Below are 72,089 nucleotides of genomic sequence, written 5' to 3'. Positions count from 1 at the left end.
TGATGCTGGTACCAGCTCCAGGACCACAGGGAGAGGCTTATATGGAATTGCAGGGAATTGGTGCCTCTGGCAAATGCTGACTGTGCCAAACATAAAATAAATGCAGCTTTGCTAGCTTGCTAACATTCAGGGGAACTTAGCAAGCCACTGTGGAATCACGTGATGAAATATAGGATCCTCCTTGTAAAATGGGGCAAGAGGGCCCATGAGAGCTTTTCAGATGAAAGGAGCCCTCAAGGTTCTTAGAGAGAAGGAATAGCTGCATTGAGATTTCATCTCATTAAATGCTGCTTCAATTTGTACACTGGAGGCATTTGTGGACCTTGAAAAAGTAAGGAAAGCTTCTGTTTCTCTAGAAGAGCTCCATTCTTGACCTTCACCTTGGACATTATCTCATGGCTTCCAGCGTACACCCTTCAGCCTTCCATCACACACCCTGCATTCAGTTGTCTGGTGAAGACCATTCAGCCTTCCATCTCAGACCATTCAGCCTTCCATCTCAGACCATTCAGGCTCCTGATATGGACTCAAATGGGACTCTGCACTGAGTTCCAGGCCTTTGACTGGATCCTTCAGATCTCCAGCATGCAGACAGCCCTTTTGCACTCTTCCATACCTGGCTCTGCAGGCAGCCATTGAATGGGAAGTGGCTTCTGGGCCATCATCCATCCTGCTGTGCCTGGCCCAGAGGAAGGGGCTTCTGGGCCACCATACATCACATTGCTCCCAGCCCAGAGGCAGGAGCTTCTTGGCCACTGTCCATCCTGCCACTCCCAGCCTAGAGTTAGGGGCTACTGAGCTGCTGTCCCAATGTTCCCAGCCCAGAGGAAGGGGATTCCAGGCTACCATCTCTCCCACCACTCCCAGCCTAGAGGAAGGGGCTTCTGAGCTACTGTCCCACTACTCCTTACTTAGAGGAAGGGGCTTCCAGGCTACTGTCCATCCCACCAATCCTAGCACAGAGGAAAGGGCTTCTGAGCTGCAGTCTGGCCACTCCCAGACCAGAAGTAGGGGTTTCTGAGCTGGCATCCATCCTGCCATTCCTAGAACACAGGAAGGGGTTTCTGAGTCATTGTCCCACCTTGCCCAGATCAGAGGAGGTGAGCCAGGGGGGAACCAACAGCACAACCCAGGTCAAAATGAGAAGACACATAAATAAGTCTGAAAACCAGACTTGCAGATCATCTACAGCAACTGCAAAGGGAAATGAGATGGAACACTCTGACACTCAACAACCTAGACCCTCTGAAATGGCAACAAAAGAGGATCTGGAAAAAATGAAATCAGAAATATTTTCGCAGATAATAGCAGAGATTGTGCTCATAGTGCAAGACATGATTAATAAATCTAGATGGGAGCTGAGGAACATGATGGAATCCCAACATAGGAAACAAAGGAAATTCAAAAAACAGATGCAAATGGATTTCCAGGAGATGAAATACTCCATTGAAAGTCTACAAAGTAGAATGAGCCAAAGTGAGGACAGAATTTCAGTTATAGAAAATAAGATTGTAATTAATGACCAGGAAAAGAAAAATTGCTTCAGAATTGTAAGGGAACATGAGAAATAAATCCAGCAGCTGCTAGATGATGCAAAGAAGAATAACATAAGTCTGACTGGAGTCAAAGAAGAAACAGGAGAGAGGGCAGATGACATAAAGAAACCCTTCACAGAATTAATAGCAGAAAATTTCCCAAGCAGGGGAAAAGAACTTGACATACAGATAAATGAGACCTATAGGACTCCAAATAGCCTTGATCAAAAAAAATCTACAAAAAGGCATATAATTGTTAATATTCCAGAAACTCAACAGAAGAAGAAAGTTCTACAAGCAGTGAGAGAAAAGTAACAAATCACATATGAAGGAAAGCCCATCAGAATCACAGCAGACTTCGCAACACAAAGCATCAAGGCAAGAAGAGCTTGGAGTGACATATTCCAAGCTCTAAAGGAAAACAGGCTCCAACCCAGCTTGATATACCCTGCAAAACTATCTTTCAAAAGTGATGGAGAAATAAGATACTTTCATGGCAAAGAGTACCTTAGGAACTTCGTGAATACCAAACCATCACTAAAAAAATTATACACAGTATCCGAGGAACAGACATTGAGGATCACAACCCCAGGAAGCTAAGCAGAATGAATGCATCTGGCATGACAAGAAATTAAATGTAAAGCGGGAGAACCCAACAAAAAGAAAAAGTCATGGCAATGATAAGTCAATATGTTTCAGTTATATTCATCAATGTTAATGGTCTTAATTCACCAATCAAAATAAATAGACTGGCAGAATGGGTCAAGAAGCAAAATCCAATAATATGCTGCATACAAGAAACACACTTAATTCAAAAGGGAACTCATAGCCTGAAAGTTAAAGGGTGGAAAACAATACTCCATGTGATGGGACCCTGAAAAAAAGCCGGAATAGCTATCCTCTTTGCAGATCAAGTAGATTTCAAACCAATACTGATTAAGAGAGACAAAGAAGGACACTACATCCTTGTAAAGGGAACAATCCAAGAGGAAGAGATGACAATCATAAATATTTATGCACCAAACACTAGTGCACCCAACTATATAAAACAAATACTAACAGACATGAAATGTCATATATGCACTAATACAATTGTAAGGGGGGACCTCAACACCCCACTTTCACAAATAGATCAACTAGACAAAAAATAAGTAATGAAATACTAGAACTCAATTGAACTCTTGAACAACTGAACTTAACAAATGTTTACAGTATTCCACCCCACAAATTCAGAATACACATTTTTCATAGCTGAACATGGGTCATTCTACAAAATAGACAACATACTCACACATAGAATATGTTTAAGTAAGTGCAAAGGAGTTGAAGTTATCCCCTGTATATTATCAGACCATAGTGTGATGAAATTGGAGATCCATAGCAAAAGGAACTCAAAAAATTTCATAACCACGTGGAAATTGAACAACACACTTCTGAATAAACAATGAGCCACAGAGGAAATTGAAGAAGAAATCAGACAGTTCCTTCAATTAAATGACAATGACAATACAACATATCAGAATCTATGGGACACAATCAAAGCAGTCTTATGAGGGAAATTCATAGCAGTGAATAAGCACATTAGGAAAACAGAACAATCCCAATTAAACAACCTGATGCTGAATCTCAAAGTTTTAGAAAAAGAAGAGCAGAAGAAACCCAAAGCTCATACAAAGGAGGAAATTATAAAGATCAGAGGAGAAATCAATGCAATGGAGACTAAGAGAACAATACAAAATCATCAATGAAGCCAAGAGTTGGTTCTTTGAAAGAATAAACAAAATTGACAAACCCTTAGCCAACCTTATCAGAAAAAGGAAAGACAAGGCCCAAATCCATGCAATTAGGAATGAAGAGGGTGAAATTACAGCAGACCCAGCAGAAATCCAGAGGATCATCAATACCTACTTCCAGAACCTATACGCCAATAAGATGGAAAACACAGAGGAAATGGACAGATTCCTAGATACATATGAATTACCAAAGTTGATCAAAGAACACCTAAAAATTCTAAAAAACCCAATATCAACCAATGAAATTGAAAATGTAATTAAAAACTTATCAACTAAGAAAAGCCTAGGTCCTGATGGCTTCAATGCTGAATTCTACAAGACATTTAGAGAGGAACTACTGCCACTACTGTTTGAACTCTTCAAAGAAGTTGAAAGGGAAGCACTACTCCCAAATTTATTCCTGAAAGCAAGCATCACCGTGATCCTCAAAGCAGAGAACGAACCAACAAAAAGGGAGAACTATAGGACAATTTCACTAATGAACATAGATGCAAAAATCCTTAATAAGATACTGGCAAATTGAATGCAGAAGATCATCAAGAAGATCACAAACCCTGATCAAGTGGGATTCATCCCAGGGATGCAGTGATAGTTCAATATTGGCAAATCAATCAACTTAATATACTATATCAATAGAGCCAAGAACAAAAACCATAAGATTGTCTCCATAGATGCAGAAAAAGCATTTGACAAAATCCAACATACATTTATGATTAAAACCCTACAAAAATTGTAATAGATGTTTTCTACCTCAAATTGATGAAAGGCATCTATGAAAAAACAACAGCCAGTATCATACTAAATGGTCAAACCTGAAATCCTTCACACTAAAATCAGGAACAAGACAAGGATGTCCACTATCACCACTCCTGTTCAATATAGTTTTGGAAATATTTGCCATTGCAATTAGACAAGAGAAAAAATAAAAGGAATAAAGATAAGAAATGAAGAAGTCAAATAGTCATTTTTTGCAGATGATATGATACTATATATAGAAGACCCCAAAATCTGCACCAAAAGTCCTCTAGACTTAATAACCAAATTCAGTAAAGTAGCCAGATACAAGGTCAACACACAAAAATCAATAGATTTCCTCTACACAAATAACCAACTCACTGAGAGGGAAATAGGGAAAATAATTCTTTTAACAATAGCATCCAAAAACTGAAATACCTATGAATAAAACTAATGAAAGAAATCAAAGACCTCTTCTCTGAAAACTATGGCACTCTGAAAAGAGAGATTGTAGATGATATCCGAAAATTGACAGACATTCCCTGCTCCTGAGCAGGAAGGATTAATATAGTGAAAATGGCCATACTTCCAAAACTGCTATATAGATTCAATGCAATTCAAATTGAGATGCCAGCAGCATATTTCATGGACCTTGAGAAAATAATCCAAAAATTCATTTGGAACAAGAAGAGAACCAGAATAGCAAAAAAAATTCTAGGTAACAGAGACATGGCAGGGGGTATCACAATCCTCAACTTGCAATAATACTACAAAGCGACTGTGATAAACACAGAGTAGTACTGGCAACAAAACAGTCCTGAGTACCAGTAGAACAGATTAGAAGATGCAGAAACAATGCCAGACACACTCAGCCATTCCATCTTAGATAAACGACTCAAACACTTTCACTGGAGGAAATGTAGCCTGTTTGATAAATGGTGCTGGAATAATTGGGTTTCAATTTGCCAAAGATTAAAACTAGACCTATATCTCTTGCCAAACACTAAACTAAAATCAAAATGGATTAAACATCTAAATATTAAAATAGAAATGCTGAACCAGCTGGAACAGAGGTTAGGTAGAACTCTTGAAGACTGTGGTGTAGGAAAAGATTTTATGAACAAAACCTCAGCTGCCTGTGAACTAGCCCAAACAATCAACAAGTGGGATCTCTTCTTATTAAAAAGCTTCTGCACAGCAAGATAAACCACTAGCAGTGTGAAGAGACAACCCACAATGTGGGAAAAAATCTTTACCTGCTGTTCCTCAAACAAAGGTCTACTATCTCGAATCTATAAAGAACTTAAAAAGATCAGACCTCCCAAATTTAAAGACCCAATCTGAAAATGGATATCTGAAATGAATAGATATTTCTCAAAGAAGTAGAAATAGTAAATAACTACATGAAAAAATGTTCAGCATCACTGGCCATTCGAGAGGTGCAAATGAAAACAATGCTGAGATTACACCTCACTCCAGAAAGAATGGCTGCTATCGTGAAATGAACCAATAACAAATGCTGGTGGTGCTATGGGGCAAAAGGAACACTGCTGCCCTGCTGGTGGGAGTGTAGACTGTTACAACTACTGTGGAAATTAGTATGGAGATACCTCAGAGAACTAGGACTGGAAGTCCCATTTGACCCAGCTATTCCTCTGCTGTGGATCTTGCCCAAAGAATTAAAAGAATCATACCATAGTGATATATGTGGGCTCATGTTCATAGCAGCACAGTTTGTAATAGCAAAACTTGGAAACAGCCCGAAAGTCCATCAACTGGAGACTGGATAAAGGAAATGTGGTTCATTTTTATAAAATGGAGTAATACTCAACCATAAATATGAGAAATTAGAGACATTTATAGCTAAATGGATGCTCACTGTGGTGATACTCTTAAGTAAAATAAGTAGGACCCACATTTATAAATACCAAATAGTTTCTGTAGTATGAGAAACTGAAAGTGTAAATAAAGACTGAAAGGTATTATAGATAATGTGAAATTAGAAGAAAAGGGCCAAAGGGGAAGTGGAACTGGAAAGGGTAGGGGAAAGCAAAGAAAGGATTGGAATTAATATGAATAAATGGAAAAATGGAAACAAAATCTTTGTAAATAAGGAGGGATGAAGGGATTGAAGGGAGGGCTGGGCAAGGGTGAAAAATAAGAACCAAGAGAGACTATGTAAAAGTGCAAATTTCCAATGATGAATGTCATTACATTGCATACCTAAAATGTACCAATGATTTGAATGAATAGTTGATAATGCAAAAGAGGAAGAAACTGTCCAAAGGGGTAGGGGTAGTGGGTGGGGCAGGGCAAAGGAAAGAACAGAAAGGAAAAATGATGAGAAATCTTTAAAAAATGGAAACAAAGTCTTTGTCAATAAGGATGGGTGGAGGGAGTGAAGGGAGGGCTAGGAATGGGGAAAAAATACGAACCAAAATGTATCATATAAAGGTACAAGTTCCCAATGAGAAATGTAAATGTGTTGTATACCTAAAATATACCAATAAAAGAATTTAAGTAATAAAAAAAGAAAATGCATGGGGACATGCTAATTTTAACCATTTTTCTTGTTTCAAAATAGTCATATTTTCTCCTGATGTAATCATTGAGTCACACGGCAGTAATAGCATGTAAGATTTTCATATGCAGCTTCATGCTACTCATTGTAGACATATTGCAGAATTAATAGACAATGTATATGTAATTATGGTAGGGGAATTATTAGGGCAGCTCACAGGATGGGAGGTGAGAGAGGACCCAGGAGTAGTCAAAGGTTAAGGCCTGGACATTCACTTCAGTCAATAGTGTGAGTCTGAATCAGAAAGCTGAACAAACTGGAGACCAATGTCCAATGGCGGTGGTGATGATTCATGGTCTTCAACACAGGAACACTTCCTCTTTTTTGTTTTGGCTTCCATTCATGATAGAAGCCTATTGGTTGGTGCCCTCCCACATCAGGGCTCGGCCTTTTCCCTCAATTTGCTTGCTGACATGTCAATAATCTACACCACACCAAGAATTTTAATTGGCTAAGAAGTTCTTAATCAATCTGACACGTCACAGTTAATGAGAACAGTTGATATTATCTACAGTTAATGATTGTGCATGTTATGGAATTTAAAGGCAGGAAGAACTATGTTTATATACATTACATCTCACCTATCTTGGATTCTCTTTAAACTTAGTTCATTAAATCTGTTTTTATTTTTAGGGTGCTTGCTTGGCTCCTGTAGCTTTGAGTGAAACTGAACCCTTACTACCAAAGGAAGAACAAAACTTGCAGGAGAGAAACACTGATGATCAGAAACCTCAAGAAAGAATTCTTAAGTGAATTTAAAACTGGTGCAAAAAATATCATTTTGGGTGCATCTTCAAAAAGGCTATGGTTTTAAGTATATGTTTTCACTGATATATCCATATAAATTCTTAAGTATTTACTATCATGAAATAATCAGTATATATGGCAAAGAATCTTGGCTTCTGAAATACATTTTGCTGAGACACAAACGCTCCAATATCAGTCTTCTAATGAACATTCTGTGTAGAGGGTTCCTCTGTAGCACTGGGTTGATACCCCCTGAAGGATACAGGGAGAAACCTATGAGACCTCAAGAGTATAGTCTGCTGCTGAGATACCACAGAGGTAAATTCCACACTTTTGGCAGTACTTTAGTATATTAAAAAATAAGAGGTAGAGAGAAAATTACAGTTATTTTTCACTGCAGCTAACCTATATTGCTCAAACTATAAAGAAAATGTTTCAAAATCACAAATTGAGATAGATTAGGTATGAAGCACTATAGAACATTCACTAAACTGCATTTTTAAATAGTATTTGATTTTAAAATTATTTCTGTAAGAAACCTAGAATAACAAAAGCAATTCTAGGCAACAGAGATATGGCTGAGGTCATCAAAATCCCAAACTTGAAACTATACTACAAAGCTACTGTGATAAAAAACAACATGTTACTGTCAAAGAAACAGACCTGAAGATCAGTGGAATAAATTAGAAGATATAGAAACAACTCCAGACGTACTCAGCCACCTCATCTTTGACAAAGGAGCCAACCACCCTCATTGGAGGAAAGATAGCCTATTTAATAAATGGTGTTGGAAAAACTGGATTTCAACCTGCCAGAAATTAAAACTAGACCCATACCTATCACCGTGCACTAAACTAAGATCGAAGTGTATTAAAGAGCTAAATATTAAGTCAGAAACACTAAACTTGCTGGAAGATAAGTTAGGTAGAACTCTTGATGACATAGGCATAGGAAAAGACTTTATGAACAAATCTTCAGTAGCATAGGTGCTAGCATAAAGAATCAACAACTGGGATCTCATCATATTAAAAAGCTTCTGCACTGCAAGAGAAACTACCAACAGAGCTAAGAGACAACCTGCAATGTGGGAAGAAATATTTAGCAGCTGTAACTCAGACAAAGGTCTACTATCAAGAATATATAAAGAACTGAAAAAAATCAGACCTCCCAAATTCAAAGACCCAATTCAAAAATGGGCAACCAAAAGGAACAGACATTTCTCAGACAAAGAAATAAAAACAAGTAAATATATGAAAAAATGTTCAACATCACTGGTGATTTGAGAGATGCAGATGAAAACAACACTGAGATTCCACCTCTCCACACAAAGAATGGCCGCTATCAAGAAATCAGCCAATAACAAATGCTAGCATGGGTGTGGAGAGAAAAGAACCCTTTTCCATTGTTGGTGGGAGTGTAGACTGGTGCAACCACTGTGGAAATCAGTATGGCAATACCTCAAAGAACTAGGACTACAGGTCCCATTTGACCCAGCTATTCCCCTACTGGGAATCTTCCCCAAAGAACTAAAAGAATCATACCACAGTGATATATGTGCACCTAAGTTTATAGTAGCACAATTTGTATAGCTAAAACTTGGAAACAGCCCAAATGCCCATCGACTGGAAACTGGATAAAGAAATATGGTATTTTTATAAAACGGAGTACTACTCAGACATAAAGAATGAGAAACTAGAGACATTTATAGCTAAATGGATGTATATTGAGGCCATATTCTTAAGTGAAATAAATAGGACACACATGTGTAAATACCGAATAGTTTCTCTAGTGTGAGAAATTGAAAGTGTAAATAAGGATGAAAATGATTGAAATGAATAATTGATAATTTGAAATAAGAAAACATCCAAGGGTTTGGGATGGTGGGAGGGGAAGGGGAAAAGGAATAAGGGAAAGGAAAAATTATAAGAAAAAAATATGAAATCAAATTCTGTGTAAATAGGGAAGGGTGGAGGGGGTGAAGGGTGCACAGGTAATGGGAGAAATAATAAGAACTAAGATACATCATGTTCTGGTACAAGCACCCAATGATAAATGTAAATGTATTTTATGCCTAAAATGTACCAATAAATATATATATATATATAAATAAAAATATTAAAGAATAAATGGACTAGCAAGAGGAGGATACATAAGTCTAATCAAGAAGCACAGTGGGCTGGGGATTTAGCTCTGTGGCACAGTGCCTGCCTTGCAAGCGTGAGGTCCTGAGTTTGATCCCCAGCCACCCCCAAAAAGAAGCTGCACAGTAAGTCAAGTAAGCAGCCAATGGCTTATTTAAAAAGAGCTATTTGTAGGGGACTGGGGATGTAGCTCACTGGTGCCACACCTGCTAGGCAAGTACAAGGTAAAGAGTTTGATTCCCCAGTACCAGAAAAGTAAAAAAGGAAAAAAAGTGAGCTATTTGTATATGTAAGAAGCTCAAATACCGGATGTGTTTTGATGACAGATCCACCAAGATGGTGATGAAAATGTTGAAAAATATTCTAAAGTGACTTCAAGATATGTTCAGAAGACAAGAAAACATAGGATATTGACTACATCCAATTCTATAAACTATACCTTATATTTAAACATATATACAACAGTTAAGTGTAACACAAAAGTCAATTTTTGAAGAATACAAGTATTATAGCACAGGGAAATAGTCTTGCAAACTCTCTTGAGAAGTTGGAGGCATTAATTACAACAGAGGAGAACTCAAACTTTCACAAAGCAAGAACAGGTTCTACGCACTGGAAAGTAATCTAACACAACATATAAAAATTGTGCATATATTGTGTATGTGTATATTAAGATAGAATTATTAAGAGGTTGAGAGAGGATGAAACAAATATAATCCTTGAAATTGCTGGTTATATGTGAGAAGTGCATATGTTATTACTTAACTGTTCTCTCAAAACTTTTATTCTTGAATATCTCTGTAAGTGTGAAATGTTTCAAATAAAAAGAAAATATTTTGGAAAGTGCTTATAAACTGACTGGAACATTTTTACTTCTGAACTTCTGTACTTACTGGTTTTTTGTTTTCTGTTTTTTGTTTTTTCCTGTACCAGGGATCAAACTCAGGGCCTTGTGCTTGCCAGGCAGGCACGGTGCCAGTAAGCTACATCCCTGGCCTTGTAGTTACTTTTGACTAAAATAATATCCCTGGGGCGGGGGGGGACCCAGAAAAGTGAGATAAGATATATGCACTTTCTTTCTTGTCATTTCCTTTAAAATTCAGTATAACAAATGTTTGAATTTTACAACAAATAGCATTTATGTTGCATAGTTATTATAAGTAAACTAGAAATAATTTGAAGTACATGGGAGGATGTACACAGATTATATTAAAATTCTGCATTATGTTTTATAAAAGTCTTGATCATCCATGGGTTTTTGCTATCTGTATGTGGACCCTGGAGCCAATCATCCAGAGGTCACTGTAGAGAGCTGTATTATACAATTTGATGAAACTACAAAAACAAATATCCTATAAAAGGATACAGACACAGTTCAACATTTCCTTGGGGTTGGTTGTAGGTGGTAGAGTTTTGGGAGAGGAGAAAAAGTATTAGTGTGTTATGAAAATAAGGCGTGTTCCAGAATAATTTCCTTGGTGTGTAGATTTATCAAAAATTATTCCATTATATTCTCACAATCACTGTCACTTTTTCACTTTTAAAATGTAAAACCCTTTATTTAACTCTAAATCAAATCCTTTCACAACAGTAAAAATGAGTGGCCTTTGAAGGTGTGCTGCTATACACGCTGCCATTTTCTGCTGTGGTCAGGGCCTGGTCCTAGCTCACCAGGGCAACAGAAGTGAGGAGGCAGAGAAAACACAAAGGAAAAGAAAGCAGTCTTGGCAGCAGAATGTGGAGCCTGCAGAAGGCCAGGGGGTAGGGGGCCCCACTGGGGCTGGACCAGCAGTCCTGAGCTGGCTCTCCTGCCCCAAAGCCTGACAGAGGTTGACTGGTGCCACACAAAGGTCACAGTCTAAGCACATGGCCAATGGGCTTTAGGACAAGCTCCTATCATGCATTTGCTGGCAGGCCTCAGCTGGGCTCCATTTCCCTGAATGCTCCCAGTGATTTGTCTTCCTGCCCACCGCTCTTGTTTATTCTTTTGGGCTCAGCTAGTAAAGTTAGCTCTCCCTCCATGCATCAGGGCCCATGTACAAGGGAGGTGAGATAGAGACACCAGAGCAGGGACAGTCCAGGGGCCCTGTGACTTTGGGAAAGAGGCTGAGGGAAAGCAGACCTGAGGGGGCTGAAGAGTGTTTAAAATCCATGAGGCACACTCTAAAGCTGTTGGCTTAGTCTTACCAACTGGATTCGCCAAACCAGCCCCTATTCATTCGGTGCATTCTATATATTTTAAAACACTTAACTCTGGTATTAGCAGGTAAAAAGGAAAAGCATGGAGACCTTGCAGCTGGGGTTTTCTTTTCTTTGTTGGCCATAGATGAGAATGAGGCAGGAGCAACGTGGATTGCCAAAATGAGCATGACATCCTCAGTAGAAGTCCATCGCCCCTCACTTCAGAGGTCTCCAGAAAGAAGCTGGGATTCTAGGATGAAGCCTGGCAGGCCAAGCAAGAACCACCCCATAAGGTGAACTTTCTATCTGCCTGCCACTGCACTCTTGCAAGCAGGATGAGGCTTATAAAATAAAAAAGAAACCAAGGACTTGGGAATAATAACTTCCCTTGGGTTCCACAGGAAGGAAGACTGCCAAAGCTACCTTCCTTTCTTTTGTGTGTGTTTTTCCTACCTCCACATCCAATGAATTTTCAAGATGCTCTCTGGGGCCAAAAACACTGAGCATGGACAGAGCCAATAAATGATCTTTGGATCTCTGCTGACTTCATAAAGTGGCTCCAGCTTCTGTAATTATGATCTCCCAGGGAGAGCAATATTTTGTGTCTAAGAAGAGGAAGGGGAAGAAAGAGGTCAGGGCAAAGCTTCATTTATTTACAATAGAATCCAGCACACTAAAATGCTTGTCAAAACCCAAATGACAGTAGGCAAAAAACATGTGGTTCATAGTGACAATGGGGACCAAGGACGTGGAAGGTCAACTTCTCTGTGTGAAGAACCCCACTGCAGGAGAGGCCAGTTACCAAGAGGTATTTAAAGAGAAGAAAGGAAGTATCCATAAATACCATTCGGTTCATCCTTTGTTTTTGTGACATAAAACTCAGGTGAAATTGTGCTCTGACACTTTCTTTCTTTCCATCTCTTCCCTGTGCAGTCAGCACCTGCTTCGTTGGTGGATGGGATTTCATGCTGTCCTCTGTGATGGGATCTCAGCACCAAAGCAAGAGATTACAGAAGGGTGTGTACAGAGTGGGGATGCTTGGGGCTCCTCACCAACTGTGTGTGAGTTCCAGAGCTTTGAGGGAGAAACTAGTCTCCTCGAAGTGTTATTGACCTCACTGAAGCCTAGGGTCAGTGTTAGCCCAGAATCCAAACACCTTGCTTGAGGGAGGCACATCACCAGTCCAGAGGCTCCATTGTAGATGCAGACAGAAGCCCAGCATTGGGCAGTCAGGGTCAGAACATGATCTCAAGGGCCACAATGGGAAGAGGCATAAACGGAACTGCACTTCTGCATCCCGGGGTGTCCCGAGGACAGCTGGAGGGGGCTGCCCGCCATTTAGATCAAATGCTGTGGCCAATATGCCAAAAGAAATTCCCCAATTTCCAAAGACATCTGGAAGCCACCACTTCCAAACCCCAATCCTGGACATCCCACACTAGTCTCCAGCTCCTGAGTCTGGCCCTGAGGCCGAGGAGGGATCTTCTCTCTGGGGTGCAGCTGCCCAGGGCTAGCACTGCCACCGAGTCTGATGGCCTTGTCTCAGACACCCCTGCCTGCTGGGTCTGGCCTCTGACCACTGATATAATCCCCGCTAGCCCTAAATGCTACTCTAACCAGAGTGCAGTGTGACGTGCAGCATGTGATCTTCCCTGGCACCTCCCTGAAAGGCTCTTGTCATTTTTCATTCCTACTACTCTGCAACATACCGATTAGTTATATATAAATATATTGATCCTAATCTGAATGACTTTCATACAGACCAATGGAAAAACTGTCACAAGTACAGGTTAATAACAATTAAATGATCTTAATATAGCTTTCTATAACTAAATTCAACTGCAACCTGATACAACCTCTAAATATCAATGCTTCTAAACATTAAAGTCATTTTATTAATAATGAAGTCTCTAGATGTTTCCCAATCTATTTGATTGTCAACAATCATCATATAACTACTTTCCAGTAATATCTACATTAAGCATAGTATTGTATACAATTTCAAGAGTTCAATATAAGATTCAGAAGATAGAGAACCTAATTCTGACTACTTGACTATAATTAATTGTCTTCTTTTATGTAATTCTTGTCCAAAGGACCCAAGGAATGAGAGTGATTTACATCAGTTCTTATATTGTCCCAAAAATATGCTAATGACTGTATTTTGTTTTCCTGAAATGTAGGCCTATGAGTGTGTTCTGAAAAGCATTTTAAAGTGCTTTTACTAAAATACTGAGCAGACTTTGTTAAATAATCACAGTTTTCCCAGAAAACACGTTCTGCTTTTCCCCCACACTTGTCCCACATTTCTGACTGTTCATTATAAAATTCAGGGAATGAAATGCCTTAGGGAAGCCATTAAGTCATTGAGTGATTTGTAAAAACTTTTAATAATGTGCATATTTTATTCTTTTAATCAGAAGCTTACTCTTGGGAAATATTCCCATTTCACCTAAGGTGAATCTATAACTGTGTATTTTGTGTTAACTTTCCTTTTCACATGATGGTATTTTAATCATCTTGCTCTAACTTCCTGCCAATGAGTTGCAGCCTTTGCCTGTACTATATTAAACAATAATTTTGCATTTCAATACTTATACCAGTTACTACCATCATCTACTTAATGCATGAATCATTTTAAAAGTATGATATATTTGCTAAGTTTCCTGGAAAATAAAACCTAGCTGGAAAATAATCAGTCTCAAAAACTAAAGAACAAAAATCCCAGCCCCTATGAGCCCATCCTCACCTTCCTGCCACCACTGTTCTCTTATGCCATGGTTACCATGTAAGGCAGGGGAGGCCAAGATGGGCTGACCAGGGCTGGCACTTTTGATCTCTAGCTTTCAAAGGATGATTATTTAACAGCGAGGTCTTATTCTCTGGGAAAGATGAAGGGGTTAGAAGTTCTGCTTTTTGTTTGCATATTTAAAGAAAATAAAGGGCAATGAACCAGGGGAATGGGAGGCCACAAGATTCCTAAATCAGCTGAGATTTTGGATATTTTTCCATACATTGGTAAGTTAAATTCCCTAATCCAAATCTCATATGCATACATTCTACTACTCAGTCAAATAATTTTTCCAAAATTTAAATAAAAACTTCAAAATACAAAGGAAGGACAAATCTAAATTAGCATGAAAGTCATTATGAAGCTATCAGTGTTTTAAAACTTTGAAATTTTCTTTCTAGAGGAAGAAATGCAATCTGATTTATTCATTTATTAGTACAGACAATAAAAATGAAATATATCTATCTGTTTATTTGTTATCATTTTAATAGTTTTGCAGTGTAATCATTTTTCTGAGACTTACAGGGGAAGTGTTTAAAGCAAGGGAAGGTATGGGATGGTAATAACCTCCTCTTTCTGTTTTATTCCCACAGTTGTCATGCGCTACACCAGATAAGAATCTAAAAAAAAGCCAGACAATAGCTTTCTGTCCTAAGAACAAAATCATGTCCTAAAATTCACTGCTGATTTTTTATGATTATTTATATTTGTAACATAAATGTAAAAGACAGTTATTTTTAGGCAGAGTGTAGTAGTAATCAACAGAGAGATATGCATTGGTTATGTGGAAAAACCATTGATTATTGCAACCATTCTTTTGCAACATGAAGGAAAACAAAGAATTGCACATTTTTTCTTTACAGTTTTACCTTATTTTATGGGTTCACTTTGCTTTTTCCCAGAGAAATAAAAGAAATTGTGGTTCTCAGTTCTCAAGAGAATATTTCTATTGGATGTCAAAGGCCAATTATGAGCTGCTTTTTACCACATTTCATATTCCAGTTCTGAGCACACTTCATACCATTTCCAGTGCTTTGGGCTATTATCTTGAAGTGGCTTCAGAGATTTCGGAAGTTTTCTCCTGTTCATTGTCACATCTGACTTTAAAAATATGTGGAGAGTTGGGGAAGTAGCTGAATGGTAGAGCACTTCTGTAATACAAGTAAGCCTGGAGTTTGACTTCCAGCATCACAAAAAAAAAAAGAAAAGAAGGAAGGAAAAAGAAAAGAAGGAAGGAAGGAAAGAAAGAAAGAAAGAAAGAGAGAAAGAAAGAAAGGTGGAGTAGAAACTAATAATGAAGCATAAGTGGAACATATCAAGTTAAAATGGCAGAGTGCCATTTGTTTTCTTTCTTTGCATCTCTCTTTCTCTTCCTTCCTTCCTTTCTCTCTCTCCCTCTCTCTCTTTCTTTCTTTCTTTCCTTTCTTTTGCCCTCCATCCCTCCCTCTCTCGCCTCCTTTCTTCCATCTTCTGCAATGGGCACATGCTATAACTGATATTCTTCTCTACTCACTTTTATTTAGTGTGAGCCATTCTTACATTGTGATATATTTTAAATTACATATTTTATATTTTAAATCATTACCACAGTAAATTGGGTGAATTTCCAAGCTAATTCCTTACACTGTGTAAGCAAGATATTCTTTATGTATATATACCATGAAATTCACTTTATCTTCTTATATTTGCTAATAGCAGCATTTTAAGGCCCCCTGCATGTAAGATGCCAACATTCTCCTCTTTCTCTCACAGGTTTTTGTGTATGAAGCAAACAGACAGTGATTCAAGAGATTATAGACTTTGTGATTGAAACTTCCTAATCTTGTAGGCAAGATAACAAGAGAGGAGAAGTAACTAGCTGAAATTCCATAGTTATTTAGGGATTCTAGAGTTATTGAGGTTTCATCATTGCTCTCAATTTACTTCGGTCTCCTCATTGTTACCAGGTATCAAGAGACACAAATACATGGCTGGTGTCAATTTCACAATGGTTACTGAGTTTATCCTCTTGGGACTGACAGACTGCATGGAGCTGAAGGTGGCCCTGTTCGTGGTGTTCCTGCTGATCTATGCTGTTTCCCCAGTGGACAATCTGGTGATGCTATTTCTCATCCAAGTAACTCCTAAGCCTAACACACCCATGTATCTCTTTCTCAGCTGTCTGTCATTTGTTGATGCCTGGTATTCATCCATTTTTGCACCCAAAATGCTACTGAATTTCTTTGTGGAACAGGAGAAGATCTCATTCTCTGCGTGCATTGTACAGTATCTTTTATTTGTGTCACTCATTGCCACCAAGGGCTTTCTGCTTGCAGCAATGGCTTATGACCACTATTTGGCAATCATGAACACTTTATGCAGTGGCCATGACCAGAATAGTTTGTGTTGTCCTTGTGTTGGGCTCATGTGCTGGAGGGTTAATCAACTCACTGACACACATGATTGGCTTAATGAGGCAGTCCTTCTGTGGGCCCAATGTCATCAGTCACTTCTTCTGTGACCTGCCTCCCCTGTTAAAGTTCTCCTGCTCTGACACATCCATGAATGAATTGCTGCATGTTAGCCTTCAGCACCATCATCGCCATGGTCACGTTCATGATAGTGGTGATCTACATCTTCATTGTTGCTGCTATCCTGAGGATCTGCTTAGCTTCAGGTAGACAAAAAGCCTTCTCCATATGTGTCTCTCATCTGACAGTTGTGACTGTATTCTATGGCTCGGTAAGCTTCAGTTACATTCAACCCAGCTTGCAATATTCCTTAGAACAAGAGAAGGTGGTGTCTGTACTCTATACTCTGGTAATTCCTATGCTAAACCCCTTGATTTTCAGCTTGAGGAACAAGGAGGTGAAGAAAGCTGCCAAGATGGCTTTAGAAATGAGACACCTTCCTCATTAACTTCACAGCAAAGCCAAGATATGAAGCAATGCTTTATATAATAAGGCTCATAGAGATTTAATAAATGCTTTGGCCCCACTGGCATGGAGAATTTATTTTATTGGAACTTGGTGTTAATATCACTGGAAAAAGAGACCTAAAGGAATAACATAACATAAGACACATGGCTGGTCATTTTGTTAAATAACTTGAAAATTAGACTCAAATCAATGCAATTACCTGAGACAATTCATGATATTTTATTTCCTTTGAACAAGTAGAAATGAATATAAATATGCATGCAGTTATTCACATAATAAACATATTATACACAGATACATGTAGACATGTGGAGATTCAAACACACAAATATATATAGTGGGAACCAAATTCACAAGTAATAATTTATCCCCTATCTTGGACTCCTAAGTGCAGAAGTAAGTAAAATATTTTCATGACAAAAAATATTGGTACTTGGTTTACACAGAAAAGGGACAAATGCTTGTTCCCAAAATAACTTTTACTATTTACAGCTTAACATTCTTTAAAAGAAATGTGCACAGGTAAACTACTCAGAAGAATTTGGTCCTGGATCACTGTTCCCTTCTCAATGTTGGTCTAACAGTATTTCCACTTCTCATCTCTGTGTCCACCACTAAGTATGGAATAACATAGACCAGAATGGCTAAGTTTTATTACTGCTCCACACAGAAAGGTCATTAAAACCTCAAGAAAGAGGTTTTATTCTGAAGAATTTTACTTTTATGCTTAGAAAGATGAATCTAAGACAGTTAGGGAAACTTCAGTAATCAGATTTCTTCCTTTCTTTTTGTTTTTTGGCACCAGGAATTGAATTTGGGATCTTGTGCTTGCAAGGCAGGCCCCGGAATCACTGAGCTAAATCCCTGGCCCTCTTCTTTCTTTCTTAAAAGATTTTCTTCTATCTTCTTTGGACTTTGAGAATAAAATTCTGGATTTTCCACCATTCTTTTCATACTTTAAAGACAAAATCCTAAGAAATAATGTTCCAAGAAGGGACAACCTGTGCCTTGTACTTCAAGTCATGAAATCCAGTGATATTTCTTCCATTTAAATTATATAATATGAAAGTGTATCTTCATAAACCCAACCAGACAGGTCTGACTGTTCCAATCTGATATCTCTCAAATTGCTGCAAATTATCCTATATGAAAATAGTACAAGATTCTACATAGCACCTAGGTTTATAAATAAAATTATACTAAAATTTTGGAGTTTGATTTAAATATTTAAATAACTAGAGAGAACTGGACTGATCACAAAAAGCCATAGCTGAAGCCTCAGTTTATAATAACTGAAATATTTTTACACAGGAGACATTAAAGTTTTATTATTTTCTTTTTGATAGCAGCCATGACCAATTAAGGAAATGGTACCAATATCTATATAAGTGAGAATAAAAGTACCATATTGAAATGTATACTACATTAATAATAATTCAAGAAAATATTATGAAAATTCAATTTTAAAAATAAAATAATACTATCACCATCAGTATATAACAATTGTGTAGCCCTTTACAATTTTTCAAAACTATTAAATATATTACTGAAAATAGGCTTCTAAAGGTCATATGCCATGCATTTATTATTTATCTATATGAGATACTCAGATAAATGCACTTAAGTGAAAGTTTTAGGTTAAAATAAACATAAAATAATCATGATAAGTAAATATAATTTAATGCAATCACATTTTTTAAGAGCATTGAATATATTATATCTAGAACATGGAGCACAAGAAATGTTATACAGCCAAAATAACTGAAAATGAGAACAAATTGAGCTACTTATATATTCTATTACAATATATAACCTACAATCAGAGGAACTGGTTTCCCAGGAGAGGAAAGATGGCACAGTTCCATAAGTATGTATGTGAGAGGGGAGGTGATATTTCATGAAAATGATTTTTTGGGTCTTAAATCAACTTCAACTCATGCCTAGAAGTATACAATATTATATTTTGAAAACAAACAAAAAGCTAGTTCCTTCTAGAAGAAGAATAAATTATTCTTGCTGGAATTCTAGAGGGAAGTAGAGAGGCTGGTGGCAGATTTTATTTTTAGAAATAAGAAAAGGAGTGAAAAATTGGTGCTTTTGAAATAAACCTACATTATATAAATATACATTGGACCTTCAAGTTACGACCAGCCTGACAAACAAAAAATGGGTTATGAGTGGAATTTTAGTTTTAACTTACAACCAAAGTCTTGAGTTACAACACAAATGCTGGCCACTTGTGCTTCCAGATGGCCTCAGATATATATTTATCCCTTAAAGAGTTCTGGAAGGAACATGACAACATCATCTCCTTTGTGGGGTTAATTGAGAAATCCTGGGCAATGCTTCTCTAAGGACACGGAGATCTGCCTGTGTACAGGAGAGAGACTTTGAAGGCTGTGTGAAGGAGCCTGAGCCTTCAATGACCAACTTGAGCTACAATGAGTCCTTGGAAACAAACTGAGTTCGTAGGTCAAGGGTTCACTGTAAATGACTTTATATAATAGTATATGTAAATAATACAGCTTTTCTTAATGTAAATTCAACTTAGCTAAATATATTCCCATGTTCTTAAATAGTGATACAATTCATTAATCAATAGGATAGAAATGAGGAATCCGCAAAAGAAATATCTGAGGCTACTCTGCCACTTGAGAGGTAAAATATCAGAAAACAGACTTATGAACATTTGCAGTCCCAAAGCCTTCACTCTACATCTAAAACCAGTCAGTGTTCACATACACAGTGGGAGAAATCAGGAACCAACAGACTTTCTCTTCCATGACTTTTCTCTGGGTCTGCAGGATGTCTATGAGATGCATGCTAAATTTTTATTCTGTCTAAGGTGCTCAGAGTTTCTGATCTGGGAATTATCCTAACTGAACAGAGAAATAAGTCACTGACACAACCTGTACTGGTTATGGCTCTGTTGTCATATGATTATTTTCATTATTTATATGAATTACCCAGAAGCCAGGGTAATGGACCTGCGTTCTGAATATCTGATGCTTGGTCTTAATTCAAGAATAAGTCCTAAATACACTGATCCTAGCTATGATGCTAATTTTCAGTTGTTCTTGGTCAAAAGTGGCCTGTATACAAATTTCAATTCAATAATTTTAGATATGTAAAGATGATTTCATCATCATATCCAAACTATAATACTATTCAAAACATAATCTAAAAATGCCCTGACTATAAAATAACACAATTTAAGGAAGATGTACATCTCTCCTTAGAGTTTATACCAGTCTTGGATATGTCTTCTGAAATTGGAACATTTTTATCTTTCATTTTTACCTTTTTTTTTATTTGCACGTGTGCAGTTCATGATGACCCCATTTCTCCTTTGGAGTCAGTGCCTGTGCACAACAACACATCTTAGTTGTGTATTTCCCATGTCCTCTGCTCCTTCCTCCCTCCCTTAATCTCTTGGTCCCCTATTTTTAGTATCCATTCTAAGAATTATCAAGTGTTCAGCTTTCAAGAGAATCCTCTTCCAGGTGTGTTGAATACTTTGGCGACATGTAATATAAACCATGGAAATTAGAATGTTTAAGGAATTAAATAATACAACTAGAGATGATAGTTACACAGTGCCTGGAACTCATTAGGCACTAAACAAATATAAACCATTTCAACTAAAATCCTTCTTCACATTTGTTTTAAAAAAATAACTCATCTTAAAGTTGATAATAATATTTATTGTGTTTCTGTAGGTTTTCATTCTGCCTTCATTTTAAAATCACTACAAATTTCACACATATGTTCATATGCAATTGTATACAGTAGTTTGGTTGCATAGACCAGTATTTATGACTTTATTCTTTGTAATCAGCCACTTTTACAGTATTTACCCCACCTTTCACTCTCCATTCATCATTTTTTATATTTTTATTCTATACTCCATTTGTCTGCCTCTATGATATTTGAAACATTGCTTTCATGCTCAACCAATTGAACTTGATATTTCTCTATGTGTCCTAACTAGCTAAATTACCCTTAATATTAAAATACATTCTATTGTATTAAAACACACTTGGGTGGGTGTAAAAACATGGACACATGAAATTCTGTTTAGAAATTTCTGCCCCTCCCCTTGGGCTGTCTCACATTGCACTATGTATACATTTTCCCTGATACCAATAATAATTCATTTATAGGATCACATGACCAGCACCAAATAGAACTGGGAGCTCTTAAGATAATATATAATATGTAATATATAATTTTACACATCATTAAGTTATACAGATTATGATTGCACCTGTGAACAGTACTAACATTTTTTTTTTTTTGTACTGAGTATCCAGCTTGAGTCCTTGCACTTGCACAGCAGTCCGTGAAACCACTGAGCTAAATCCCCGGCCCACGGTGTTAACTTTTAAGAGTTCAGGTTTTCCTTGATGAAAACCCACATAAGACAAGAACACCTGTGATTATTTCTCTCTAAGGTTGTGAGAATTCTAAATACACCATCTGCCACAATTCAGAAAGCATTCTGGGCCATGATTTCCTCAATCCTGTCTTGGGTTGTTTTAAGGACATCCTGTGTTTACAAAACACAGGGGATTCTATCCTCCAAGGTCCAAAGCCAAATATAAATCCAACAGGCAGGAAATTAAGAGAAAAAGGGCTAAACTTCCTCTCAATACCAGGTAAGAGTCCTCTTTCTGTGTTGTAACAATAGTTTATAAAAGCCTTCTGTGATTTTCAAAATCTTTAATTCTCAGTGTATGCTCTGAATACAATGTGACAGAGTCTTCTGCTTCGAGTCCATTCCAGAACCCGGAATGAGCTGAGTAGAATCAGGCCACTGCCAAAGTTAACCAGCTTTCTTGCAAGGCAATGCGCATTTGTTCTACATTTCCACAACTAGCTACATTTAAGGCTTTATGTCTTTAATTTTTGTGAGTTGCAAAAAAGAATGTATAAGAGAACTATCACAAATTCTGAGATTAATTCATATGAACTGTTTAATTTTTCTAAATCGGATGAAAAGAGCAAACATTTCACTGTCTCTATTAACAGAGCTAATTTTCAGGCTCAAACATTAGTTTATTGGTCTTTTTTATTCATTAAGTTTATTGGTATTTTGAGGTATACAGTATGATCATATTTGTCATTGGGAATTTGCACCTGTACATGATATATCTTGGTTATTTTCTCCCCATTCCTCTTCCCTCCCTTCCACCCCTCCACCCCTCCATATTTTATTGTAATACTGATTCTACAGAAAAAATAAAGCACAGCATGAAAAATAGTCCTGATATTACCATTATTAGATACATTAATTGAGCAGTTTTGAAATTACTGAAATTTAAAAACTCATAATTAATAAATTCAATGTCTTTAAAACAAAAGTCAACCAAGGCGAAGTCAGCTTAACACTATTAAAAAACAAAAGCCAAAACAACAACAAAAAAACCCCAACCCGCCCCCCCCCCAGCTTTTTCACAGTAATTTATCAGGTAGGTGAAAAGACAGTCTCTTTTCTCATTCTCTATTGGCTTTGTTTTATGTTAAATGAGCAATGACCATTTATGGATTCTTATATGTGTGAAAAATTCCATTTATTTTCTTTCTCATGTAGTTCTCACAGTTCCCTATTGAAGAAGGTTTAGAGATGAAATAATGCCTGCCCATGAAATCACATGTTGCTCACTAAAAAATGTGGGCAGATAATCTTCTCAACATTTTGCAGTTTAAAAAAAATAGACACACTCAGTGCTCTCCTGTGACTTTGTTTGAAATATATGAATTGTTGTAAGTAGGTTACTTTACAGCACATGGGTGATAGGAGTGGAAACATGAGCCCATTTCTTTATCACAATATTCAATATTAGAGAAATACTATTCTCAAATAATTTTGTGTTATTGCTTTTGGAATGCCATATTTATAAATATTCACTGAAAATATTTAGTAATCTAATGAATGTGAAAAAATCTATAGTTCTTTCTCCTGCTGAAAATTCTCGAACTGCAATGGTGTATTATGTATTCTAAAATGCCTTGTAGTAAAGACAGTCTTTCTTAAACATACTTAACCAAGTACTTTCCAAATATAACAGATATCAGCAATTTACTTTTCATGTATTTGAGGTAAAATAATAAAGGATAAAATGAAATTTATTTAACATCCTGACATCTTTTTGGAAAGTTAGGTTCCTAAGTGATCTAATAAACAGGAAATATATACATTGTTCCTAAAATTAGATGTGAGATTTGAATCGAGGGATCAAATATATTGAATATTTTCTTATTAGATAATAATGAAAACAATGGAAACATTATTTAAAAATCTGATCTATACAAGTAAAAGTGGTTGGATGATAAATGCAACAAAAGGCTGGGGATTTAGCTCAGTGATGCAGCTGCCTGCCTCGAAAGCACCAGGTCCTGAGTTTGATCACCGGTACAAAAAAAAGCAAATGCTTCAGAGAATCAAATGTCACTTGGAGTTGCAAAGAATGACTTCCTGCAACATATTAGTTTTATAAAATAATTACATTGTGATAGAAAATGTGTTTATTTTTATTTTGTATCCCAGATACCATTGACTCTGATTTTCCTCTTTTATAAGTACTATGTAATTTTTACATGGTGATGATATATGTATATATGTGTACAACACACATGTATATTGTGTTCATTGGTTAACTTGGCTAAATATAGAGAATGATTTTGCTAGTTGTGTCAAAATCTACTTATTGAATATTGTGGGGCTTGTTTGCTTACTTTGTTCTTGGTTAAAAGATGTTCTTTCTTAAACCATGAAATTTTTGTTTTGTATTATTTATCTGGAATACATAATCTATTTTCCAGGATCTACCTTTTGAATTCTCTCCATTTTAGGGTTCTCCAAGAGGATTTATAATTTCTCCACGAGATCTTATAATGTCAAATTGTATCCCTTGATGAAATCCAAGTAATTTTTTATCATGCATTCAAAATGTAAGTTTATTTCAAGATGTTATTATCATTGCTAATTAAAATTGTGATTTTTGCAAGGGAGCAGGCCACTGAATTCACATAGTTGAGATATAAGGACTTTCTGGTAACCTTGTTTTTGTTCTTGGTCTTTGCAGATTGCTCACAGGTGAGCCACATACATAGTTCAGAGGGATGTCACTGTGGTCACTGAGTTCATCCTCCTGGGTCTGTCTGACAACCCAGAACTTAATATTGTGCTCTCCACATTGTTTCTCTTCATCTATGTAATTACTATGCCAGGCAACCTTTGGATTATTACAATAATTCTGGTCAGCACCCAGCTCCATTCTCCCAAGTACTTTTTCCTTTGCCAGTTGGCTTTCTTGGATGTCTGCTATTCCTCCATCTTTATACCTAAAATATTGAAGAACTACATGGCAGAACAGAGGGCCATCTCTTACTGGGGATGTCTCCTGCAGTATTCCTTTGTCAGCATGTTCCTGACCATGCAGTGCTTCCTCCTGGCCACAGTGGCATGTGATCGATACCTGGCCATCTGCCACCGTCTTCACTACAAAGATTTCATGACCCCTGACTGCTGTGTCCACGTGGTGACTGCCTCTTACCTGCTGGGTTTTTCCAATTTGCTCACCCTTCTGAGCAGCTTTCTCAGCTTGTCTTTCTGTGGGCCTGACATCATCAATCATTATTTCTGTGATATCCCATTGCTGTTTCAACTCTCCTGTTCCTATACAAACCATGGTGAGGCTTTATTCATTGTACTTTCTGGAGAAACATAAATGACTACATTTTTGGTAGTGATCAGCTCCTATTTGGGAATTCCTATCACTGTCTTGAAAATGCAGTCTACCAGTGGCAGACATAAAGCCTTCTCCGTGTGTGCTACCCACCTAACCATACAAACCCTCTTCTACAGGACAATGATATTCACTTACCTGGGAACCAGCACTGGCTACCCACAAAATACAGCTAAAATAATTTCTGTGTTTTATACTCTTCTGCTCCCAACACTATACTTTCTAATATACAGTGTGAGGAACAGAGAACCCAAAGAAGACATGAAACAAATAATTAGGAGGACAATATTTACTGAAGGAATATAAATCTTCAGGCAGAAATATTTAAAGCATATTTATTATTCTGGAAGACAGTACATTGCTAAATGCCTAAGGATATGTGGAAGACAAAATAAATTGAAGGTAGGTTATGTTTCAAGATGCCTGGTTGCTGGCTTTTGTAACACTCATGCCACACACTCATACATGGAGGCACACATGTACATTTACATGGAAATGCTTTCTTTTATCTTCTTGGATTCATGATTTGGGGAATTGTGAACTATACCAGCAAAAGATAAATTATCATTTATTCTTATGCACAAAATTCCCAGGTGGCTTAGTAATTAGAAGTTTTTATACCCAATTTTACAGGTAAAGGAAACACATGGGGAAAAGCTTTCCTGGGATGAAAAACTGGGCTTTTAATGGAACACATGGGAGACAGAAGGGGCATAATGGTGATTGCTTTATGCTAGGGCAAGTGGGCATCTCAGTCTTCTTCCAGGCAGGAAATCTCCCCCAGGGGTGACTTATAGCAGTGTTTCTCTTCTCTCCTCCCCGGAGTGAAGCCATTGCCATCCTGGAAAGAGGATTTGTGGCACCAGCTTTTAGAAATTCCTGTCTTTGTTCAGATAAGAGAGCTTCTAAACATGCTTATTTTGGGATCTACTGTGTCTCAACTGTCTTCAATTAAAAATAATTTTATGCTATTATGGTATAATTTGATTCCTTCAATGCCAAAAATATGACTTTGAAAATCCAACTTCCCATGTAACAAGTTGGCATCATTTTCTGTGGATTGGGTAACTATAAAATATGACCTGAAGTATACATGCAGAAGGTAAAAGAGCTAGTAAATGCATAATCGCACAGATACACAATATGCACACACACAGGAAGATTGTTACAGGGTGAACAGAATCTGCCTTCTTTGCAACTCTCACCCTGAGCCATTTTTATACAAGGAAACCAGGGGTTGGGGGCTGGAAAGCTTACCAGGGACGAGACCACGTCAGAGATGAGAGTGAGAATTCACATACAACATTTTCATGCACTTGGGTGTAGGCCTCCTTGTCATCTCATCCCAGTGGTTTGAAATTTTTGTACATGGTTTGTGTGCCATCTTTCGCTAAGAATATGACTACTTGAGTATGTTATTTTAGAACAAATAATTTCATAGGAACAGAAGTTCTTGTCTTTACGTCAGTCTTACAGAATTGCTAAAATAACAATGTAAATGTACTCAATTATACCTGAGTAGATTGGAATTCATCAAAAATCAGGATTCAAGAAATTTCCATCAAACAGTGCAGCCACTTCAAAGTACTAAAAGTTTTATTTTAAACATAATTTAGAATCCCATATTGCAAATAGTATTGTGCATTATTTCAAACATAATCTGTCCTTTGGCTCACTTGAAAATTAAAACTTGGTCCAGCACTATTGTTATTCCCAGAATGATAAAAAAATAAAGCTTAGCCTTTATCAAGTGACACTTTGTAATTCTTCATTGAATTTTGTTTGTGAAAAGTGGTTATAAGTATAAAATTATAATAATTATATGGTTAGAAATTATACTTTATAGTAATAAATCTTTACTTACAAAATTTAAAATGTTTAATTATTTTCTCTTATTGAGTATTATAAAGTGACATAAATATGCTTTAAAATGTGTTTTAATCTATTTTATATGCTTTTAGCTTATTTTATTGCATTGTTTTTACCTCCCATATTTTCTACGAGAATAAACGCATTGCAATTATTTTGATCACATATCACCATAATGTCACATTGATCTGCCAAAACGTAATGATCACTGTAATTGGTTATGACCTAATTTTCAAAATAAAGACAATTTTATAATAAGGAGATGCTTAGACGATAACAAGAAAATCTCTCCATGACATAACCACACACTACAATTAAAATCTTTAAGTCCCATTTCTTGGCAGGAGATACACAGAATATTTACATTTGACAAAGTAATTATGATGGTCATAATGGTAGAATTTGTATAGTATTCTCACTTTATTGTCATTTCCCTGTCTGTGACTTCAGTTACAAGGGGTCATCAAGGATATGTAAACACAATAGAATAAGATATATTACATGAGTGAAAGAGTTAGAAACCTATTTTTATTATTATTTATTGTTGTTAATCACTGTTCCTAGTTCACAAAATAGATTTTGCCTTAGATATATATGTGTAGGGAGAAGACAGCAAATCATCCCATTGTAAACAGGTCCTAGGCCAATGGAGTGAACCAGATACAGGCTGTAAAAATCAGAGAAAATAAAAAACAAAAAGTAATACCATAAAAAATATAACAAAAATATAGGATAAAAACAATTTACATAAGCTTTACATCCTATTAGGTATTATAAATAATTAGGAATGATATCATAAGTAATGATTTAAAGTATTTGACATGATATGTATAGGTTGCATACAAAAACTATACCCCATCTATAAGAGACTGGAACATTTCCAGAGTTCATATCTGTAGTTTGTCTTGGAAAAAGTCTCCTGTGAAAAACACAGGAAGCTCTATTGTAAGAATGCATGTATTTATGTTAGGTCTCATTACTTATCAAAATATTTCAATTCTAGTCCAGCTAATTTTTATAGAACATACTGTGAAATATAAAATTATTCAAGCTCACCAAGATAATTGAGAAAGTCTAAGTAGAAACATTTATTTTTTCAATGAAAATTTATGATTTTACATCTCAGTCTGTCAAATAGCTTTTTGAAAACTCAATTATTCTTCAGGTTTCTCAAATCCAGATTTCTGCAACTCATACCCAGACTACCTTTGCAGTTATTTCCTATTGTGTTTTTTTGGTCCTGGCTACGAGTTCTCTATAAACTGTCATGCAAGCCTGGTTCCTACCAAGTTGGCCTAGATTCACCATTCTTCACTTCACCAAATATGGACTGGATGAGATCATGTTTTGGAGTCTGATCTTTTCACTTGCCTGGGGTGAAATGAGTGATGAGAAAAACTCTTGGGCCACATATAAAATATACAAAGCAGACAGTGTATACAAGTTGTCAGACCCAGTGAGAGAGAACCAACCAGAGACCGATGATGTTAAATCCACACAGGAGTTTATTACCAGCCAGGACCCAAGCCAAGCATGGGGCTTGAGCCCGGACTAGGGGTTGACAAACCTGTTTTATACCCCTTTGAGTCCAACAGTTTCTAGGACCCCCTATGGGATAGAACTAGCAAAGCAAGCAAAAGGTACAGAAGCAGAATGTCCTGCTGTTAGAACATTCATAAAACAATAGTTGATTGTTTCTAAGAGACTCTCTAAGGGGAGGAGGTTTCTAAGCTTCCTCCTTTTAAGTTCATTTAAAAGGCAAGCAGGTGGGTCATTCAGCAGCAATATGGAGTCTGTTTTGCTAACTAGGGTCCTTCACAAGTAACAAACCTTGCTCTACAAAATCAAATACATTGCTCCATCACTCTATCATTGTACACTCTATTGTAAAAGTGGGTGCCAAAATTTTACTTTCATTTCCATCTCCTCTTCTGGACATCATTCTTGGGAGGAAATCACTGCATCTTACTTACTTTGTTGACAAGAAAGTGACTATCACATCATCTGTGCCCAATATTTACCAGCTGATGAATTTGGTGAGTTAATTATTTTATATGACTGTCTCATATAATACTTACTGGTACATTTGATAGTTAAGAGGGGATAAAAAATAAAAATAATAAAAATTTCTGTTTTTTCTTTACATTCTTTAAAAATAACCACTCTAGAATAAGGTTTTCAATTATTAGGGATTGGCATATCAATATTAAATAAAGGCATAAGGAAGTATTCCTTATGGATCATAATAAAAAAGTATCAAATAAGATTATGTTTGGATTATTTACCTATATGAAATATTTCACTGTACAGATATAAATTGTCAAAGTGGGGGATATAATAAAATTGATATTTTTGGCAAAATCCCCATAAAAATTTACTGAACCACACTGGAAGGCCTCATACTTTAAAAGGGGTTGTCAAAATATGTGGTGAAATTTTAAAACAAAAATATTTATAAATATTTTGATTATAAATAAAAGATTTATAAGTTTATAGTGAAGATGTGTCATATCCATTAATTTAAGTGTCTTAATTTAATATAATGTCATATGTCCTGAGATAAGGTTAAGAAAATACATACATCACCTTTCTGGAAATCTCTTAAATGATAAATAAGCTCAATTTAATCATAACAAAATATCCAACAAGCTGCAATTGAAAGGCATTCTAAAAAGTATTTGACCAATACCTTAAACAACTATCATAGTTAGGAAAGGAAAGGAAAGAATATTTAAGAGTTAAAATTGTAGGTGATTAAGAAGACAGGAAATTAATTGCAATGTGACATGTTAGATTTGATCCTGAAAAGGAATAAATGGACTTTTGTGGAAATAAAGACCTTTTGTAGTGAAGCTTGTACTTTATTTAATATTATTATTATTATATCAATGTAAATTTATTTATGGTAATAATTGTACTATGATTATCTAAGATGTTAGAATCAGAGAAATTGATTCTAGCAAATCAAGAAACTAAGGCTAAAAATATATACATAAAAAGTCAAAATTCTTGACGAAAGTTTAATTGGATTTTTGGGAATTTATGCATGCAACTGAACCAGCAGTTATAAAATGCACATTTATCCTATGGTGAGGCCAACCAGAGCCCTTTGACAATTAAACATCAGTTTTCACTATACCACAGTTTACCAAATGCAGAGTATTACATAGTTCAGGAAAATTTTGAACTTTCAACTAATTTTAGGCAGTTTGACAGTAGAAATTGTCTCATTGTCATTGTTGTAGTCTCTCACAGGGCACAGTGTCATTTTGCAGTAGCGGTTTAATCAATGTGTGTTGAATGTATACAAAAAAACAAATGAAAATCTGAGATTTTGAGAGTCCAACCCAATCCTTCCAAAGTTTGATTTTGTCAAGATGCATAATACACAAGAAAAAATAAACTTTACATTTGCCTTAATAAGTGATATATGACATCTGTAACAGAATTTACTCATTTTAAAAAATTCTCTAACTTGATATGTAGAAATAGAGATAATTGTTCCCTAGGAATAAAAAAATCTGCCTTGTTCCAATATTGCAATACTAATTTTTTAAAGTAAGACAGCTGCTAGGACATAGGAAGATTGACCCTTTGCAAAAGGGAAGGGGACCAAGACATAGAGACATATTTTTAAATTGATTTATTTTGTACATGGACCAACTCCCCATGGGGAATACGATTGTCATGTGCTACAAATATGTACCAAATTTTTTAAAAAGGCCAGCAATACGAAAGAATGTAAAGACCTCAGGAGAAGAAACAAGTAGACACATCTAATGAAATCTTCTAACTTAGTGGTATTGAAAGCATAGTCCCTACTCTGGGGCATTTTGAAAATTTCACTCTTATGAGTCAATCTTAATTCCTAACAAACTTAAATCAGCATAGGGGTGTGGCTCAGGGAGCTGTTTTAAAATAAATAAGCCAGCAAATGAAACAGGAAATGATGAAGTGAATTCAATTTAAGGAGTATTGAGTATAACATGAGCATTATTCCAAGCCTGTCGGTTTGATTATTATTTCACATTTTTAAATGCTTTCTCTAGGTAACACTCAGGTTCTCAGTAAATGATTTTGTGTATATGCTATTGGGTGCAATCAGAATTAATAATGCCTGATTTGTCAGCCTAGTTATGAAGGTAATCTTGAAATATGTTGAGAACATTAAATTGGTGCATAGAAAGCTCATTTCTTTCTGTGAGTGTGCTTGGGGAGACCTGACTGGGGTAGAACCTATCTGAGACTCTCTAGCCCCATGTTTTTCATAGATGTCTATAATGTTTTAGTGTTTAGGAAATATCATGTGTATATCTACAAATAAACTCAAGACAAATATGTTTCTAAAACTATCCAATAAATTTTTTCCATATGTCTGTGGCTATGTAAAGTGAAATAAACAAAATCAAGGACCACATACCTGAAAGTTTCCTTTGGCGATATTTTGCATGCAATTTACAAATAGACCTTGGGGTGCAATTACAGCATAAACCTCAAGAGATCAAAGGTGCTAATTGATTACTCTCATTATGAAGAGAGTAAAAGTGCTTGAGGAAGAGATGAATATAAGAGGTCTGCAAAGCACAGTGGACTGCAGGGAAAATTGTTTACCATGGGGTAGCTTTATAGATGTATAAAGAACTAAACTAATCCTGACTTTGATGCCAGGTTCCAGCTAATAAAAAATATTTTTAATCACTTAGGAGGCATAACAATAATCTGATTTATTTTAGCTCTAATTTCTATCCCATCAAGGAAGGTAATTTATACAATACCTAAAATTGTCCTCAAAAATCAGAAGTAATTTTTTTAGCATCATAATGCAGTTGGGTGTTCATGATAACAGGAACAGCCATGTGCCAAGCAACAGCAGATGCAGCACCAGCAATAACAGATCAGAGCCATAGTATTGGAAATTCGTGAGATCCAAAATTATAGATGAAGGAAGAATAGCAGACCAAAAATAGATGGAAGAGAATTGCAAGAGAAGTGGATTTGCTTTGAAAATCTGAATCCCAGGTAAATGTAATTTAAGCATCCTTTTATTTTTATAAATTATATGTGTGTGTGTGTGTGTGTGTGTGTGTGTGCTTCTCACATTGACTTTTTTTTCCTCTTTTATCTGGCTACATCTTTCAGCGGGTCTTAAAAATATAGAGACATGCAAGACAATGTGCTTACCTTAAATAAATCCTTGTTAAATGAATGAATAGGACACTTGGGAGCATGTGAAACTTTAAATAATTAATTGCAGATAATGTAATTCAAGTCCGTTTTGGTTACTATAATAAATGTCTAAAATAAATATGATTTAACTACCATACCTCTTTCAGGTTTCTGTATTTATCACATATTTTTCCCTCTTCTTTTCTTTTATTAGCATATTTTTCCAGTACATGATGTTTACATTTATTTGGGGGAGTCAATTACAAATATATTTTCTCTAATATCAATGAAACCCACACAATTTAATTCTGTTTCAATTTTTTAGCAAATTTTTAGTAATTATTGACTTGGAAACTACTGTTCCATAATGAAGAAGTTAGCATATTGTTCTATATGTGATTTACATGGGATAAAATCAAGTTTCAAAAAACACTCAGGAATCAGTTTGAGCTATGTTATCAGCTAAGGTCTTCAACAGCTGACCAACAGAGAGAAAGAAAGGGTAAGTGAAGGAAAAAAGGTAAGTATAAGTATGCTTGCATTAATATATAATATGAGGTTAACCTTTCTACTTTTCTTTTTAGAAATCTTTTTCAAGCTTTATTGATTAATTGTGTCCAAGTTCCTACTAAGTTGGTAACATCTGTAGACTGTTATATATTTAGAAAATAGGCCTGTGAAACAAAAACATCATTAAATTCAAAAATCCTAGTTTTTGTTTCCAGACAATCCTTACAATTTTGAACAGTATGATATGCTAAATTATACCAAATAATTTACTAATTATATGACTTGGGGTCTGATGATAGACTAACATAGCCTGTGATTGTAAATCTCTGTAGGAATTTCTTCATATCCTCCAAACAGCAATATTTATAGTGTACCAATTCTATGCAAATGGAGATCTCAATTATTATTAGTGCCTACCAGGTCTGTATAAATTAAAAATAAGTATAAATTCTCAACTAACTTATTTGCTGTCCACCAATTATATTATTGTCCCAGGAGTCTAAGTCAGCTGTGATAATTCCATCTTGAGACTTGAGTCTTTCTCTACCCTTCTTTGGTCCTTCAGCAGGTTAGCACAAAACCTGAGTTGTCAGAAATGGCAGGGGACAATTTCACTGAGGTGACCGTCTTCAGTCTCTCTGGATTTGCGAGTTACCCTGAACTCCAAGCCTGCCTTTTCCTGGTGTTCCTGTTCATTTATCTCTTCACTGTCTTGGGGAACCTGGGACTAATCTTGCTAATCAAAACTGACTCTCAGCTTCACAAGCCTATGTACTCTTTCATTAGAAACTTAGCGTTCATTGACATCTTCTATTCTTCCACTGTAACACCCAAAGCACTGGTCAGTCTCCAGTTCAAACAAAAATACATCTCTTTCGTGGGCTGCTTTGTTCAGATGTACTTTTTTGTTGGCTTTTTGTGCAGCGAATGTTTTCTTCTGGGCTCCATGGCCTATGATCGTTTTGTAGCAATCTGCAATCCTTTGTTGTATTCAGTGTTCATGTCCCAGAGAGTGTGCAACTGGCTGGGAGCAATGCCCTACACCATAGGCTTCACGAATTCTCTAGTCTCTGTGTGTATGATTAGCAGTTTGTCCTTCTGCAACTCCACCATCAATCATTTTTTCTGTGACACCACAGCCCTGCTGGCCCTGTCCTGCACAGACACGTTCAAGACAGAACTGGTGATCTTCGTTCTAGCCGGGTTCACGCTCCTCAGTTCTCTCCTCATCATCATGGTCACTTACATTGAGATCCTCTCGGCCATCCTGAGGATCCAGTCTGCAGCGGGCAGGCAGAAAGCCTTCTCCACCTGCGCCTCCCACCTCACAGGTGTGACCATCTTCTACGGGTCCCTGATTTTCACATATTTGCAGCCTGATAACACATCATCCCTGACCCAGGCACAGGTGGCCTCCATGTTCTACATCATTGTCGTCCCCATGCTGAATCCTCTCATCTACAGCCTGAGGAACAAAGACGTGAAAGATGCTCTCCTGAGAACCCTGCACAGGAAACAGTTTCTGTGATAGATTCTGCATTTTTCACTCGAAAGAAACCTGGATGTTTCTGGGCATTTAATTATTCCAAGCATCAGGAAAATGGCAGTGTAACTTTAAAGGTATAAAACAAACAGATGCCAACTTAGAGCCTTGAGATTTGGGAGGCAGTCATTATTTAATGTGTTTATGCCTTGTGAAATTGTGTATTTTATTATGTGATTTCTTTATTTGTGTCATGGTGTTAGGAGGTGATTCAAGCACATCTGCTCTTCAGACACAGCAGACACAGGGTAGTAAAAGATGCATCTGCACTTCCATATGTGAGCGTGGACATCAGCATATTTAAAAATTGTTAAACTCCCCTTCATCTCACCTGACACTGTGTTTTCTCAGCTACAAGAAAATTGAGAAGAGAAATAAGTAACTAAGGAAAATGCACACGACTTTTATTAACATCCCAAAATGGTACCTGAGGGTAAAACTTATTTAACTATAAACATACATGTGATTTTGGTAGAGGTACACACAATAGACAAGACGTAGGACAGTGAAATCTCTCTATATACTGTGGAGTCATCTGGTCACAGCTTAAACTTTTTGCCATATGATTTTTGATGACAGTTCTAGACTTGCCATGGTTTGGCTTTTAGGTTTTTGTTTTACTCTCTCATGTAAAATGAAGCACATTCATTAGAAATTCTACTTCAGAGTTTCAATTTTGATCTCTCCTCATGATGGCCATGCAACCTGGCAACTTCTCATGTGAGGAGAATGGGAACATGGCTTCAAGCCAGCTGCAGATCATGAGGGGAATGAATGGCACACCCCAGTGCCCTGTGGTACCCAAATTTTGGGATGTAGATGCTCAGTATAATACAAAATGTGTTTGTGTTAGGTGAATCCCCATGCTCATTTGGGTTTCCTGAACAGCTTTGAGGAAAGTAAAACTAAGCATTGATGATTGGTAAGTGCAGGGTATTAAGTACACTTTCAATTTACAATGTATTCATTTTATACTGTTTAGTGTACATAAGCTATCATAAGTCAAGAAATATATGTACACAGAAATGTGATCTATTTATCAAGAAGACTCTCCACTGAAACAGTGGGTCATGATTTACACATGTGTAGAATATGTCTTTCTAAATCCAAGGAATTGATAAAATTTAAGAATATGTGTCAATGTTTGCACCAATGTATTTGTGTGTTTGAAATGTTACAGGTAGATAAATGAAAAGTAAGGTGTAAGGAATGTTTTCTGTATGTAGCAGATCCATAGAGATTCATTTTTGAATCAGAAAGCCACTGTTAAATGACTAATACCAAAGGAAGGAATTCAGTGTGTGTGAATCATTTTCCTGTAAAGAGTGTCTGATATTTAATAAAATTTCCTTAGTATTTTTGAAAAATGACCATTAGAAAACATGTATCACTGAATACTACATTAATTGTTTATAAATAGCTGAATAGTAACTAGAGTTAGGCTATGATATGTAGAATATATATTGAAAAAAACTACAAAGTGTGTTGATGCAACATGATCTTCTACTAAGAAAAATAACCATTTCACAAAGAATAGCTATTTATAAAATTTCTCTCCAAAAAGACTGCAAGTTATTTTGCTTTCTAATATTTTTAATCTTAACAATATCTACAAATATGTCAATGTGATTTGTTGCTAAGTCCTTTCTCTGTGTTATTATTGGCTTTTCAAAATGCAATGATGTATTCTTTAGGGTAGTGGATTCTGTCTTGTACTTGTATATTTTTTGATGTTCAAACATTTGTCCATACATAGTACTTTACAAAACCATTTTGTAAAACTTGTGTTTCTAAAATTTCTCAAAGCATATATGCAGTAATATAGTGTAATAATATAGTAATATACACATATGTAGTAATATAGTAATATCTGTAATTTACAGGGGCACTCCTTATCAAGTGTTATCTTGTGAATGGTCATAGTATTAAATATATGGAAATTACATGCTGTATATACTTATGACTTTGATGTCTGGAGTCACTGGTTAGGAGATCTCATACTTCCTGTGTCACCATGTTCCTCTCATAAAGATAATACATGGCTCAAGGTAGTTCATGCTGCTTCACATGGTATTTTTTATTCTTATTACATCTCACCATCTAAAATGCTTTAGCAACTATTTTTGGACCTTTACTTCTACATGTTTAGCATTTATTATCTATACATACTATATAGTTGATTTAAGACTAGACATCCATATCAGCATTTGAATGTTCTTTGTCAGAATCTTTGAGTTATATTTGATCTATTTGATCAACTATTTCATAAATTTTCAAAGCTTAAGTCTTATTTTCTGATCAAAATACAAAATAATTTAAGATGATTATTGAAAAATAACAAGGAGCTGCTCCCAGCGCCCAGAAGAAGGCTTCTGAGTCACCATAGCACCGTTCCCAGTGCAGAGGAGGTGAGCCATGTGGCACCAGCAGCACAACCCTTCCCCTCCCGTTAAAATGAGAAAACACATAAAAAAGCCTCAAAACTAGACTTCCAGATCATGTACAGCAACCCCAAATGGAAATTAGATGGAACAATATGATACTCAACCACATGGACTCCCTGAACTGGCAACAAAAGAGGATCTGGAATAAATGAAATCAGAAATAATTTCTCAGATAACAATAGAGATTGTGCCCATAATGCAAGACATGATTAATAAATCTAGAGAGGAGACAGGTAAAAAATAGAGGACCTGAGGAAGATGATGGAATTCCAACATAGAAAACAAATGAAATCCATAAAACAGATACAAACAGATTTCCAGGAGATCAAAAACTCCATCAAAAGCTTACACAGCAGAATGAGCCAATGTGAGGACAGAATTTCAGATATAGAAGATAAGATTACAGTTAGTCATCAGGAAAAGAAAAATTTCTTCAGAATTGTAAGCGACCATGAGAAATTAATCCAGCAGCAGCTAGACGATGCAAAGGAGAATAACATAAGATTGATTGGAGTCAATGACGAAACAGGAGAGAGGCAGATGACATAAAAAAAAAAATGTTCACAGAAGTGATGGCAGAAAACTTCCCAAGGAGGGAAAAAGAACTTGAAATACAGATAAGTGAGGCATATAGGACTCCAACTAGCATTGATCCAAAACAAAAAAAAACTACACATAGGCATATAATAGGATTCCAGAAACCAAACAGAAGAACAAATTTCTACAAGCAGTTAGAGAAAAGAAACAAATCACATATACAAAGGAAAGCCCATCAGAATCTCAGCAGACTTCCCAATGCAAACCCTCAAGGCAAGAAGAGCTTGGAGTGCTGTATTTCAAGCCCTACAGGAAAACAGCCTCCAACATAGATTGATGTACCCTGCAAAACTACCTTTCAAAATTGATGAGAAATAAGATACTTTCATGAAAAAGAGCACCTTAGGAACTTCATGAATACCAAACTAGCATTCCAAAAAATTTTAGACAATATCCTAGGAAAAGATAAGGATCACAACCACAGGGAGGCCAGCAGAATGAATCCATTGTGCACAAAAAGAAATTAAATGCAAAGGGGGAGAATTCAACAAAAAGAAAAAGTCATGACAATGAGAAGTCAATACATATCAGTTATATCCATCAATGTTAATGGTCTCAATTCACCATTCAAAAGAAGTAGACTGGCACAATGAGTCAAGAAGCAAGATCCAAGAATATGCTGCATACAAGAAACACACTTAATTCAAAAAGAAACTCATAGAATGAAAGTTAAAGGGTGGAAAACAATACTCCATGTGACAGGAACCCCCCAAAAAGCAGGAGTAGCTATCTTCTTTGCATAACAAGTGGATTTCAAACCAAAATCTAAAACACTTTGGTCCCAAGAATTTCAGATAAGGGATAGTCAATCTGTACGTACAAGTCTATTGTGAACATGTTTTCATTCCTCTTAAGTAAAAACTTAAGTACAGAACTGTTGCTTCTTAACAATAATACAAGTAATTTCTATATTGTTTTCCAAAATGGTTTCATCATTTTACATTCACATTAGCAGTATTCTAAACTTCTAACTGGTACACACCTAAGCTGACATCTGTTCTTTTAAAACTTTTAACTTCATCTGCTTAATGAGTGTATAAAATGATTTTTCTATTGTACTGATTAATATTCTTCTGATTCTAGTATTACACACCTTTCCTTATGCTGTTCCTTATGTATTTATCATCTTCTTGCATCTACTTTTTAATTGGGTTGTCTATTAATGAGCAGGAAGAGTCCTTTATATATTCTGGCCATACATTATAAGTATTATAAATATGGTCTGTTTAAGGTCTACTTTTCATTTTCTTAACAATGTCATTTAAAGTTCTAAATTTTGATGGAATCTCATTTATCAATTTTTTTTTCTTTTATACATTGTGTTTTTTGTATCCTAGGAAATTCTTGCCTACACTAAATTCAGGAACATTTTCCCTTATAATTTCTTCTTAAAGTTTTATAGCTTTAGTCTTTCATATTTAGGTTCATAGATTCTTTCAACTTATCTTTATGTATGGAAATAAAGGATTTAGGTAAATTTTTCACATACAGATAGTTGGTGTTCTAGTACCATTTGCTGAAAACACTATCTTTTCCTCTGCTCTTGAATTGAGTTTATATTCCATAAAAAGTTAATGTTAAATAATCTTTCAAAACTCAGTGGACCATATATGTGTGGTTCTATTTCCAGATTTTCTGTTTTATTCCAGTGATCTATATGTCATTCCTTACACCAACACTGCCTTGATTACTGTAGCTGTAGAGGAAGTCTTAAAATTAGACACTTAATGTCTTCCAACATTTTTTTTCTTTTTACTTTTCTAAGTCATTTGCACTCCTACATAACTTTTAAATTTCAATATCCAATTCTTCATTTATAGCAAGTATAAATAGACCTGAATTTTTATTTATACCTTGTGTTTTCTAATCCTGCTAAATTCAAGTGCAAGTTCTAGGGGCTCCTAGAGATTTATTAGTACTTTCTCTGTAGATAATCATTTCATCTACATATAAAGATTTTAATTCTACCTTGCCAATCCTATCCTAATTGTGTCATTTTATTGCCAGACTATTTTGGTTTGGGCCTATGTTTCAAAGTATAATGGACAGATGAAGAGTACACAAATCTTCCCTTGTTCCCCACCTTAGGGAGAAAGCATGGTATCTTTTCCATTCATATAAGGAGTTTTTGGTGAAGTATGGAGTACGTGTCTTATCCACTGAGAAGGTTCTGTTCTACTTCTAGTCTCCTTGTAGCTTTTACCATGAAGAGCTGTAGAAGTTAGTCCAATACTTTTTCTGCAACTATTGACAGGATTATATGGCTTTGTCCTTTCCTCTTTTAAAATGATGACTTATGGGGGTGGATCTTCCAATGCTAAACCAACACTGCCATCACTATAATAAAACCACTTTCTACATACTGCCAGATCTAACTTCTAACAGTTTGTTTTGTTAAACAAATTTTTCTCTATGTTCATGCTTTTCTTCTTCTATTATCTTTATAGAGTTTTAGTATTAGTAATTGTTGTTTTCCTAAAATGAGGGGAAAAGTGTTCATCCTTTTTTCTGCTTTAAATGTTTGACACAATTCATCAGTTAAAATGTATATGAGCCTGTTGTTGTCATATGGGTAGGTTTTGAAGCTAGGAATATACTTTCTTTAATAGGTGCTATTCAAATTTTATATTTCCTCCAGGGTCAGTTTCATTAATTTGTCTTCCAAGGTACTTCATAGAAGTTGTCAAATTTATCTCAAGAAGGATTTTTGTAATATTCTTTCTATGTCCTTTAAATTCTGTAAAATCTGTGGTAATTCCTCTAAATTTTGATATTGTAATTTTAAAAATATATAATTGATATTGTGTAAAAGGAAGGAAAGGTCTAAAGGAGTAGGGGAAGTGGGAGGGGTAGGGAAAATGGAAGAAGGGAAAAGAAAAAATATGAGAAAAGGAAAAAAAATGGAAAGAAAGTCTTTGCAATTACAGAAGGGTGGAGGGGGTGAAGGGAGTGCAGGGGAAGGGGATAAAAACAAGAACCAAGATACACCATGTAAAGGTACAAGATCCCAATGATGAATGTAACTGTATTTTATATGTAAACTGTATCAATTAACTTTATGGAAAAAAATAACAAAATATGCCATATCCAATTTTTATTTTATTTTTTCCTTAGATTCTTTTATTGGTACATTTTAGGTAAACAATACATTTACATTTATCATGGGGCAATTGTACCTTTACATGATATATCTTTCCTCTTATGTTTTTGATATTTCTTGTCCTCCCTTCACCTCTTCCATCTTCCCTGTTTAAAAAGATTTTCTTTCCATTTTTTTCCTTTTCTCATAATTTTTCCTTTGTTTTTTTCCCTTACCCCTACCATTCCCACTTCCCCTACCCCTTTGGAGCTTTTATTCTTAATTCCTTTTATCAGTTATTCATTGTAATCATTCTTTACACTTTCAGTTTCTCATGCCACTGAAACTATTCAGTATTTACACATGTGTGTTCTATTTTTCTCACTTAAGTTTATGACCTCAATATGCATCCATTTTGCTATAAATGGCTCTAATTTCTCATTCTTTATGGGTGAGTCGTACTCCATTTTATTTTATTAAGAAAACACATCTTCTTTATCCAGCTTCCAGTTGATGGGCACTGGGCCTGTTTCCAAGCTTTAGTTATTACAATCTGTGCCACTATAAACATGGGTCTACATATAGCACTGTAGTATTATTCTTTTAATTGATTTGGGAAGATACCAAGCAGGGGAATAGCTGGGTCAACTGAGACCTGTAGTCTTAGTTCTTTGAGGTATCTCTATACTGATTTCCAGAGTGGTTGAACCAGTCTGCACTCCCATCAACAATGGAGAAGTGTTCCTTTCTCCCCACAACCCTGCCAACATTTGTTATTGGTTGATTTCTTGATAGCAGCAATTCTTTCAGGGGTGAGGTGGAATCTCAGTGTTGTTTTCATCTGCATCTCTCAAATGACCAGTGATGTTGAACATTTTTTCATATGTTTGTTTGCTGCTTTTACTTCTTTATCTGAGAAATGTCTGTTCATCTCAGATGCCCAGTTTTGAATTGGGTCTTTTAACATGGGGGGTCTGATATTTTTCAGTTCTTTATATATTCTATATAGTAGAATATATAAGGCAAAGCTGCTAAAAATTTTTCCCAGGTTGTCTCTTCACTCTGTTGGTGGATTCTCTTGAAGTGCAGAAGCGTTTTAATGAGATGAGATCCCAGTTGTTGATTCTCTGTGCTAGTTCCTGTGCTATTGAGATTTTGTTCATAAGTCTTTTCCTATGCCATTGTCTTTAAGAGTTCTGTATAGCTTATCTTCAAGCAAGTTTTGTGTTTCTGCCTTAATATTTAGAGTTTTAACCCACTTCCATCCTAGTTTATAGCATGGTGATAGATATGGCTCTACTTTTAATCTTTGGCAGGTTGAAATCCAGTTTTTCCAATACAATTTATTAAATAGGCTATCTTTCCTCCAGTGAGGATGGTTGTCTCTTTGCCAAAGATGAGATGGATGAGTATCTTTGGAGTTGTTTCTGCATGATCTTATCTATTCCACGAATCCTCAGGTCTGTTTTTTTGCCAGTACCATGTTGTTTTAACATAATAGCTTTATAGTATAGTTTTAAATAGGGGGTTGTGATACCCCCTGCCTTGTCTCTGTTGCCCAGAATTGCTTTTCCTATTCTAGGTCTCTTCTGGTTCCAAATGGATTTTTGGATTTTTTTTTTCTAGTACTGTGAAACATACTGTTGGGATTTCAATTGGGATTGCATTGAATCTGCATACCAGTTTTGTAAGTATGACCATTTTCCCTATAATGATTCTTCCTACCCAGGAACAAGGGATGTCTTTCCATTAATATCTTCTTCGATCTCTTTTTGCAGAGTGTTGTAGTTCTTAATGTAGAGGTTTTCTGCTTCCTTCATGAGATTGATTCTTAGATATTTCATTTTGGTTGCTATTGTCAAATGAATTGTTTCCTTAATTTCTCTCTCAGTGAGTCTGTTATTTGTGTACAGATGGCTATTGATTTTTGAGTGTTTATTTTGTATCTAGCCATACTACTGAATCTTTTAATTTAGGATAGAATTCTTTTGACAGAGTTTTTTGAGTCTCCTATGTAGAGTATCTTATCTTCAACAAATAATGAGAGTTTTACTTCTTGCTTTCCTATCTTACTTCTTATGTTTCTTTCTCTTGCCAACTGCTGTGGCTAATTTTTCCAATACTCTATTGAATAGGCATGGTGATAGTGGATACCCTGCGTTGTTCCTGATTTTAGCATGAAGATTTTTGGTTTTGACCATTTAGTATGATGTTGGCATTTGGTTTTTCATGTATAGTCTTAATAAGGTTGAGATATAGACCTTCTATTCCAATTTTCTGTAGGGTTTTTATCATGAATGGGTGTTGGGTTTTGTTGCATTCTTTTTCTGCATCTATTGAGATGATCATTTTTTTTGTCCTTGGCTCTGTTAATATAGTATACTGTATCTATTGATTTAAATATGTTGAACCATCCTTGCATCCCTGGGATAAATATGACTTGGTCAGGGTGTATGATCTTCTTGATGACCCTCTGTATTCTGTGTTCCTGTATCTTGTTGAGGATTTTTGCATCCATCTTCTTTAGGGAGATTGACCGTAGTTCTCTTTTTGGGTTGGGTCTTTCCCTGATTTTGGAATCAATGTAACACTTGCTTCCAGGAATGAACTTGAAAGTATTGCTTTCCTTTCAATTTCATTAAAGAACTTAAAGAGTAATGGTGACAGTTATTCTCTAAATGTCTTGTAGAATTCAGCAGTGAAGCCATTACGACCAGGTCTTCTCTTTGTTGGTAAACTTTTAATTACTTTTTCAATTTCACTGATTGTAATTAGAGTGTTTAGAAATTTTATATCTTCTTCATTTAACTTTTCCAATTCAGATGTATTTAAGAATCTGTCCATTTCTTCTGTGTATTCTATTTTATTAAAGTACCACTTCTTGAAGTAGGTTTTGATAATCTTCTGGATTTCTGCTGGATCTCTTCTGACTTCATCTTTTTTTTTCTTAATTACATGAATATGAGACTTTATTTTTTCTGATAAGGTTGGCTAAAGGTTTTTGATTTTATTTATTCTTTTTAAAAACAAGATCCTTGATTCATTAATTTTTGTATCATTCTTTTCATCTCCATTACATTGATTTCTGTTCTGATCTTTATAATTTCCTCTCTTGTACAAGCTTTAGGTTTGTCATGCTCTTCTTTTTCTGGGAGGTTGATGTTCAGCATTAGGTCATTTATTTGACCTCTCCCTGTTTTCCTAATATGGGCATTCACTGCTACAAATTTCCCTTGTAGAACTGTTTTCATTGTGTTGCATGCATTCCTCTATGTTATACTGGCATTATCATTTACTTGTAGAAACTGTCTAATTACTTCTTTAATTTCCTCTGTGATCTATTGGTTGTTCAATGGAGTATTCCTCAATTTCCACATATTTGTGGGGGTTTGGGGTTTCTCATGCTATTGATCTCCAATTTTATTGCACTATGATCTGATAATATACATGGGGAACCTTCAATTATTTTTCATTTACTTAAACATGCTCAATGTTGTAGCATGTGCTCTATTTTAGAGAATGACCCATGTGCAGCCAAAAAGAATATATATTCTGATTTGGTGGGGTGGAACTACAGCTACAACTTTATTAGTGATTATTTGTTTTTTTGTGTCCATTATATTTGTTTGTTGAGTTGGGTGCATTCATATTTGCTGCATATATATTTATGATTGTCATCTCTACCTCTTGGACTGTTCTCTTCACAAGGATGGTGATCTTTGTCTCTTAATTAGTTTTGGTTTGTAATATATTTTGTCTGCAAATAAGATTGCTCCCCCTGTTGTTATCTGGGTTCCTGTGGCATGGAGAACTGTTTTCCATTCTTTTACTCTCAGGTTTTTAATGTGTTTTTGAATTAGGTGTGTTTCTTGTATAGAGGATATTGTTGGATTTTGCTTCTTAATTCATTCTGCCAGTCTATTTCTTTTGATTTGTAAATTGAGACCATTAACATTGATGGTTATAATTGATAAATATTTACTCATCCTTGTCATGATGTTTTACTGTTTTTGGCTGTTTTGTTTTTTATTTTTCTCCCTTTCCCTTTAGCTTCTTGCCTTGCAAGGTGGCTTCGCTTTTTTGGGCTTCATGGAGTTGCGACTTTCATTGTCTTTTTCTACAATATTGTTTAAAACTGTTTGGATGGCTGATTTAGTGTTCATGAAATTTCTCAGCTGTTCTTCATTGTGGAAATATCTAACTTCTCCATTAATTTTGACAGTTAATTTTGCAGGATACAACAGTCTAGGTCGGAAGTTATTTCCTTTTAGAGCTTGAAATACTTTACTCCAGGCTCTCCTTAATTTGAAGGTTTATGTTGAGAACTCTCCTGGGATTCAAATGGGCTTTCCTTTGTATGTGATTTCAATGGGCTTTCCTTTGTATGTGATTTGTTTCTTTCTACCCTAACTGTTTGTAGGATTTTGTTGTTCTGTTGGGTTTCTGGCATCTTGACTATTATATGTCTAGGTGTAGATTTCTTTTTTTGGTACTGGGGATCAAACTCAGATCCTTGCACTTGCACAGCAGGCAGCAAAACCACTGAGCTAAATCCCCAGCCCGGTGTAGTTTTTTTGGTCATGGTTCGTTGGAGTTCTATATGCCTCACTTATCTGTATGTCAAATTCTCTACCTCTCTCTGGAAGTTTTCAACTATTACTTCTGTTAACAGCTTTTTTATGTCATTCGAAATTTCTCCTGCTTTTTGGTGGACTCCTATCAATCTTATGTTATTCTTCTTTGTATCACCTAGCAGCTGCTGGATTGATATCTCATGGTCCCTTACTATTTTTAAGAAATCTCTGTTTTCATGGTCACAAACTGCAATCCTGTATACTATACATGATATTCTATCTTCCCATTCACTTAATCTGTGAATACTCTCAATGGAATTTTTAATCTCCTGTTTTAATCTCTTTCGTGGGTTCCATTTCTTTCCTATGTTGGGCAATTATGGTTTCTATTTCATTCTTATGCGGGGCATTCATGGGTTCCAGGATGATTCTGAGCTCATCTTTTTTTTTTATGTGTTTCTGTTCGAGAGCCTCTAATAATGTCTTTCACTCTGCTCATCATCTCTGTAGTTTTCTGGGAAATTATTTCTGTTTTGAATTTTTCTACAGCCCCATTCATCTGTTTTGTTACTTCCTGTGCTATCAGTTCTGGTGTCCAGGTAGTTAATTATCATATTTTTCCACCTCATTTCCCCAATAATTTGACTGTGGTGATCTGGAAGTCTGTGTTTGGGTCCTGCCAACATGTCTTCTCATTTTTAATTTTGTTGTTGGTGCTATTTTTTGCTTTAATTCCTGGGCTGATACTCCGATATTTCTTATTTTGAGTATCATTATTGCTGGTGTTTAGAGCCTCTATGGAGTGATTGCTTCTCAGAGATATCTTCCCAGTATAAGTCTCTAATGTCTCCTAGGCAATCTCATTTTCAGTATAGCAGAGAGGACAAGTGATTAGCTCAATCACAACACCATCACCCAATTGGCACAATCAGCATCAAACGCAGCTTAGAAAATGACAATTTGTGTTAGCAGTTAATCTGTACCTTTAACCATGCAAGCTAGATCAAAATCTAGGGCCAGTCCAAAATACGTTTATAGAAAGTAAACCCTTCAATATGGAAAATTTACCCATTAGGATAAGGATTTAGCAGGGGTTGGGGAGGGAGGGGTAGAGAGATAGAGGGAGTGGGAAAGGTTAGATGTGAGTCTAGAGGACATGGAAAGATCACACAAAGTGTGGAGATCTGTTGAAGAAAGGAAGAGAAGACAGAGCAAAAGAACAGAGACAAGTACAGAACAAACTGACAACAATAGGGAAGTTAGAAATTGTATTCATATGCATATAAATGTGACAGTTGAGAGAACAGAGAGGGAGAGAAAATTCAGAATGGTACAGGAACAGGAACAAACAGGGAGAGAAATATAGAGTCAGCATGTATAGAGAGAGACAAAAAGAAAAGAAAAAAAGAATATATATATATATGTGTGTATATATATATATATATATATATATATATATATATATGTGTGTGTGTGTGTATATATATATATACATATATATCCCTCAAGATATGTCTCCGCTTTCCTGGTAGGCAATGTGTATGGCAGTGTGCAAGTCTAAGTTGATTAGTCTCAGCAAGCCAGCTGTAGTCTACTGAGATTCAGCCTGATTTCTGGCTGCAAAGTCCAAGTTGAGATCCCTGACCTCCTGCATGATTAAGCTCTTCAAATTTCCACTGCAGATTCCAGCCATTCTCCCCCTGTGTGAGTCCAGGTTTCTATGGGAGGTGCTGATCCCACCAACCAACCATGATGGTCCAGTCTGCTTTTATTGAAGAATTTTTCTTCACTTTTCCAGTGGGCTTCAATTTTCATTGAGGAGCATCAGAAAGGACCTCTCTGTTGTTCACTTCTGCTCTGTCTTCCGGGGCTCATAACCATGGCCTTTACGTTTCCCCTGCCAGCTCTGCTGTGTGGATTCAGATGTCATGTGCATCAGCACAGTGTGGTCTGGTGGGATGCAGGCTGCTGTCATCCACCTGTCTGGGGTCCAGTAGGGCCCATCTCCAATTTTTGAAAGTTAAAATGGTAATGTTACATTATTTTTAGTGAAATAAATTGAAACTCTAACTTCAGGCTATATATACAAGGTAGTAGAATAGGTTAATCAAAAATCAAAACTATTAAAAGCACTAAAACTGATGCAAACAGGTTTCAGTGTTCTATATCCCTTGCACAACAAAACCTTTCTTGTGAGATTTTTAAATAATTTTTTGTACTTTATGAAAAAATAGAAAATTTCATAAAACATGTTGTCTTTTGACATGGCATTGACATAAAATATCATCTAAGCCTTTCATTTTGCTCAAACCTCAAGGTTACCTAGTGGTCTTATAGTTTGGTGATGGCTTTCAAACCTCCAAATGAGCCTGTCTCAGTGTAAACAATGACAGTGATGAACACCAGTGCTGTTCCACAAGTTAATCAAAGAAAATACTTACAGTAGTAGATTATTTGTCTACCACAAGAAATTATCTGCTAAAATTCCTGGGCATGTGCACATTTTCCTGAAATAGCCACTTTAATATTTACATACACATAATACGGGTCATGTCATATTAAAAAATTTTAGTTCTAAAAGGAAGATACTGATTATATAATAATAATTTGAAAATACATAATTGCATATCTATATAATTATTATCAAACATAAAGAAATGATTAGGAGAAACTGTACCTATGTGAAAAAATTTAAAAGTTTTAAATTGCTTTCAATGGTTTCTTTGATTTTTTTTTCTGTTTTTTAAATACCCACGTTTTATGTCTTTGGTACAATAATGCTCATAAATATAAAGTATTTCCTAGCAAAAATTTTACCTTTCCATTCTTAGTAATATTATTGACCCAGTAACTAAGGATATCTCTGGAAATTTCTGATCTTCCTACTTGGTCAAAGTTGTCCTGATATGGTGACTATAAAATGGAAACATTTATAGTTTACAATTTATGTATTATTAATCAGTTCAAAACATAAATATTTCTTATTAAAAATTATAGCATCACAAGCAATACCAAGTAATTATATTCTTCCTTTTCAAACTTGTGTGAAGCAATAAACAATACCTTCATTCATTTATTACTGACCTTTTAACTTTGGCAGCATGCCAAATAAATTTCTTTGGCAGCTGTGCCCTGAGGGTGACCAAAGGTTGCCTTATGTCAATGCCCATTATATGAGGCTCCCTGGAATTAGCAGGTGAGAAGAAAGGCATAGACCGCTCTGTTTATATTCACAGTTCCTTACTCAGATTCTTTGGAGATTACCTGGGAAGTTACAATTGAATGAAGTCTAGCATGACCTTTCAGGATTAATTTATTTCAGAATAAAATAATGAATGCATAAAAATGTAAAGTCAACTATGGAGGAAAACGAATACTATATACAGAAATTTTCAGATTTTTAAATGCATTTTATATATTATTTCTGAAAAGAATTTCAGATATGACTAATTTCCAGAAAGATACCATTGGAAGTCATTTTTATCAGCTTTGGGTCACAGTATTATTTTTAAAACTAAATGATTTTGGAGCTGATAACCAAAATCACAGCTTTTGCAGAGGAATATGCATACTCATAGCATGTGGACCTTATATTGAAAAATTCCAGGATGCATAGAAACAGAAATATAGAATGGATGCAATCAGGATATACAAGTAATTAAAATATTTTGAAATCAAAATTTTGGGAAAAAGGTTTGACATGGTCAAGTTAGGAAAATATCACATGTTCTGAAAGTTAATAATTTAATATGATCTGTAATAGTAATGCACCTCCTTAACTCTGCAAAAGCAACCTTATAATTTTAATGGATACAAAATGGTATTGCCCTCAAGGGACAGTAAATTATATATTAAAATCTCTTCCTCTCATTTCTCACTACACGACATTTCTTAGGTTTGTTGAAACAGTTATACACAGGAAAGGAGTCAGACGGTGTCACACTGTAATTGCTCTGACTTCAGATTCCCATCTACAGAATGTGGGTAATAGTAGCAATGAATAATATTTTCCTGGGGATTAAATGTGTCAATAAAGGAAAGTCTGAGGAATACTATTAGGCTCATTCTAATTCTATAGCATATTGTCTTGCATCTTCTGCTCATGTCAATTTACAAGCATTTCTATACATGGCAAGTGAATATTTTCACTCCCATTTGGGAAATTGTTAGAAACAGTAAGCTAATTATAGAAATGCTGGGTTATTCATATAATGACTGTGAATTCATTTTGCTAAGCATCAAGTTTGATTTCTCATTAGTTTAAAACATTGCACCATGAAGAGATGGAACTCCACCAGTGTGACTGGCTTCATCCTCATAGGGATGACAGACTCTGCAGGGACACAGCTGGTCCTCTCCATGCTCTTTTTGCTGATTTACCTGATCATGGTGCTGGGAAACATGGGGATGATACTGATCATTCACCTGGATCCCCAGCTTCACACCCTCATATACCTTTTTCTCATTCAACTGTCATTTCTTGACCTCAGCTACTCAAGTGTCATGACCCCTAAAACCTTACATAACTTACTGACTTTCACCAAGAGCATCTCCTTTCTGGGCTGCTTCACATAGATGTTCTTTTTATCCTCTTGTCTCCCCCTGAATGTTTCCTTCTCTCCTCCATGGCCTATGATCAGTATTAGCTATGTGCTTCCCCCTGCATTATCCAGTCATTATGTCCACAAGACTGTGCCGTGCTCTGCTCAGTGGCTCCTATGTGATTGGATTTATGGATTCCTCTATCAATATACTTTGCCTGAGAAGACAGAATTTCTGCAACTCTAATGTCATCCAGCACTTTTACTGTGACACTCCAGCATTTTTAGCTCTGTCCTCCAGTGACACTCATGACTTTGAGATCATGTTATTCATTGTTGCTGGCTCCACCCTGGTGCTGTCTCTCAGCACCATATCAGGATCCTATGTGTCTATACTCTCCACTATCCCGAAAATTAATTCCACTGATGGAAAGAAGAAAGTCTTCTCCACCTGTGCCTCCCATCTCCTGGGAGTCACAATTTTCTAGAGTACTATGATCTTTACTTACCTAAAGCCAAAGACATCCTACTCCTTGGGAAAGGATCAGCTGGCTTCTGTGTTTTATATGATTGTGATCCCTATGCTGAACCCTCTCATTTACAGTCTCAGAAACAAAGAGGTGAAGAAAGCTTCCCTGAGAGTTCTGCAGAAGAGAGAGGGCTGCAGGCAGTTAATATCACAGTGATGTTAAGTACTGAACTCCACTCTACTTTCCCAGTGAATCTTTCTCAGTCCTGTCTGTAAAAAAACTGCTTCTTTTATTTTTACTTCTATGGCACTGCTGTTTACTTAACGAAACCTGATTCCAGAAATATTGAAGAATCTTTTTAGAAATTCATACTATATTTGAAAACTATTTAGCATGTTAAATCTATGATCTAAATACATGTGTCTTTAAGGACAACAGTTATTCAAAATAAGAAAATACTTTATCATAAAGAATTCCATCCATGCTCCAATTATATGGTGTTTTACTATGAAAAAGATATATTTTGGGCAGTGGGTACAGTTTCAGAAATCATTCCACTTATAGTATAATGAGGACATATAGCAACGTATTTTGGGGCACATTTTTGGAATCAAATATTCTAGAATTTAGAGTTTAGATCTGCTATGCTTTTAAATGTACAACTCAATAAGTCACTAAAATTTTAAGATTCTGTTTCCCTAAATGAGCAAGATAAATAATTATTCCTGGTCAACTCAAACAGAAGATAGCTGTCATGCATGAGTGGTGGCCATTTTCATTAGAAAGGTGACATTCTGTATAATATTTTTCATGTAAAATACAGGTAAATGATAAATGATATGATAAATTAAATTGAGGATCTCTCCACAGATAAAAAGGAATAGAAAACTTAAGTTGCCAATTTTAGATTAAGAATAAAATAACATTTTGAAGTAGATATAAGTTCTAAGAAAAGTGTACTTTAACATTGGAGTCAAATTGGAACATATTGCAAACTAACATGGAAAAGAGAAAAATTCTAATAACGAATGACAGTTTTGTGCATGTTCTTCTAGATGAATAGTTGTAAATACATGTGTGTACATTACATATTTAGCCTAATTTCTGTTGTTCCCTATGTATTCTTTCACCGGTTTCTATATTCAATAAAAGTTTAATATTGGATAACTGTCACTGAAACCTGTGTAACAAATGTGCTCTCTGTGAATGGAACCTAAAATATTATGAACTGAACAATTTACAACTCTGCATGCAGTGATATTTCTTAGATGTGTACTTGCTAGACATTTTACAATTATGCCATTCTGTAGAATGCCACAATTCTTCAGTAAACTAATCATGGCCTTTCTTCTAATTTCCTTAGGTTGAAGATACTTGTTAAAAACAAGTTCATTTGAATGTAATAGTGTTTCATTACCTTTACATTTTTCATACAGTCATAAAGAAAAAGTTACTACAGATGCTTGTGTCATCTGATAAATTTAGGTCAGGTCAAGAATGATATTTTCTTGATTTTTAAAATTTTCCCCATATGTTCTATAATTATTATTTTAAGTTTCTGTCTGCAATTTATTTAATTTATAATCTGTAGTTCTTATCATTTTCTAATTGTTTAATGTTGTTTAAACTTGTATAACTATCAGTAAATCAATTAATACATCGATTTGTATCAATGTGATTAAATTAATTTTTGAAATTTAGGTTTGTAAAATAAATTTTTATTTAATTATTTCTAAGTAATATTTTAATAAAGTCAATTTTAGGTGTTAATTTTAAAATTTATAATTAATTCAAAATGTTCAATTACTTTATTTAAATCTTAAAATGCTTTATTTTCCTCTATTTTCCTAATAATATCAAAATTTTGCCTCATATCATATGCCATATATAAGTAATTTACTTTTACTTTTATATATGTGTTATCTGGAATCTATATTTTTATGTATTACTTTTTCTTGTAATTACAAATAAGTAATAAACCTTTATTATTCTATACTTGCTATTTTCTCTCATTTCTCACTGTTAATGTCATATTCTGTTTATTATATTTATGGATTATTTTTAATTTTCTAATCATTTTTATGAGATATGATTTGGGCTTCCTTTAATTTGTGTGTATTTCTTAATTTTAGACAATTTGTATAAGGTAGAAATATATATATGTGTGTAGTTTGTCTTGGAAAGATTTTCAATAGAATGTAAAACTTGTAAATAATATTTAAATTGAATAAACATTAAATTTTTAACTAACTTAAAACTACCCTATCTTCTTTGTCATATGGTTCAGGAAGTATTTTTATTGTAATGCATACACTGGACTTGTACTGAGGGAGAGAGGGAGAGTGTATAATTACATTATATGAGCAAAATGACTGACTTAGATAATTGCATTTGCCTTTATTTTCCATACTATATTAGTGCATATTATATTTTATAACAGATTCAGGAAGTAATTTAAAATATAGTTCTCTGGTTTATGATGTCATACCAAAAATATGTAATGTAATTAAGAATTAAAAAAAAAACTCTAATGTATCATGCAAAATTAGCAAGTTATCTTTGATACTAAAGAATTGATGGATAGATAATAATACTAGCATTACAATGAGGCATTACAATGTTCTAGACAGTACTTGAGGTGTTTTATATGTAATTATTTTAATTTATTTTTACAAGATAAATCTTTGATAGGTACTAGTAATATAAATTTTAATTTCACATAATTACTTGTCATGTTTTGATGTTCAAGGAAAGTCTAAATAATTTTTTTACAATTGTATAGTACATATTCATAGTTCATGTGATGACATTTATCATGAGGACTTGGTATATATACCTAGCACACTGTTATTCTTTTAATGTCTCCTTCCATTTTCCTCCCTCCCATCTGGCTCCATTTCTTGATTCCCTTTCCATTTCCAAAAGATCTGTCTCCCAGTTTCCTATTATCTTTTGTTTTTCTCTTTAAATTATTTATACTTTGGTTTCTCATATAAAAGAAACTATGTGATAGTTAAGCTTATATGTGATTTATCTTACTCAACATTAATATTTCAAAGAACATCTAACATTTGATACCCATTCTACAAGCATAATATGAGTTTAAATATGGAATAGATTGAGGTTCCAGATGATAATCCCTCCAACTTACCAAGTACAGTAGTTTGATGTGCCTTTATTTTAGAGATTTTCTTTACTTTTCCACTGAGCTTCAGTTTTCATCCAGGAGCCTGAGAAGCCCTCTTTCTGTTACTAACTTCTGCTCTATCTTGTGGTGCTCAGGACAAGGGTCTTTATAATTCCTTGTGCCTCTCTAGTGTGGGACCAGGTAGCAGAAAGACCAGAAGGCCAGAGGTGAGGGGATGGGAGTGGGACTGGGCCTTGAAGGGGCCATCATGACTAAGCAGACTTCACTGTGGCCTGGGCAGGGCCCGGGATGGCCAGGGAGCTTCACGCTGCTTGTCTCACTGGCTTATGCTTGCTGGTCATGGCGGGGAGTGTTGGATGGGATCCTGACAAAATTTTTTTAAATGTGCACTTATAGAGTTGCCTAATTATTAGAATACTGGGTGTTCAGGATCTTATCCTCATCTCATGGCTACAGTACAATCTACCATGACCTGCTACATTAGCCTATTATTAACCAACACCCCCATATAATATGCATTGCGGGTACCCCAGTCTTCACTAGGTGCATTGGTGGTCACAGCTGAGAACTGCATGGGAAGAACCTCCATTCTGGGTTGGGTTCATCTACAGGCCATCTTTGTGTGATGTTTTCCTATTTTAGTGTACTTCATTTTATTTTTATTTTATTAAAGAAAAATAAGTGGAAATACAAATTAGTCCTGAGAATAACCTGTTTTGTAATGAATTCAGTGGCCAAAATCTTGGTTTTTTTCTACATAATCAAGTCATATGTTGTCTTGAAAACAGTAAGAAATTAAAATATAACAGTGAAGCTGACATATATTATTCAGTATGAAAATCCAAGATGATGAAGCAAAGGGAGAATTTGACAATGTACGTAATGAGAATTTGAGGTGAATGCTACAGGGAATCTTGCATGAAGTCATGAACAAATTGATTTTCATATATATATCTCAGGAAAATGTGCAAATGTCCCCAAATTTCCAGAGATGATGACTGTGGATAAAGGATCTGTTTCTCTTATCAATAATTTAGTTTGTACAGAGACAGGCTACTTTGGAGATTAAATGCCAGTATCCAGCTGTGTGACTATTAACACTGAAGTTTCAGACAAATGAGGGAGTGAAGGTGAATTTCTATGCCAGTATCACCTCAGTAGGATGTGATTGCAAGCTACTCTTAGGATTGCTTTCTTATCCAAGATTTTCTAACATTGCATCCAAATCAGGTCATGTGTAGTACTATTCCTGACCGTAGTCATTCTTATCAGATAGTATTCCTTCAGAGCAGCAACCAAAGCCTAATAAAGGACTTAAATCCCTTTCAATGTTATCAATAGTATAGTTTAATTACTGGATCACCAAATTTCAATCATGGCTCTTATTTACCTCTCTTTCTCTCTCTGTGCCCCTAGCATATTCTCTCACTTGGATTCTTATTATAATCTTTCATCCTCTTTGAAAGGCTTTTAATTTCATTTTAATTTAATTGCATATTTATGCAAATTATGAAGTAGATTTGGATATTCAGATGCATGAATATGAGAATATGACTCAGATGTTTTCACATAACAATCAATCTACACCTTTATCATGTGTTTAGTTTTTTTCCTTGAATTGTTCTGCTGGTATTTTTTAGGTTAACAATATATTTACATTTATCATTGGGAACTCGTAGTTTTACAAGATATATCTTGGTTCTTATTTTTTTCACCATTCCACTGCCCTCCCTGCACCCCCTCCATCCTTCACTATTTACAAATACTTTGTTTCCATATCTTTTTAACTTTTCTCATATTTTTTCCTTTCCTTTCTTTCCTTTCCCCTACCCCTCAGACCTCCACTAACACTTTGGTCCTTTTCTTCCTATTTCAAATTATCAATTATTCATTGTAATCCTTATTTACACTTTCAGTTTCTCACACCAGAGAAACTATTGGGTATTTAAATGTGTGTGTGTCCTATGTATTTCACTTAAGAGTATGTCCTCAATGTGCATCCTTTTAGCTATAAATGTCTAGTTTTTTAATTCTTTATGGGTGAGTAGTACTCCATTTTATTTTTTAAAAAAACACATTTTCTTTATCCAGTCTGCAGCTGGTGGGCAATTAGGCTGTTTCCAAGCTTTAGCTGTTACAAACTGTGCTGCTATAAATATAGGTTCACTTATATCAATGTGGTATGATTCTTTTAATTTTGGGTGGAAGATACCCAGTAGAGGAATAGCTGGGTCACATGGTACCTCTAATCCTAGTTTTTTGAGGTATCTACATACTAATTTCCACAGTGGTTGTACCAGTCTGCACTCCCACCAATAATGGAGAAGGGTTACTTTTCCCCCGCAACCCCACCAACATTTGTTATTGGTTCATTTCTTGTTAGAAGCCATTCTATCTGGCCTGAGGTGGAATCTCAGTGTTGTTTTCATCTGAATCTCTTGAATGACAAGTGATGTTGAACATTTTTTCATATATTTATTTTCTGCTTTTACTTCTTTGTGTGAGAAATGTCTGTTCATTTCAGATGCCCATTTTTAAATTGGGTCTTTATATTTTGGAGGTTTGATTTTTTTTCACTTCTTTAAATATTCTAGATAGTAGACCTTTGTCTGAAGTACAGCTGCTACAATTTTTCCTGCATTGAAGTTTGTCTCTTAGCTCTGTTGGTGGTTTGTCTTGCAGTGCAGAAGCTTTTTAATAAGATGAGATCCCAGGTGTTGATACTTTGTGCAAGTTCCCATGCTACGGAGGTTTTGTTCATAAAGCTTTTTCCTATACCAATGTCCTCAAGATTTCTACCAAACTTATCTTCCAGCAAATTTAGTGTTTCTGTTTTAATATGTAGATCTCTAATCCAATTCCATCCTAGTTTAGTTCATGGTGATATATATGGGTCTAGTATTAATCTTTGGCAGGTTGAAATCCAGTTTTTTCCAGCACGATTTATTAATGAGACAATCTTTCTTCCAATGAGGATGGTTGGCTCTTTTGTCAAAGATGAGGTGGCTGAGTATGTCTGCAGTTATTTCTGCACCTGCTAATCTATTTCACTGATCCTCAGGTCTCTTTATTTGCCAGTACCATGCTGTTTAATCATAGTTGCTTTGTAGTATAGTTTCAAGTTGGTGACTGTGATGCCTCCTGTCATGTTTCTGTTGCCTACAACTGCTTTTGCTATTCTAGGTTTCTTCTCATTCCAAATGAATTTTTGGATTGTTTTCACTAGCTCTTTGAAATATATTTTTGGGATTTCAATAGTTATTGCATTAAATCTATATAGCAGTTTTACAAGTATGGGCATTTTCACTGTATTGGTTCTTCCTATCCAGGATCAAGTGGTGTCTTTCCATTTTCTTGTATCCTCTTTGATCTCTTTTTTTAGAGTGCTATAGTTTTCAGTGTAGAGGTCTTTTGCTTCCTTTGTTGGATTGATTCCTATGTATTTCATTTTTTGGATGCTATTGTGAAAGGAATTATTTTCCTAATTTCTCTCTCAGTGAGTCTGTTATTTGTGTACAAGAAGGCTATTGATCTTTGAGTATTGACTCTGTATCCAGCTACTATACTAAATCTGTCAATTAAGTCTAGATGTCTTTTTGAAGACTTTTGTGCATCTTCTATCATCAGCAGATAATCACAGTTTAACTTCTTCCTTTCCTATCTTTATCCCTTTTATTTCTTTCTTTTGTCTAATTTCTGTGGCTAATATTTCCAGAACTATATTGAACAGGAGTGGGCATAGGGGATGTCCTTGTCTTGTTCTTGATTTTAGCATGAAAGTTTTCAGGTTTTGACCATTTAGTATGATGTTGGCTATTGATTTATCATTTATAATATATAGCCTTAATCAGGTTGAGATAAAGATCTTTTATTCCTATTTTCTGCAGGGCTTTTATCATGAATGTGTGTTAGATGTTGTGGAATGCTTTTTCTGCATTTATTGTGAGGATCATATATGGTTTTTCTCATTGGCTCTGTTAATATAGTGTATTACATTTATTGATTTATGTATGTTAAAACACACTTGCATCCCTGGGATAAATAAGACTTGGTCAGGTTGTATGATTATCTTGATAACCCTCTGTACTTTGTTTCTCAGTATATTGATGAGGATATTTTTATCTATGCTCATTAAGGATTTTGGCCTGTAGTTCTTTTTTCACGTGGGTCTTTCCCTGGTTTTGGAATCAAAGAAATACTTGCTTCCAGGAATGAATTTGGAAGTATTACTTCCCTTTCAATTTCACAGAAGATTTCAAAGAGTAGTGGAGTTAGTTCCTTCTTAATGTCTTGTAGAATTCAGCAGTGAAGCCTTCAGTTCCTGGGCTTTACTTCATTGCTAAAATTTTAATTACAGTTTCACTTTCATTTATTGTAATTGGGGTGTTTATAATTTTTATATCTTCTTGATTTAACTTTGGCAACTTATATATATCTAGGAATCTGTCCATTTCTTCTGTTTTCCATTTTATTAGAGCACAATTTCTTGAAGCAGGTATTGATTAACCTCTGGATTTCTGCTGGATCTGTTGTGACTTCACCTTTTTCATTCTTAATTGCATGGATTTGAGCCTTTCCTTTCCTTTTTTTGATAAAGTTGTCTAAGGGCATATAAATTTATTTTTTGAAAAAACAACTCTTTGATTCATTGATTTTTTTTTGTATCATTCTCTTAGTCTCCATTGGTTTGATTTGTGCTCTGATCTTTATAATTTCCTTTCTTGTATGAGTTTTGGGTTTGTCATGGTCTTCTTTTTCTAGGAGCTTGAGGTTCAACATTAGGTTGTTTATTTGAACTGTCTCTGTTTTCCTAATATGGGCACTCATTGCTCTGAATTTCCCTCATAGAACTGCTTTCATTGTGTTCTATGGATTCCTGTATGTTGTATTGGCTGTATCATTTAATTGTAGAAACTGTCTAAGTTTTTCTTTAATTTCCTCTTTGACTCTTTGTTTATTCAGGAGAGTGTTTTCAATTTCCATGTTTTTGTGAAGTTCTTGTGTTTCCTTAAGCTATTAATCTCCAATTTTTTACACTATGGTCTGATAATATGCATGGGGGTAACTTTAATTCCTTTGCATTTACTTAAACATGGACTATGAGCTTGAAGGTCGTCTATTTTGCAGAATGACCTGTGTGCAGCTGAAAACAATGTATATTCTGATTTTGTGGGGTGGAACATTTTAGACATCTATTAAGTCCATTTTTTGAAAGCTTGGTTCAGTTCTAGTATTTTCTTTTTGATTTTGTATCTAGATGATTCATTTGTGACAGTGGGGTATGGAGGTCTCCCACTAATTTTATTTGTGCTTATTTGGTTTTACATGTCCATTAATATTTGTTTTGTATAGTTGGGGACATTCATATTTGGTGCATATATATTTGTGATTGTCATCTCTTCCTCTTGGAGTGTTCCATTTACAAAGATGTAGTGACATCCTTTAGCACTCTTTATTAGCTTTGGTTTGAAATGCACTTTTTCTGCAAATAAGATTGCTACCCCTGCTTTTCTCTGGGTTCCTGTTACATAGAAAACTGTTTTGTATCCTTTTACTTTCAGTTTATGAATATCTTTTTGAATTAGGTGTCTTTCTTATATACAGCATATTGTTGGATTTTCCTTTGTAATCCATTCTGCCATTGTATTACTTTTGATTCATGAATTGAGGCCATTAAAATGGATAGTTATAATTAATAAATATTGACTCATCCTAGTCATGATATTTTACTGTTGTTGGCTCTTTTATTTTTTAGTTTCCAGATTTCCCTTTAGTTTCTAGCCTTGCCTGGTGGATTCACCCTATTGGGCCTCATGGAGTTGTGATCTTCATTGTCTTTTTCTAGGATACAGTTTAGAATTGTTTGGAGTGTTGGTTTGGTATCCATGAAGATTCTCAGGTGTTCCTTGTTGTGGAAGTATCTAATTTATCCATAGATTTTGAAAGATAATTTTACAGGATACAAGCATATAGGTTGGAAGTATTTTCTTTTAGAGCTTGAAAGAATTCACTACAGGCTCTCCTCGACTTGAGAGCTTGTGTTGAGAAGTCCATTTCACAGCAGATGGCCATTCCTTAGTATGTGATTTGTTTCTTTTCTCTAATTGCTTTTAGGATTTTGTTCTTCTATCAGGTTCCTGGGATCTTGACTATTATATATCTAGGTATAGATTTTTTTGATCATGGCTAGTTGGAGTTGTATATGCCTCACTCAGCTGTATGGAAAATTGTCTACCTCTGTCTGGGAAGTTTTCTGCTATTACTTCTGTGAACAGTTTTATATGTCATTTGTACATTCCTCTGATTTTCCATGGACTCCCATCAGTCTTATGTTATACTTTTATACTTTATACTATTATTGTTGCAGAAATCTTGGAAAGAAATACACAGAGACACAGAATTTGTATAAAATAATAAAATTTCTTCTTGCGACCAGATGGGAATGCCAGAAACCAGTTTGGTCAATATCCATGCCCCCTTTGTTCAGCATTTCCCTTTTTATATCCTTTTTAGCCATTATCTCTTCCCTAGTGGTCTTTGATATGTAAATACAATTCCAGTTCCTATTTACAAGTCACAGACACAAGATAGGCCATATACATTGTAAATTCACCCTGGCACAGTAACTTTGTTAGGATAATGAAGTTACTGGTTAGAGTCAGATAATCCTCACCTTAAACAAGGAGTTATAGGAAAAGTAAATCTTAGAACACATTCCTTATTTTGCTTCTACAACTACCTTAATATTCAAAAAGTAAATCTTAGAACACATTCCTTATTTTGCTTCTACAACTACCTTAATATTCAATCTATTAAGTTATCTAAAACTTTTCCATATCATTCCTCCCTCTGTTTACTTCGGGATAATTCTTCTATCCATTACAAGTTCTATCCAGTTTATCTACATTTTTTTAACAATATCATTTGGTAGTCTTGAGCTGCAGCACTGTGCTACCATATAAATTTTGAAATCCATTGGATGACACAAGGACCAAACATTAATATTAATATTATAATAAGAAGGGGACTCAGAAGAGTTCCTATCCAAGTTTTTTCATTCTGCCCAAGTAAAATTAATTTCATATGGCAGCTCTCCTATACCAAATTTCTCACCAAGAGCCTTGATCTGATCTTTTAGTTTGCCTAGTGATTCTGGTACTACACCAGATTTATTAGCATATTAACAACTCTCTTCACCAAAAAATAAGCAAGTCCCTCCTTTCTGGGCTGTGAGCAAATCAAGAGCATGTCTATTCTCTAATGACATTGACCAGTCAATCTAGTCGGGTTTCTAAAGCCTGAAGTGTGTCTCGAATTTCCTCAAGATCTTTTTAAACTTCTTGTCCTAATGAAATATATTACTCCTTGTAGGCAAATAAGATCCCATAGGACTGGCATATGCATAGATATAGGATTACATTGACCTTGTTTACAATTGTTACAATTACCAGTGGCTCATCCAACAAGGGAGATGTTGATCAAAACTTGTGTTTTCTCTTTGCAAAATAATTTTTCACTAGAATAGCCCCCCAGTCAGAAGATATCCTAGGTCCCCAATAATGTTTTTATCAAAGAATATTGTAAACAGATAGCCTTCCAGTTCCATTTTACTGTTTTAAAAGTCACATATTCATCAAAATTTTCATATCTAGGTCTAAACACTCGTAGTTCAAAAACAAAGAAACTTAAGGCAGTGGTGATCTGGCACAACACAATAATCCATGTCGGCCTTGTTGGCATTCTTCAGCCTTGTGTTGACTCACCGGCCTCTGGAGTGGTGAGAGCAGGGCTTTGAGTGCATTGTCTTTCTTGGCTTTCGGCATCAGCTTTATTGTTACCTTGTGCAATGAAGTCTTTGCCTTTCTGATGTCCTGAACAATATATTACTGTGACTTTGCTAGGTTTCCACACTGCCTCTAACAACTGTATAATTTCCTGTTTATTTTTTATTAGCTTCCCTTCTGCTATGAGAAGACTTCACTCTCAGTAAATCATGCCAATGATGTATAATGTAGCAAATGCATAGCAAAAGTCTGTATAGATATATATACCCTTTTTACCCTTTGCCCATTGGAGTGCCTGTATGAGTGCCCAGAGCTTAGCACATTGCACCGATGGCCCTGGCTAGGACCACCTCATCCTTCATGATTACCATATATCCAGCATGATGAACCCCTTCTTCCAAGAAGCTGCTCCCATCCGTGAACAGGACGAGGTCAGCATTAGACAAGGGTGTCATTTGCAAGTCAGGGCAGCTGGAAAAGAGCTCACCAGTGACACTCAAGCAGTCATGATTGGGAGGGCCTGTCTCCATGGGCAAGAAGGCAGCAGGATTTAAAGTTTTTATAGAAATAAACCACAAGTGGGGATTCTCACGGAGAAGGGCTTGATACCGAGTAACCTAATTATTTGAGAGCCAATGATACTCCCTTGTGTTTAGCAGTTCTAGGACCAGGTGTGGAGCCTGCACAGTCAGTTCCTGACCTAAAATCAGCTTGTCTGTTTTTTTGAATCAACAGAACTGAAGTTGCTAAGGCCCAAAACTAATGAGGCCATCCTTTAGATACTGAATCTAAATTCTTAGACAAATAGGCCACCGGTTGATTCCATGGGCCTACTTCTTGGGTCAACATTCCAAGGGCCACCTGGGTTTTTTTCAGTCACATACAGGGTGAAAGGCCGCTTTACATCTGATATGCATAGGGCTGGTGTAGCTGCCTAAGTCAATTTAAAAAAATTTTTTTAAAGCTTCCTCCTGTTTTACAGCCCAATGCAGATGATTTTCCTCTTGTCCCTTTAGGGCTTCATAAAGGTGTTTAGAGATTTCTGTAAAACCCAGAATCCAAATTTTACAGAAGCCTGCTGCCCCAAGAAACCTTCTCAGCTGTTTCTTTGTTTTGGGTTTAGGGATGGCACTAATAACCTGTTTTTTATTTCCTAGGCAATGCAGGCCCTGTGCTATTTGAAATCCTAAATATTTAACATGCTGTACACAAATCTGGGCTTCTCCCCATGATACCTTATATCCAGTTTTCTTGTAAGTGCAGCAACAACTTTTTGGTGCCTTCCTAGCACAGTTCTTGGGTTGAGCTGCATAACAGTAAGTCAGCCACATACTGCAGTAGGACACAGCTATATTGTTCCATGGGGAAGGCAAGAAAGTCCTTGGCTAGGGCTTCCCCAAAAAGCATGGGTGAGTTTTAAGTCCCTGTGGCAATGTAGTCCAAGTAAACTGAGTTTTTTCCCATCACTCAGGTCTTCCCATTCAAATGCAAAGATGGGTTGACTGAGGGGCATGATGAGAAGGCAAAAGAAGGCATCTTTTAAATCCAAACAAGTAAACCATGTGGCTTCTGGGGGCATCAGACCCAACAAAGCATAGGATTAGGGACTACTGGGTGCAGCGTTACCGTTCTGTCATTTACAGCCCATAGATCTTGCACTGGCCTATAGTCCCCATCGGGTTTCCGAACAGGCAGCAAAGGGGTGTTCCAAGGTGACATGTTCTCTAAAAAGTCCAAATTCCGTTAATTTCATGATATGGGGTTTAATTCCAATTCAGGCTTGCCTGGACATTGGGTATTGTTTTACACCAATGGGGCCAAATTGCCTTTTAATTTTATAACTGTGGGTGGATGATTCTTAGCTAAACCTGGGGGTGATTCCTCTCCCAGTACTCTAGGAAACATAGTTCTTAATTCTTGCAGAGCCTGGAAAACATCATCCACATTGTAACACTGCCATTCACCCTCTCTTTTAGTTGCAACCATCATGATGAGATCTCTTCCTGGGTCTAAATCCAGAGATGCATTTCCTCATTGGGTGAAAGTTATTTAGCTCCCAATTTAGGTAATAAATCTCTTCCTAGTAAGGGGCTAGGACATGCTGGCATACACAAGAATTCATGATTCACTATATGTCCTCCAATTTCACATGTCCTTTCATAGCAAAACTGGCGCTTTTCTGAAATTCCAGTGGCACTGACCACTTGGATGCGCTCTCAGCTCAGAGGGGCAACTGGAGCTGTTACTACTGAATGTTCTGCGCCACTCTTCACCATTAAGAATGTATTTGGGGCCCCCATCTATATATTAACCTTGGGCTCATGGGGGTCTAGCTGCATTGAGCCCGGTCTGTCTGTCACTGTCCTCCATCACAGGCAACAATGGGCCAGTATCCTTCCTTTCCTTCAAGTCCTGCTTTTTCTTTTCCTTGAGCCTTGTCTTTCTTTATCCTTCTCTTCCTTGGCTCCCATAGCTACTGCTATCTTCCTTCCTGGCTCTCTTTCTCTTTCACTGTCTCTCTATTCAAATACACTTTCCCAGCTAATTGCAACAATTGCATTTTATTCATGCCTTCCCAAATCTCCTGCCTTTGGATTTTCCTTCTAATGTCTGGTGCTGACTGGGTTACAAAAGTTGTACTAATCAGCTGATGGTTTTCAGGAACAGCAGGATCAAAAGGTGTATACATTCTGTAAACTTTACAGAGCTACTCATAAAATCTCTCAGGGCTCTCATTGGGCTCCTGCTGTGTTTCTAGCACTTTAATCATATTTGTAGGCCTTTTACTTGCAGCCCACATTCCTGCTAAAAGGGCTCTCTGATAATTTCTCAAGTTTTCCTGTCCTGCTTGGGTATTGGGATCCCAATTGGGCTGCACATTTACTGGGAACTGCTGTTCATGCTGTGTGTGGATTCTGCATAGCACCTGGTATTCTAGTGGTGTTAACTTTTTAATTTTTCCTAAAACTCTCTGTATTTTTTTAGAGGTTAACAAAGTTCTACAAAGTTTTTCACAGTCCTCCCAATTAGGACAATGGATAGCAAAGATGGAATCAAATAATTGAAGCATTTTGGAGGGGTCTTGGCAGAGAATAAATGACTTTTTTCTCTGGACCAAGCCTCTTTTTTTATCCTTTTTAAAGTCAAATCTCAAATATCACACCTTGGTCTGACATATTTGTGCCTTTTTCCAACAGTTTTTTCTAACTCACTATAAAGCAGGTTATATTGTAACCTGTTGGCTCTTAAACCCTTTGAAGATGACCAATGTACACATATTATAGTAACATATTTAAAATTTAACCCTTTGATGACAACTAATGTAAACATATTTAAACTTTTTATAACATACTTGAAACCAACAAACATACATATTTTTTGATAAATCACTTTTGTGCATCTTTTGACATACCTAGGCCTTCTAGTTTGTATATTTTTTATCTTTTTAACAAGACAAAGATACAAAAATTTTTATATTAAAATTGTGTCTCTTTTACTTATAGCTTTTAGATATATATATTTTGTCACTATAGACCTTTTATCACAAACTTGTCTTTATCTGTTAAAATTTTAAAATGTCCCTTTTTTGTTCTCAGATTATTACACTTTAAATTTGGTTGGCTGTCAATAGAATGGTAGTAACCTTGAATTTTTTTTTTTAATCAACAAAGTACAGAAAAGTGCAAGTTAACCGTATAATTACTATTGAAGAATTTGCAATGTACAATACTTTAAGGACACCAATTAAACATCAACTCAAACTGAAACACAGATACATTTATCAATTAGCTAAAATTTGTAACCCTTGTAAAATTTCTTACTTTCTCTGGCTTTATGTCCTTCAGAGCTTTTTTTAGCTGTTTTTAATCCATTACTTATTTTTTCTTACTAATTTTTAAAATTTGAGTGTAAGCCCTATTTGATCCTCTCTGAGTCTAACCACAGCATGGTACTCTGAAGCCAAGCAGTTTTCATGCTTCTGCCCCCACCTCCTCCAATCCTGTGAATTTAGCAACTCAAAAAGAGGGAGAAAGTCTAAATTCTCTCAGTCCGGATCTGAAAGAACCAGTTACTTTTTAGCATTGTACTCTTTCTGACAGATGACCAGGATGTTGCTTTTCACTTCCAGGGTGCACATATGAAGCCAAGGAGGCATTCTGTGGCTCAATTTTGAGCCATAAATCATTATAGAGAAATTGATCTGGATATTCCCATCCAGGGGTGGTGATTGTTAGCCAGACAGACCAGATGATACCCTCACCTAGGGATCTCTCAGTTGACCAAGCTAGGCAAAGCTTGGGCCATTCTAACTCACAAAAGGCTCTAAGTTTTGGGGTTTCATTTAATACCATAATTTCCAGCAAACCTTTCTTAAAATTCTTAAGCATGCATTCCAAAACAGTAGGATGAGATGTTTCTGTCCCCACAATTGGCCGATTGGAGTGTTGGTGCGTATATGGGTACCTTTGTACAGAGAAGCAAGGCAAAGGTGGGGGATCACTCGCTCGCCTGCCTGGCTGCGGGCTTCTCGGCCATTGTAAGGTCCGTTCAGGCTAAGGTGGGCTGTTGCCTAAGCTCACCACTGTGCCTTTGTTAAATGAGACCACACACAAATTCTACCATTCGGGGGGACTCTTTAAGCACAAGCTCTTCTTCCCTCTGTCTTGTTCCACAGCTCGTTCCACACACTCTCCTATCCAGAACTGTTTCACTCACACATTTATACAGAAATTATCGCATTCCCTCCTGGTGACCCCCTAGCCATAACCAAAACAAATGAAAGATGCTACCTCCCCAAATGGCAAAGCACAAGGGCTGATTAGGCCCCTGCACTATGTTTGCCCAAAGTTCACAAAGTGAACCAAAACAAATGGGAGGAGCTATCTTTCCAAATGGCAAAGCACAAGGGGTGATCAGGCCCCTGTGCTGCATTTGCCCAAAGTTACAGAGTCCAAATTCACAAGGTGAAACCAAAAGTTAATGACTAGGGGGCTTCCCAGGGTTTCTCACCCAGGAAAGGAAAGAGACAGACAAGACACCAAGAGCAGCAGTCCTCCTTCTGTAGTCTCCTTCTCGGGTTTGGGCAAACCTCCAATGGTGAGCGGATCTCTGTGTTCTGCTGGGGAGCCTAGGAAATTAGTCCCAGGGGTACGCCTTTCCTCTTGAGGAGACAGAGAGCCACTCCCTCCAGTGGGGTTCAGGCTGATCCCCAAAAGGGCTATTTCATTCCCGATTCCTGGGCAATGCACCAAATGTTGCAGAAATATTGGAAAGAAACACACAGAGACACAGAATTTGGATAAAATAATAAAATTTCTTCTCGCGACCAGACAGGAATGCCAGAAACCAGTCTGGTCAATATCCATGCCCCCTTTGTTCAGCATTTCCCTTTTTATATCCTTTTTAGCCATTATCTCTTCCCTAGTGGTCTTTGATATGCAAATACAATTCCAGTTCCTATTTACAAGTCACAGACACAAGATAGGCCATATACTTTGTAAATTCACCCTGGCATAGTAACTTTGTTAGGTTAATGAAGTTACTGGTTAGAGCCAAATAATCCTTACCTTAAGGAATTACAGGAAAAGCAAATCTTAAAAGAACACCTTACTTATTTTGCTTCTACAACTACCTTAATATTCAATCTATTAAGTTATCTAAAACTTTTCCATATCATTATCGTTTAGAAGCTGATGGATTGATTTCTCATGGTCCCTTACTATTTTTAAGAAATCTTTGTTTTCAAGGTCACCAACCACAGTCCTGTCTTCTATATCTGATATTCTGTCTTCACATATGATCAATCTGCTGTGACTACTTTCAAAGGAGTTTTCAATCTCCTGTGCATCTGTTTGAATCTGTGTCATGGATTATGTTTCTTTCCTATCTTAAGTGTTCATGGTTTCCATTTCTTTCCTATGCTAGGAATTCATGGCTTCCAGCATGGTCCTGAGCTCATCTTTTCTCATCTCTTTCTGCTCTAGAATCTCTAATCATGTTTTTCATTCTGCTCAACATCTCTGTAGTTATCTGGGAAATTATCTCTGTTCTTGTCATGCTCAGAGTCGAGTTTATTGCCATACTGGAATTGACCTAGCTGCTTTCTCTGAGAAGGAACTACACTTTATGTCATACCCTCCATTGAATTTTATGGGACAGCTGCCTCCAGAAGAATGTTTGAATGAAAATTGCACTGTAAGCTTCAGAACCATTCTGAAAAGTGTGTTTGGCTTCTAACCTCAAGTTGTTCTTAGGACAAAGTTGACAACTTTCCAGGCCCTTTTGTTCAGCAGAACTTCATGGCACTTTCTAGGTCAAAGTGCCATTCATAGCACAGGCCACATAGATATATGCTACAGAAATCGGCAAAGCACATAGATGGAGATTGTAAAGAAAAATTTGTCATGCCATTCTCAGAGTGCTGCTTACTGTCATACTACAAGAGATATAACTGCTTTCTCTGAGAAGGAACTGCACTTTATCTTATACCCTTCCTTTGACTTATATGGAAAATCTGTCACAAGAAGTATGTTTGAATGAAAAGTAGAGTGCAAAATACAGAAACATTCTGCAAGTGCGTTTGGCTTCTAAGCTCAAGTTCAACTTAGGACAGTGTTGACAGCTCTCAAGCCCTTCCCTTCAGCAGAACTTCATGGCATTTTCTAGGCCAAAGTGCCATTCACAGTACAGACTTCATAGAGTTATACTACAGAATTCGGCAAAGCTGAATGGCAGACATTGAAATTAATATTATTTTATGTCACTCTCAGAGTCCAGTTTACTGACATGCTGCAACAGATCTAGCTGCTTCTTTGAAAAGGAACTCCACTTTATGTCATACCATTCCATTGACTTGTAAGGGAGAACTGGTGCCAGAACAATATTTGAATGAAAGCTGCAGTGCAAGCTGAAGAACAATTCTGAAAAGTGTGCTTGGCTTCAAAACTTAAGTTCTTCTTAGGACAAAGTTGGAAGCTCTCCAGGCCCTTTCTTTCAGCAAACTTCATGGCATTTTCTAGGCTAAAGTGTCATTCACAGTACAGGCCTCATAGAGGTGTACTACAGAAATCAGCAGTGCATACAGGCAGACTTTGAAATGAATATATTTGATGTCATTCTCAGAGTCAAGTTTATTGCCTTATTGCAAGAGATATAGCTGCTTCCTCTGAGAAGGAACTGCACTTTCTGTCACACCCTTCCATTTACTTGAATGAGAGAGCTGGTGCCATAAGAATATTGGAATGAAAATTCCAGTGCAAACTGTAGAAGTAGTCTGAAAAATGTGTTTGGCATCTTACCTCAACTTCTTTTTAGGATAAGGTTGACACATCTCCAGGCCCTTTCTTTCAGCAGAACTTCATGGAAATTTCTAGGCCAAAGTGCCAGTCACAGTATAGGCCTCATAGATTTCTGTTAAAGAAATTGGCAAACCCAGACTGAAAGACATTGAAATGAAAACTTTGTCAAGCCATTCTGAGAGTGCAGTTTATTGCAATAATGCAAGAGATCTAACTGCTTTCACTGAGAATGAACTGCAATTTATGTCATACACTTCCATTGACTTCTATCGGAGAGCTGGCATCAGAAGAATGTTTGAATGAAAAGCCCAGCACAAACTGCAGAACCATTCTGAAAAGTATGTTTGGCTTCTAACCTCAAGTCCTTCTTAGGACAATGTTGACAACTCTCCAGGCCCTTCCTTTCAGCAGAAATTCATGGCATTTTCTAGGCCCAAGTGCCATTCACTGTACAGGCCTCATAGAAATGTACTACAAAAATCAGCAAGGCAGAGAAGCAGATGGTGAAATGCATACTATTTCTTGTCATTCTCAGAGATGAGTTTATTGCCATAGAGGTAGAGATCTAGCAGCTTTCTCTGAGAAGGAACTGCACTTTATGTCATCCATTTCCATTGAATTGTATGGGAGAGCTGGGGCTAGGAGAATGTTTGAATGAAAACTGCAGTTGAAACTAAAGTGGAACTCTGAAAAGTGTGTTTGCTTCTAGCCTCAAGTTCTACTTGGGGCAAAGTTGAGAGGTCTTCAGGCCCTTTCTGTGCACTAGAACCTAAAGACAATTTCTTGGCCCAGCTGTCATTCACAGTACAAGCCTCATATATATGTGCAGCACAAATGTGCAGTGCAATGAAGCTGACATTGAAATGCTTACTGTTTTACAGGATTACTTAAGCACACTGTAGTGGTGAAGCACCAGAGTTGTAGGTGCATTTTCTGAGAAGTAATTGCATTTTATGTCATTCATTTCCTTTCACTTTTGTGGGAGAGTGGGGACCTGGACAATGTTTGAATGTAAATTGCAGTTCAAACTACAGTGCCACTCTGAAAAGTGTATGTGGATTCTATCCTCAATTTTTACTTAGGGAAAATTTGACAGGTGCACATGCCCTATCTGTGCACTAGAACCAAATGGCAATTACTTGGCCCAACTGCAATTCAGAGTACAAGCCTCATATATATGGGCAGAAAAAATGTGCGGTGCAGAGAGGAATCCATTGGAATGTTCACTATTTTACAGTATTACCAAAGCAAACATTAGTCGCAAAGTAACAGAGTTGTAGGTGCTTTCTCTGAGAAGTAACTGCATCTTATGTCATCACATTCCATTGACTTGTATGGGAGAGCAGTGTGCAGGGGCATGCTTGAATGAAAACTGCAGTTCAAACTACAGTGGCACTCTGAAAAGTGCATTTTTCTTCTATCCTAATGTTCTACTTAGAGTAATCCTGACAGCTTTCCAGGCCCTTTCTTTGCACCAGAGCCAAATGGCAATTTCTGGACAAAAATGCCATTCAGAATACACTAATCACAGATATGTGCTGCACAAATCAGCAATGCAGAAGGGCAGACATTGAAATGATTACTGTTTTACAGGATTACTAAGCATGCTTTACTGGCAAAGCACAAGAGTTGTAAGTGCTATCTCTGAGAAGTAAATGAGCCTTATGTCATCCATTTCCATTCACTTGTATTGAAAAGCTGGGGCCAGAAGTATGTCTGAATGAAAACTGCATTTCAAACTGCAGAGCCACTCTGAAAAGTCTGTTTGGCTTCTATCATCAAGTTCTACTTAGGGTAAAGTTGACAGCTCTCCAGGCACATTCTGTGCACCAGAACCAAATGGCAATTTCTGGGACAAACTGCCCTTCATATTACAAGCCTCATAGATATGTGCAGCACAAAACTGCGGTGCAGAGGCACAGACATTGAAATTACAGTTTTACAGGATTACCATGGTGGAGTTCAGTAGCAAAGCACCAGAGTAGTAGGTGCATTCTCTGAGAAGGAACTGCACTTTATGTCATCCCCTTCAATTGACTTGTATGGGAGAGCTGGAGTGGGAGAATGTTTGAATGAAAACTGCAATTCAAAATACAGAGCTACTCTGAAAAGTGTGTTTGGCTTCTATCCTTGAGTTCTACTTAGGTCAAAGTTGACAGCTCTCCAAGCACACTCTGTGAACCAGAAACAAATCATACATTCTGTGCTAAACTGCCATTCATAGTACAAGTCTAATATATATGTGTGTGTGTGTGTGAGTGTGTGTGTGTGTGGAACAAATGGGCAGTGCAGAGAAGCAGACATTTAAATGCTTACTGTTTTAAAGGATTACCTAAGCATACTCTAGTGGCAAAGCACCAAAGTTGTAGGTGCTTTCTCTGAGAAGTAACTGCACTTTATATCAGCCACTTCCTTTGATTTGTATGGGAGAGTGGGGGGCAGGATAATGTTTGAATGAAAACTGCAGTTAAAACTGCAATGCCACTCTGGAAAGTGTGTTTTGCTTCTCTACATAAGTTTTATTTGGGCAAATCTCTCAGCTCTCTAGGCCATTTCTTTGTACCAGAACCAAATGTCATCTTATGGGCCAAAGTGCAATTCACAGTACAAGCCTCATAGGTATGTGCTGTATGAATCATCAGTGCAGAGGTGAAGACATTGAAATGATTACTGTTTTATGGGATTACAAAAGCAGATGTTAGTGACAAAATATGAGAGTTGTTTGTGCTTTCTCTGAGAAGTAACTGCATTTTATGTCATCCACTTCCATTCACTTGTATGGGAGAGCTGGGACAGGGGAATGTTTGAAATAAAACTGCAGTTCAAACTGCAATGCCACTCTAAAAAGTGGATTTTGCTTCTATCCTCAAGTTCTACCTGGGGAAAGCTGCCAGCTCTCCATGCACATTCTGCGTGCCAGAACCAAATGGCACTTTCTGGGCCAAAATTCTATTGACAGTACAAGCCTCATAGATATGTGCTGGACAAATCAACAGTGCAGAGGGGCAGAGATTGGAATGATTACTGTTTTGCAAGATTAGCAATGCAGAATTTAGTGGGAAAGCACCAGAGATGTAGGTTCTTTCTCCTTGAAGTAACTGCACTTTATTTGATCCCCTTCCATTGACTTGTATGGGAGAACAGGGCCAGGAGAATGTTTGAATGAAAACTGAAGTTCAAACTACAGAGCCAGTCTGAAGAGTGTGTTTGGCTTCTATCCTCAAGTTCTACTTAGGGCAAAGTTGACAGGTTTCCAGGCCATATCTGTGCACTAGAATCAAATGGCCAACTGCCATTCACAATACAAGACTCATAGCTATGTGCTACACAAATGTGCAGTGCAGATAAGCAGACAGTGAAATGAGTGCTATTTTACAGGATTACCAAAGTGTATTTTAGTGGGAAAGTAGCAGAGATGTAGGTGCTTTCTCTGAGAAGTAACTATACTTTATGTCATCCACTTCTGTTTACTTGTATGGAAGACCTGGGGCAGGAGAATATTTCAATGAAAACTGCAGTTCAAATTTCAGATACACTCTGAAAGGTGTGTTTGGCTTCTATTTTGAAGTTCTACTTAGGGGAAAGTTGACAGCTCTCCAAGCACATTCATACACCATAACCAAATGGCCATTTCAGGGCCAAAATGCCATTCACAGTACAAGCCTCATATATATGTGCTGAACAAACTTGCAGTTCAGAGAGGCAGACATTGAAATTCTTACTGTTTTACAAGATTATGTAAGCATACTGTAGTGGCAAAACACCAGAGTTTTATGTGCTTTCTCTGAGAAGTAACTGAACTTTATGTCCTCCACTTCCAATGACTTGTATGGGAGAGCAAGGGACAGGAGAATGTTTGAATAAAACTGCAGTTCAAGCTGCAGTGTCACTCT

The 72,089-nt window shown here is 36.2% G+C and overlaps 1 protein-coding gene and 2 pseudogenes across 1 annotated transcript; all 3 read left to right on the top strand.

Annotated features, from left to right (window-relative positions):
• The first annotated feature begins 16,470 nt into the window (after window positions 1–16,470).
• LOC101709619 (olfactory receptor 5J3-like) lies at window positions 16,471–17,402 on the top strand (annotated as a pseudogene).
• Window positions 17,403–20,031: 2,629 nt separating this feature from the next.
• On the top strand, window positions 20,032–25,570 carry LOC106008657 (olfactory receptor 5J3-like; annotated as a pseudogene).
• Window positions 25,571–33,307: 7,737 nt separating this feature from the next.
• On the top strand, window positions 33,308–34,774 carry LOC101720334 (olfactory receptor 8I2). The gene has a single exon (XM_004875032.2). It carries the CDS (start codon window positions 33,314–33,316, stop codon window positions 34,244–34,246), a length of 933 nt encoding a protein of 310 aa, XP_004875089.1. The 5' UTR covers window positions 33,308–33,313; the 3' UTR covers window positions 34,247–34,774.
• Window positions 34,775–72,089: the final 37,315 nt, after the last annotated feature.

Source organism: Heterocephalus glaber, unplaced genomic scaffold (assembly GCF_053883595.1).
Source record: "Heterocephalus glaber isolate CG9 unplaced genomic scaffold, H.glaber_assembly_v1.0 deba00001831, whole genome shotgun sequence".
NCBI lineage: Eukaryota > Metazoa > Chordata > Mammalia > Rodentia > Bathyergidae > Heterocephalus > Heterocephalus glaber.
The sequence above is the reverse complement of the archived record's forward strand: the minus strand, read 5'-3'. Positions and strand labels throughout refer to the sequence as shown.

Bases quoted from the DNA above. Each gene is read 5' to 3' on its own strand.
- LOC101720334 (XM_004875032.2), top strand. From the start codon at position 33,314: ATGGCAGGGGACAATTTCACTGAGGTGACCGTCTTCAGTCTCTCTGGA.